Consider the following 72,089-nt stretch of genomic DNA (forward strand, 5'->3'; position numbering starts at 1 on the left):
TGTTTTTTTTTTTAAAAAGGCAGGGTGAGAGGGGGAATAAGAGTAGCTGTATCACTTATGTTTAGTCCAAGAAGGGTAAATATATGACACACTTGATTTCACTTCTCTCCTGCCCTTGACAGACACTGCTAATCAATGAGGTCACATTTCCCACTGAGCTTAAATATAGGCTCAGGATCTTTCTTGGTACACCCCTCTGGGCAGCTGCTACCAATCTATCCTGGGGTTGGCTTATGCGATTGATTTACTGAGTGCATTATTTATTCATTTATTCAACATTTATTGAACATCTAAACTGTGCCAGGCATGTTAAAGGCTTTTCGGAGCAAGACATGAAACTTACATTCTGATGAAAATGAAACCTTTTTATTGCCTTTTTTGGCCCTGCACATTTGCTTGGTGAGTAGTAGATGCCCAGTAAATTTTTTTTTTCCTTTTTTTTTTCTTTTTGTCACATTGCATGGAATTGGCTTGTGAAGAGCATTCTGTCATCCGTTGATTCAGCTGAGAATTGAAGTGTGGCTATGGTTCTCCCTCAAATAATGAGAACATTTGTTCCACCTCAGTTCATTTCCTGCTCAGGGTCTATTAAAAACAAACTCACCATCAAGATAAGTTCTCAACTCTATAGGTTTCAAGGGGCAGGGGTAGATAGCCAAGAGAAGAGTCAGACACAGAATCTCATCTCATCCCTTGAATCTGACCTCTGAATGTCTTTTAGATTTGCTGATTGGATTCTTGCTAGAACACAATGTCAGACTCCACACTCAAAGGAAATAAATTAAGCTGCACCACACGAGGACAAATGGTTGACATTGTGCTCTTGCTAACATCTTGTGTGCAGCTGTGAACAGCTGTGTTAGTGCCAGTTAAGCTGTGATAGCATCACTGGGGAGAGAGATAAAGGGCAAGTCATTCACAAAGCGCTATTCAAAGGATCTCACAGGTGTGTTCTAGGGCTTGGTTTTCTGCTCTTCTATCTAAAATTTATTCTGAATTAAGGTGATTGGGTAATATAATTCTGCCAAAAGCATAGGTTGCCTTCCTCCAGGAATGGTGTTTTAGGAATATATGCTGTGAAATTCATAAGCAAATATGAAATAAGCATTCCCCGCTTAAGAAAGAAGATTAGCATCTGACTCTCTTGAGTTAGTCTTTGACCCTGTATTCATTCCCTTATGAATGAGCCTGTTTTCCCCTCCTCTGGTATAGGGGAGAACAAAATGTGCCAAGAGAGTGACTCTTTCAGAGAACAGCTTTATCACCCTTATTTGCAATTTTACTCCTCTAAAAAAAGAGGCCATCAGCTGTTTGTCCACCGACTACAAACGGTCAGCTCCTTTAGTGAACAGGATGAGGTCAGCTACTAACTGCCAGTGAAGGGGACAAAACGAGAGAAGAAAGGGCAGCTTGGAAAAAGAGATTGAAATGGCAGTTAGATGTTTGTTTTAAACAGACTTCAATTTGCTGCTTGAAGGGAAAATTGTGTGTATGGGATGTCCTCTTGAAAACTGGAGTGAGAAGATAAAGCAGTAAAATTTAAATGGGATAGAAATTCTAGATCAATGTTCCCAAATGCTGGAACCACCTCGTTAAAGCCGCGGGTTCCCTGGGCTCACATGGTGCAGAATCACTGGAAGCAGTGCTGGAACTTTTCTATTCACTCCCTAGATGAGTCTGGAGTACACAGCTAGATTTGAGGATTACTGGTAGATCCCACGCTAAACAAACAAACAAACAAACAAAAATAAAGCAGATGAAATATTTAGGAGGAGAAAACTACAGACAGAACCAGAAAGATGAGATAGAAGGCTTGTCCCTCTGCCTGGCGCCAAGGCAATAAGTACTACTTTGTAATCAGTAAATAGTAACTAATTGAAGACTTACTATGTATCCAGTGCTGATCCAAATGCTTTCTATTCCTTAAATCTTTTAATCTTTAAATCTTACGGAACTTTATGAGTGAGGTAGGATCCATGAAGCCCCCTTCACACATGAAACACACATTTTTAAGGCAGTTGGAAGATGGCACAGCTGGTAGGTGGCAGCGCCAGGCTTCAAACTCAGTCTGGCTGCAGAGCCTGTGCTCCCAGCCTCTGTCTCCACCTGACACTGTTTTTCCTGTGCAAATGGAAGGCCCTGGGGAAACAATGTTTACCAAAGCAGTACCTTCCATCAAGGAGCTCCCGGAAATTTACAATGTAATATAGCAGGTGAAGTGTGCAAAGTGCAAAGAGAAACTCCCAGGTCACTGCAGGATCACAGAGGGGGCCTGACCCAGGACAGGGAGTGGGCTCTCTTGGAGGTGGTGATGTCAGATCTGAAATCTTAAAGGACAGATAAGAGCGAGTCAGGAAAAGATTGGAGGGTAGGAAGGCCTTCCAGGAGGAGCAAAGCCTCGGAGTGAAAATAAAAGAGTTCCAGGCATGCTCAGGCTTTTCTGAGGAGAGGGTTGAATGCATACAAGGTGGCAAGAATGATAACTATCTACTCAATTATTGAAAGTCATTATTAGTGATTATCATGTAATTAGGACTAATGTTAATAATTATCACAATCATTTGTAATACTAACATAAATGGTGATTGTGGTGTTCCACAACCTATTGCTGGGTGACAAGTTATCCCAAAATTTAGCAGCATAAAACAACACTTTGTTATGCTCTTGGAGTCTATGGATCAGGAATTCTGACTGCACAGGTCAGGTGGCTTGAGTGGAGGCTTGAGTCTGGAGGCGACTTGACCATCTGGGGCAATGAACAACTAGGACCGGAGGGTCCTCTTCCAAGAGGCATGGTCCCTCTTCCAAGAGGCATGGTCCCTCACCTCGGTGGGGATGACTGGAAAACTGGACCATGATGGGACTGTTGGCCAGAGAACCTCCCTGTGCCCTCCTCAGCATGGTAGCCTTGAGGAAGTGGAACTTCTTCCAAGGTGGATCCGTGCTCCAGCAAACAAGGTGGCAGCTGTCTTTTTTACCCAGCCTTGAAAGACACAACGTGTCATCTCCACCACATTCTATTGTTAAAGCAGTCGCAAGCACTTCCAGATTCAAAAGGAGGGGACATAGCTCCAGCTTGTCATAGGAAGGGCACCAAAGAGTTTGGAGCCAAGTTTTAAAAATCATCACTTATTATTAGCGTTTATCGAATGCATCCTGTGTGTGCTGGTCACTGTGCTACATGCTTAACCAAGGATACCCACCCAAAGCTCATAGCAACAGTAGAAAGTAAGTGCTGTTATCACCCCGGTTTACAGATGAGGTATCACAGGCTGGGTGGAAACTCCAGTAAGTTGCTTTAAATACTTTGAGAGTAATTTTTCTCATTAATAAAAGAAGCTTAAAAAAGTAAAACACATTTTCATGGTATTTTGTGAGGGTTAAATACTGCAGGTAAAGAATTTAGTAGGTAATAAAAGTGTAGTACGAGAAATCTAGGACTCTAATGCCCTGGCTCTGCCCTTAGCTGATGGCTAGATTCGCTGACGTGGCAACTGGAAGCCTGGAAACCAAGATTTCTGCTTGCGGTTCCCTTACCCTATCCATGAACTTGGCCTTCATGTTTAGATAACTTGAAGTCTGGAGAAAATGACAGATTTAATTGATTTGTTTAGACAAGAAAGCCTGAGGGCTCGGAAACTCTTAAAAACAAACAAGATTCTAACTGAATACAGAAACCATCTTTCGACTTCATTGCCCAAGATTTGTCAGGGTGGCATTAAGAGTGTGTGGAACAAGATGAGGCAGTCAACTAATGAGGAAGGTTTTTCAATTTCTCTATAAAAATAGAATGAAACATTTAGAGCAATTATAGTGAAAATACATAAAATACATCAATGGAAAACTGTCAGTAAATTAACTGAAGTTTCACCTCACCTATCTAAATAGGCATTTGGCCCTATCAGTGCGTCAGGTTCAAACCACATGTTAATAGGATAAAAGATAAGTGAATGACTAGTGTTGAAGTTTGTGCCTATCTTCGCCTTAAAAAAAAAAAACCAAACCTAAGTGTTTTAACGGGCTTACAGGGGAAACTATCACCAACTTAGTCTTAGCCTTGAGATTTCCCATGGGCTGTAGGATTGAGTTGAACATAACTTTCTGAATATAAAATTACCGTTAGACTGGACCACGTGAACTAATATTTGACCATTTTTTACCTGTTAGAAGAGAAATTCCATAAGATTTAAATCTAATGCATTGAAGAGAGGAATAAAATAGCTCATTTCTTCAATTTATGTTTCAACAGTTGATACCTGATGAGTCGTCTTTCTATTAGAAATAGAGTCCAAGTTCACCATTCACAACATAACCTGGTCATGCACCATGCATTTACAGTGTATGGGGCAGGCTAAGAATGAAGCATTAGTTCATTAATCTCATTTAAATGTTACAACAACTGTATGAAGGGGGAATTATTTCCCTCCATTTTGAAGATGAGAAAACTGAGGCCAAGAGGCTTTGAACAACTTGGTATCAAGAGGTGTAGCCAGTTTCAGACTCAGATCTGCAAAGTTTCAAAGCTTTTGATCACCTGCCCTAGTATAGCTGCAGATCTGTGGTGAAGGAGATACTCATTCTGACACGCAAATCCACACCTAGCCCTCCCCGACTCCAGCACCTCTGCTTGCTGCACCTGGGCAACACGGGACCTGGTAAGTGTTGTCTGGTAATGTTGATTCATTAAGCCAGATTACTGAGAACTCATTCTTCACACCCTTGCTTCACAAAAATATTTTCTTAATATGACCAATTGGCCGATAGTTCTAGAAGAATATTTTCTAGGTTTCTTGCTCACTAGAGAAAAATTCTGACTGGCCATTTTAAAAAGGAAATAGGTTCTACACACATATCAATCAAACCAGTTCAATACCACCAGGCCCAAGATAAGAAAAATATTTAATATTAAAAATGGTCTCAAAGAAAGAACTCACTAATTTAGAGTTACTGAAGGGAGAGACAATTCTGAATTAATAGAATATCTTAATTAAAATATGAGTTAAAAAAGAGAAAGCCATTATCTATTTGATACTTGATGGATGAATCAATCAATCAAACTGGAGTGTGGAAAGTATAAAATGATATGAACTGGGCAAAAATAGAACCATGTATAGGACTCATTGGGCCTAGTTTGATGAACAGATGAGAGCTATTTGAATATAGTTTTCCATTTACTTATAGCTCAAGAGCTACTACAGTTTTGGGAAAAAAAATGTTCTTATAAACTGGTGAACATTTTCTTTGCAATCTTTTTATGCTGTACTTTTCTTAGCTAATTCTTTAAAATGCAAAGGTAACGAACTCCCCAGACTCTACCAAATAATTATAAATTTTGAATTGTTGGGAGTAGAATTCATGAAGTCTTGTTATATAGTCAAAAATTTAAAAAAATAACTGAAAAAAAAAAGGACAATGAAGTATGGTTACTTCTATTTGAATCAGTCACAGTTGTTCCAAATTTATCACTCTTCTTATACTAATAACACTGGAAACTAATGCTGATTTAATGTGCTGGTATTTATTTTTGGCTTGGTAAAGCATTTAGTCTTACCACCAATGTCTGTCTAAAAGAAATAGACATCTAACTAATACAAAACAGGTAGACTGGCCAACAAATGATGATGAATGATCTTGGAGGAAGGAAAAAACCAAAACATGGAAATTAATTTGGATGTATTAGATATCTATTGCTCATAACAAATTATCCCAAATCTTAGGGGCTTAAAGCTACATGCATACACTATCTCACATTTTTTGTGGGTCAGGGATCTGAGAACAACTTAGTTTGGGTTATTCTGGCTCAGGGTCTCTCATGAGGCAGAAATCAAGGCATGGACCAGGGGATGGTCACACAAGGCATGACTGAGGCAGAAGGTTCTGCTTCAAAGCTCATTCATGTGGCTATGCGTTAAAGCCTTCAGTTACCATGTGGGAATTTTCAGAGAGGTCTTCATTTCATAACATGGCAGTTAGCTTCCCCAAGAGTGTATGATTTAAGAGACAGAGAGATGGAAGGGGAACCACAGGAAGAGAATGCCAAATGGATGCTACAGTTTGTGGAAGTGACATCCCATCAGTTCTACCAAATTCTATGTTAGAAATGAGTCAGTAAATCTGGCCCACACACAAGGAGAAGGAAGGGATTACACAAGATTGTAAATACCAAGAGGAAAAATATCACTGGGGCCATCTTAGACTCATCACAACGAGTATTTTTATATGCTGATAGCTACATTCTATGGATTATCTATAAGTAGTCATCTCTGCAAAGCATGTTCTAGGGACACGAGAAGGAGAAATAAAATAAAAAGTAAAAGGCCAGGTGTGTTAGCTCACACCTGTAATCCTAGCACTCTGGAAGGCCAAGGCAGGAGGATTGCTCAAGGTCAGGAGTTTGGGACCAGCCTCAGCAAGACCAAGATCCCCATCTCTATTACAAATAGAAAAAATTAGCCAGGCATGGTGGCCCGTGCCCGTAATCCCAGCTACTTGGGAGTCTGAGGCGGGATGACTGCTTGAGCCCAGGAGTTTGAGGTTGCTGTGAGCTAGACTGACACCACGACACTCTAGCCCGGGCAACAAAGTGAGACTCTGTCTCCAAATAAATAAATAAGAATAAAAGTTTCTAAACTATATATTGGTGCTTGGATTTTTGCCCCCATGAATTTTTGCCCTAAGCTATTTAAGGAAAAAGATTCTGTTCACAGATATGATAACAATTCACCCAGAGTTGACAATTCTGAGATGCAGAAATATTGGTCACTTCCATGGTCTGACTTGAGAAAGCCAGAGAATCTCCTCTCTCAGAGCATCTTCTAAGAGAAGCTATAGGATCATTGGGGTACAAGACATGCATTCTCAAGAGAGGCAACATCACCCCCAAGGGGGCAAAAACGGGTTCCAGGGGGGCCAAAACTTCTCTTTTTATATATAAAGCATGGATGTACATACAGGACATAAATAGATACATAGTACATCTGTGCTATCAAATTTCATTGGGGGGGTGATTAGGGAAAACAATGCCTTCAAAGTTTCCTTAGGCAGTAATCATGAAAAGAAGGCTGATAAAAACTGGTGTAGGTCAAGCCAGTAAAGAGAATTTTAAGATAAGGAAGGCTTCAGGGAAGGAAGGACTGAGACAGCTATGGGTGAAGAGATGAAATCTGGTGGCTGTAAATGGACTGTTCCAGGCATATGTTGGGCTGCGGTTTTAGGTTTTACTCTTCAATCTGACTTTGCCTAATTTCTACCTTCCAGGGATTCCTCACAGTTTATGGCCCACGGAGAGTTCCTTTCTGGTTTTGTAGCACAGGTATGTACAAATTCATTTTACATTTCTGGAAGGTTTGGGCTTGGTGCAGGAGGTTGTGGCTTGTGTTCAGTTTACCGCCTTGAAACGAAAAGTGTTAATTGTAGAGTTAGGAAAAAATGTCTCCATTTTCCCCCTTATTCCTCCTTCCTCCATGCCTTCTTTCGAATAGAGGTAGAGTTTGTGCATTGAAGTGAGGAAGAGGGAAGGACTAGAAAATAGAGGGTGTGAAGAATACAGGACTGTGTAGTGGCAAGAAAACCTGCACTGTCAGCCCCCATATGTTGGTCTGGTCCTAATGCTCATGGTGTATCTAGACTTGAGTTTTCCCATTTTTGAAATGAAGGGTTTGTATAAAATAATACTTAAGGTTGACTCCAGCTTCAACAATATATAATCCCATGAGATACCTTCTCTATCCTCATAATAATGTCTTCAAGTACAGCTGTTAGAATTATATATCTTTCAATTAAGGCTTTGATTCTCCTATTGCAATTCAGATACTCAGTAGACCAGTAAAAGTTAAGCTGTTAACCTATAATTGTCACCTTCATGCCGGCTGCATGCCATCACAGTACAAGGAGAAATGACTCCAACTCTGAGGCCTCTTAATGGTTCCATAGAGGAGCCAGGGATCAAGTCCTTGTGGGACCTCCAGGACTTGGAAGACTCTGAAGACGTATTTAGCCCAAATCACAATTTTACCTAAAGTCAGCCTAGTACATTGAACCAAAAGAAATTCTCATTTTTATAGGTCAAAAATGGTTGAATATTGGCAATGTCACACAGTTAAACTAGAGCTTAGTCAGTAGATCAATCTCTTTTAATGAGAAGCAATTTTCATTTTTTTATTAAATCACATTTTTTATCTACTTTATGATATTTATTAACTAGCTGTCATTGATTTTATTTTTACCAACTTCTAAACCCAAGGGGTAAATGAATTTGAAGGTGAAAACAAAAGAATAGATGTCTATTTATAATAAATTAGCCTAAAAAACAGAAAGTTGTTTTTCTGGTTGGAAAGAGAGATTATTCATTAATAGATATGGTCAACCCACTTGCAGTTCTATAGGACTCTGCCTCATCATTTCTTTTCCTGTAGAGTTTGTAACAATTCCCAGTGGAAATTGCCCACACCCCCACCGCCCACCAACAGAAACTCTACCTTTAATGATCAAAGAGAAAGGCATGGAGGCAGGAGTAGAAAATTGATGGTGCTTTGGCTCTTGTACTTTAGCCTACTTTTTCAAGGTCTACTCTGAGATTCTGAGAAAAAATAAAGCAGATCCAATTTATAAACTAGAAAATGAGGAGGCTGGACATGGAGGCTGAGGCTTAAGGGCAGGGAGAGAAGGAAGAAGGAGAATGAGAAGAATCAGAAGAGTTAGAGGGAAACAGAGAAGAACTAGAAGAATTGGGAACATTAGAAGAATTTTGAGAAGAAGAATGGGGGAGGAAGAGGAGAAGTGAAAAGAATTGTAGAAGGAGAAAGGAGGTAGAGAAATGGTGGAGGGAAAGGAGGAGGGTGGCACTCATGGTTTCCAATCCATAATCCCTAGATTGGTCACTTTAAGAAAAGAGAAAGGGAAGTGAGTGTTACTTGTTTCTGTAATCATGACTTTATCCTCCACCTCCTTCCAAAAGAATTTCCAGTGACTAGGAGAGCAAAAGAGCCACGAACATTCTAGAACTGCTCTGAGAGAGAGAGAGAGAGAGACAGAGAGAGAGAGAATGCATAGCTTCAACTTCTTTTTGTTTATTTTAATTTTTAATTTTTTTTCCTATTGTGAATTTACTTTTCTTTTAATTTGAGGGTACAAGAGTTTTTGTTACATGGATGAATTGTATAATGATAAAGTTAGGGCCTTTAGTGTGCCCATCACCGGAGTGATGGGTACACTGTACCTGATTGGTAAGTTTCTATCCCTCACCCCTCCTTAGTTTCCAGTGTCCTTTACATCACCACATATGACTGCATGTGCCCATCATTTAGCTCCTACTTATTAGTGAGAATATATGGCATTTGGTTTTCCATTCCTGAGATACTTCACTTAGGATAATGTTCTCTAGTTCCATCCAAGTTGCTGCAAAAGACATTATGTCATTCCTTTTTATGGCCAAGTAGTATTCTATGGTGTGTATATGTGTGTGCGTGTGTGTGGGTGTGTGTGTATACACCCACATTTTCTTTATCCACTTATCAATTGATAGCAATTAGGCTGATTCCATATCTTTGCAACTGTGAATTGTACTGTGATAAACATTCGGGTGCAGGTGTCTTTTTGATATAATGACTTCTTTTCCTTTGGATGGATTACCAGTAGTGGGATTGCTGGATTGAATGGTAGGTCTACTTTTACTTCTTTAAGGAATCTCCATATTGTTTTCCATAGAGGTTGTCCTAATTTACAGTCCCACCAACAGTGTATAAGCATTCCTCTTTCACCACATCCACACCAATGTCTATTGTATTTTGATTTTAAAATATGTATATATATATATATATATATATATATATATATTTATTTATTTATTTTGAGACAGAGTCTTGCTCCGTCACCTGAGTTAGAGTGGTGTGGTGTCAGCCTAGCTCACAGCAACCTCAAGCTCCTGGGCTCAAGAGATCCTCCTGCTTCAGCCTCCCAAGTTGGCTGGACTACAGGCACATAGCACCACACTTGGCTAATTTTTTTTTCCCTATTTTTGGTAGAGACAGGGTCTTGTTCTTGCTCAGGCTGGTCTTGACCTCCTAAGCTCAAGTGATCCTCTTGCCGTGGCACTCCAGAGTGATAGGATGACAGGTGTGAGCTGTTGTGCATGGCCTGTTTTTTTATTTTTTAATAATGGCCATTCTGGAAGGGGTGAGGTGGTTATCTTATTGTAGTGTTAATTTGCATTTTCCTGATGATTAGAGACCATTTTTTCATGTTTCTTGGCCATTTGTCTATCTTCTTTTGGAAAAACTGTTCTTTTTTCCACTTTTTGATGAGGTTATTTGGTTTGTTTCTTGCTGATTTGTTTGAGTTCTTTGTAGATTCTGGATATTAGTCCTTTGTCAGATGTATAGTTTGTGAATATTTTCTCCCATTATGTAGGTTGATTATTTTCCCTTGTTGTTGCTATATTTGTCGTTGTCTTAATCATAAATTCTTTGCCTATGCCAATGTCTAGAAGAGTTTTTCCTATGTTTTCTTCTAGAATTTTTGTGGTTTCAGGTCTTACATGTAAGTCTTTAATCCCTCTTGAGTTCATTTTGCATATACTGAGAAATAGGGATCCTGTTTCATTCTTCTGCATGTGGCTGCCGAGTTTTCCCAGTGCCATTTACGGAATAGGGGGTCCTTTCCCTAGTGTATGTTGTTGTCTGCTTTGTCAAAAATCAGTTGGTCATAGCTATTTGGTTTTATTTCTGGGTTCTCTATTCTGTCCCATTGGTCTATGTCTTTACTTTAATACCAGTACCATGCTATCTTGGTTACTATAGTTTTGTAGTATAATTTTAAGTCAGATAATGTGATGCTCCAGATTTCTTTTTCTTTTTGCTTAAGATTGCTTTGGCTATTCGGGCTATTTTTTGGTTCCATATGAAGTTAGGATTATTTTTTCTAGATCTGTGACAAATGATGTTGGTATTTTGATGAGAATTACATTGCATCTGTAAATTACTTTTGGCAGTATGGACATTTTAACAATGAGCATGGGATGTTTTTCCATTTTTTTGTCTCATCTATGATTTCTTTCATCAGTGTTTTGTAGTTCTCCTTGTCAAGATCTTTCACCTCCTTGGTTAAATATATGCCTAGGTATTTTATTTTATTTTCTTTGCAGCTTTAAGTTCTTGATTTGACCCTCAGCTTGACTGTTATTTGTGTATAGAAATATATATTGATTTTTAACCTGAGACTTTGCTCAATTTATTTATCAATTCTGGGAGTCTTTTGGTGGAGTCTTTAGGACTTTCTAGATACAAGATCATATTGTCAGCAAATGGGGATAGTTTGACCTCCTATTACTTGATTTGGATGCCCTTTATTTCTTTCACTTGCCTCATCTCTCTGGCTAGGATTTCCAGTACTATGTTGAATAGGAGTGGTGTCTTGTCTTATTGTCTTATTCTAGTTATTAGGCAGAATGGTTTCAGCTTTTCCCCATTCACTATGATGTTGGCTATGGGTTTGTCATATGTGGCTTTTATATTTTGAGGTATGTTCCTTCTATGCCTAGTTTGTTGAGGGTTTTTATGATGAAGGATGGTGGGTTTTATCAAAAGCTTTTCCCTCCATCTATTGAGATGATCATATGGTCTTATTTTTAATTTTTGTTTATGTGGTGAATCACATTTATTGACTGTTTATGCAGTGAATCACGTTTATTTGTTGAACCATCCTTGCATCTCTGGGATGAAACCCACTTGATCATGGTGAATTATCTTTTAGACATGCTGTTGAATTCAGTTTGCTAGTATTTTTTTGAGAATTTTTGTATCTATATTTGTAAGGGATACTGGTCTGTAGTTTTCTTTTTTGTTGTGTTCTTTCCTGGTTTTGGTATCAAGGTGATACAGGCTTTGTGGAATGAGTTAGGGAGAATTCCCTCCTTCTCAATGTTATGGAACAATTTCAGTAGGATAGGTGCCAGTTCTTCTTTGTAGATCTGGTAGAATTTGGCTGTGAATCTGTCTAGTCTGGGGTTTTTGTTTGCTGTGAGATTTTTTTATTACTGTTTAAATCCTTCTACTTATTATTGGTCTGTTCAGGATTTATATTTCTTCCTGATTCAGGCTTGGAAGTTGTGTGTTTCCTAAAATTTACCTATTTTCTCTAGGTTTTCTAGTTTGTGTGTGTAGAGGTTTTCACAGTAGTCATGGATATTTTGTATTTCTGTGGTTTCAGTTGTAATGTCTCCTTTTTCATTTTTGATTGAGCTTATTTCAGTCCTTTCTCTTCTATTTTTGGTTAATCTAGCTGGTGAGCTATCAATTTTGTCTTTTCAAAGAACCAATCTTTTGTTTGTCTGTATTTTTTTGATTTCCATGTGGTTTAGTTCTGCTGTGAGCTTTTGTTATTTCTTTTCTTCTGTTAGCTTTGGGTTTGGTTTGTTCTTCTTTTTCTAGTTCCTTAGATGTAACATGAGGTTGCTAATTTGTGATCATTCTGTCTTTTTGATGTAAGCATTTAAGACTATGAACTTTCCCCTTAGCACTTTTTCTGTATCCCGTAGATTTTGGAAGCTTGTGTTCTCTTTTTCATTCAGTTTGAAAAATATTTTAATTTTCTTCTTAATTTCATCATTGACCTAAGGATCATTCAGTAGCATTCAGTTTAATTTCAATGACTTTGTGTAGATTTGAGAGTTCCTCTTGGAATTGATTTCTAGTTTTATTCCACTGTAGTCTGAGAAGATACATGGTATGATTTTGATTTTTCCGAATTTGCTGGAACTTGTTTTGTAGCCTAACATATCATCTATCTTGGAAGATGTCCCATGTGCTAATAAGAAGAATGTATATTCTGTAGTTTTTGGGTAGAATGTTCTGTAAATGTCTGTTAGGTCCATTTGTTCTAGAATCCCAATTAAGTCCAATATTTCTTTGTTGATTTTCTGCCGCAATGATCTGTCCAGTCCTGTCAGTGGAGTGATGAAGTTCCTAGCTATTATGATCCTGTTGTTTAGTTCATTGCTTAGATCTAGTATCATTTGTTTTATGAATCTGGGAGCTCCTGTATTAGCTGTAAATATACTTAGGATTATTATATCTTCTTGCTGAATTTCTCCCTTTATCATTATATAATGACCAGCTCTGTCTTTTTTAACTATTGTTGATTTAAAGTCTATTTTATCTGATATGAAAATAGCTACTCTTCCTCACTTTTGGTTTCCATTTGGATGGAATATTTTTTCCATTACTTTACCTTGAATCTATGAGAGTCCTTGTGAGTTCGATGGGTTTCTTGATGATGGCATATATTTGGGTTGTATTTTTTCATCCATTCAGCCAATCTATATCTCTTGAGTGGAGCATTAAGACCATTTAGCTGCAATGTTAGTATTGAGTTGTGAGATACTATTCTGTTCATCATGTTGAATGATACCTTATTATTTTGTTTTTCCCCTTGTGCTACTGTTTTATAAGTGCTGTGAGGTTTAACTTTCAGGTGTTTTTACAGTGATGGGTATCAATTATTCTGTTCCATGTATAAAGTACTTTTGAGCATTTCCTGTAGGGCAGGTGTAGTGGTGACAAATTCTCTTAGTATTTGCTTGGCTGGAAAAAACTTCATTTCTCCTTCATTTATGAAACTTAGTTTTGCAGGATACAAAATTCTTGACTGGTAGTTATTCTGTTTAAGATAGCTAAAAATGGGATCCCAATCCCTTCTGGCTTGTAAGGTCTCTGCTGAGAAGTCTGTTGTTAGTCTGAAGGGTTTTCCTTTGTAAGTTAGTTGTTGCTTTTGTCTTGCAACTTGTAGGATTTTCTCCTTCATTTTGACTTTGGCCAGGCTGATAACTATGTGTCTCGGTGAGGTCTTATTTGCTATGAATTTTCCAGGCATTCAATAACCATCTTGTATCTGTATATCTAAATCTCTGGCAAAAATAGGGACGTTTTCCTCAATTATTCCCTCAAATAGATTCTCCATGCTTTTTGTTTTTTCTTCTTTTCCCTCAGGGATACCTGTGATTCTTGTATTAGTTCATTTTACATAGTCTGATATTTTTCTGAGTGATTACTCTTCTTTATTCTTTTTTCCACATTTTTTACTGACTGGGTTAATTCAAAAACCTTGTTTTCAACCTCTGAAATTCTTTCTTCTGCTTGGTCTTGTCTGTTGTTAAAGCTTTCTACTGTATTTTAAAATTCCTTAAATGACTCTCATTTTTTAAAGTTCTGTTATATCTTTTCTTATGTTGTCTATCTCTTTGGAGAATTTTTCATTCATACCCTGAATTTTTTTTGTTGTTATTATTTTTGGTTACTTTGTGTTGGTTTTCAAGTTTCTCATAAATGCCATTCATCTTATTTGCCATCCATATTCTGAATTCCATATCTGACATTTCAACAATTTCCTTTAGGTTGGGTTTTGTTGCTGGAGACCTATTGTGATCTTTTGGAGGTGTTGAAATAGCTTGTTTGATCATGTTGCCAGAGTTCTTATGCTGATTCCTTCTCATATGAAACCTCTTCTCTCAGCTCAAGATAGATAAGTTTGCAGGACACCTCTTCTCCTCTGCTGGGAACTCTCCTACTGGGTGCAAAGAAGAAACGGTCCCTGGGTGGTGCACTTGTGTCCTACTCTGGAGGATTGACCCAGCAGGTGGATACACTGAGAGCTCTTAACACAGCTGTTTTCCCACATCACCCAGTTCTTCTGTGGTTGTCATAGTCCCAGCTGGTCCTGGGGGATATTTGTGCAGAGTGGTGGGTTGGTCCCAGTTAGAAGCTGGGGAGGGGGGAGGATCTGTGCGTGTCCTTCTCCATGGAGTATGGTGGTGTATTACTTTGCTCTGCCTGGGTTCCCTGAAGTGGTACAAGTGGTGGCTGGGCAAGGCCATTTAAACAGTGGTCAGGGGTGCCAGGGCTGTGGGCATTTGCTCTGACCAGATCCAGGTACAGTGGTGGGACGTGGTGTGGGCTGTGGCAGGTGGGGCTGTGGTGGCTGGGTGTCACATGGTTGGGGTGGGGCATGGTGGCCGAGAAGTGTGTGGTGTGTGTAGGGGGTGAGGCCATGGCAACCATGAGGCATGCAGAGGGGTGGGGCTGTTGTGGCCAGGCAGTGATTGGTTGGGGGGAGGGGCGGGCTGCTGAGTCTTATGGCACATGGGGTCATCACAGCTCGTGGGGGCTGGCCATAGAGGTGCATGGAGCACTTCAGACTATTCATGGAAGCTGAGGCTTTCTTTCTGCCCTGGACTGATGGTGGCAGCTGCTGCGGTGCTGCTCGGGTGGCAGTGGCAGATGTTGGGGGCAGTGGGCACTTGCTCTGCTTAGATCCCCCAGTGGCAGGAGGTGTGAGGGGGTGAGCACGGCAGGCCCAGTGCCTGCCCACCTTTCTCCCTCCCCATTCTGGCAGGGGCAATGTGGCCATGGCTGCAGTGGAGCCAACTCCTGTGTACACCAGGCACTCTGGGGCTGAGAGCTCAGAATCATGTCAGTTGCAGCGGCCAGATCCAAAGCCAGCAGGACCCTGCTGTGCCTGCTCTCTGGTACAATGCTGCTGCACAGTCTCCAAGCAGCTCCCTGATTAGTCCAGAGGCCTGCCGTGGTGGTGGTGGGGCCTCGCAGCTCGGGTTGCAGCGTCCCTGGGAGGAGTGTAGAGCCTGGGGTTCTCTCTTCTGACCTTTCCTTACATATGGGTGCTTCCTCAAGTACCTTCTGATCCCACCAAGCAGCTCACCCAGCTTCCCACTCCTTCACTTTGAGCGTCTCCAGTTGCTTCTCTGTGGATTCAATATGCTCCCTCTAAGACAATCCATCTATAGGTGAACATCGACTTACAACTTTCCCTCCTCTCTTTGACAGTGGCTGTTCCTAGTCCGCCATCTTGGCCCACTCCAGCTTCAACTTGTACTTCTTGTTCTGCTCCCAATGCTGTACAGTGGCCCAGCTAACCTGAATTAGAGAATTGACAGTAAAAACGCAAAACAAAAATTGACAGGCACTCTCCGGATTTTCCTCTCACCCTTCTCAGCCTACCCAATCCCTTCAGGTATTTATGTGTTTCTGTGAGTTTTGACCTTTCTGGTAATCAACATGAACAGGCCATATCCTGGAAACAGAATGGAAATGTTGTTTGACATGTGGATTAGGCTGTGTTGACAAATAGTGTGGTCTGTCAGATACTCCACGAAACACTGCCACCTGCAGAAAATGAACCCCCACCCCCACCCCCGAGAGGCCGCATCTCATCTCCTGGCATACTGAGGACCGTCTCATTCTGAGCAAAAGCGCGGCAGAAAAGACGAACTCACAGGTCATTTTGCAAGCAGTTTTGTATTCATAATTTTCATGTCACTGTGGTCAGCAGTTCCCAGGACAGCACAGTGAGCTATCTTAACCTAGCCAATAAACAAATATAGTAAATAAATAAATAACGCCCCTTCTAGTCCCTCTACAAGGTCTTCCTCCCGGAACAACTTTCTTCTCTTCAGCAGCAAACTCTAAGGCTGAAGATAAGGATGTTATTTGTACACACTCTGGTTCATTGGCAGTATATATTTTTGATCTGCCAAAAATGTGAAAAGGAAGCATGCTGAATTTAGATTCCCTGGAATTGAATGCAACTGGATGTCAGACTTCTAGTAGGACTTGTAAAAGTTCCACTGTTGTTGGCATCTGCAGTAAGAGCAAAGAGACAGCTGTAAAAAGCATCTTCTCGCCAAAACGTGATTTGGGAAAGGTCATTTTATTACATGATTTATTTATATTGTTTCTCCATGGTACAAAGCGTTCTGATGTGGATGCAGAGCCTGGAGAAGGAGGAGAAATATTTATAGACATCCTTAAGGACCACATAGTGCCATAGCTCGAAGGCACTGCATGGGCCAAGGAGATGTTTGGTGTATATTCTGAAGGCTGTTTTAAGCCTTCAACATGATACAGCTTTTCTGCATCAATCAAATTAAAAAGGAAGTTCTGTCATGATAAGATCAATCTTCTCCCTGATCCTCTGAGGCTTCACCAGTAAGAAACATGATTAGAGGTAGGTCTTGCTTCCATAGATAACAAAAAAAAAAAAAAAAAAAAAAAAAAAAAAAAAAAAGAGAGAGAGAGATGTTCTTCCTCTTTCAGGAGAGAAAAAAAAGTCAGCTTAATCAAATTTCAAATGGTTTGTCTTCTCTACACAGTATGTTGTCATTTTAAAGGATTTAAATTTTCTCTTATGGATTTCTTTTCCCAAAGAGCATGTATTAGTTACAATCTAAATAGACCTGCAGTATTTAATATGGAAAGTTGAATATCTTTTTAAATGAAAACAGATGGGCAATTTTGTTTATCTTTACTTGGCTCTATCATTGCGTCCTAAACACACGGGTGGGATTTTTAATACCGAGTTTGTAATGATGCTAAGTAGGATTTACTGGATAAATACTTCTTTGACCATATATTTTATTTAACCTTCCCCTGATGCAGAGTCCAAGCTAAATGTTTCTGGGTTTTGGGTTTTTGTTGATCATTGTTCGTGTTCACTTACCGCCAGCAAGTCTCAGACCTTGAGATCAGGTGTTTGAAAATAAAGAACCCAGTAGAGTTTTTACTCTTACCTTCAGAGTGTTGTTAGTGTTGAGACTTTGTGAAACCTCTTGTTTCACTTGCTGAAAAGTACTTTATAGAAAAGAAGCAAAATAGCTAAACTGATTGAAAAAGTAAAGAATATGACTTGGTCTGTGATGGTTCCTCTCAACCTAAACAGTCTCAGTCATCTTTCCTTTTATTTATTTATTTTTTAAAAATGTTTATATAGGTAGCAACTGTCAGAATCCTCTGGCTAACTGTAAGTTATTTGATAGTGCAGATTCTATCACCGTATCTTCAGAAGCAGCTCACTGGGGAATGCACAGGGTACGGATCGTATTCTCTGATCATGTCTGTAGATACGTTTGACTGATTTCCCTCTTCCATGATGAAGTCTGATGTCTCCATGGAATTCCCTTTGAGAGAGATTTAAAAATTAAACATCATGAATATGCAGCAATGCTGCCGGGAAGTTCAGCTCCAAGTGACTTAATCACTTTCTCTGCAGTTTTCTTTAAAGAAGCCATTGTTTGAACTAGGAATGCATTTGTTTTTTCTAAATAGAAAAAATTAAAAGTTAAATATCAATACAGTGTGAAACATTCCCTTGCAATATTGAATTTTAATGTCCTTCAAAAACATTTCACCCTAGCAAGGCCACTTTTGGAAGACAAGGTTATCTCTTAGTGGTGTCTCTCTGCTTTCGGGCACCCTGCATTAGTTTCCAGAGAACAGAGGGCCAATACAGAAGTGATCTGCAGTAAGTCCATTTTGCTCTTCTTTGCTCTGTGTCAGAAAAAAGAGTCATAAGTCATAAAAAGTCTTGTTCAAAATTAGGAAGACTACCCCAATAGTGGGGACAGAAATAATAATGTAGGAGAGGCAAAGGGTGTTAAGAAAAATTACCCAAAACTTGGATATAAGACAAGAAGATTCCTATGAGTCCCTTCAAAGTCATACTAACTATTGTGCTTAGCCTACCTGAGCAGATACAAGACAAACAATATAGTAGATGATCTCAAAGGGAAAATTATTTAGATTGCTGAATGTTCACACACTTTGTAAAACAAGTAACAGAGTAGACAGAGACCAGTAAGGAGTAGGGGCCATGAATTGGCTATTGCAGTAGCCACACCACCTTTGATTGAGCTCCTTGTGGTAATTCAATAACTAGGCCATGCTGGATCATGGCCAGGGGGTCCTGAACCAATTTCTTTCCTATGGTGGATAGTGAGGCTTCTCTTCTATAATCTAACCATAGTATATCAATTAATTAGAATCCAATTAACTAAATATGTCACTAAGTAATGAATATGTAAAAACAATAACAGATTCCATGTATTTAACATTTTAGAGTTTAGAAATAGAGTCTCAGTACTCTAACCTTGGAAGAGATACCATTAGCCCCTCATTTTGTAAGTCAATATCTAGATGCCTGGAGAGGTCAAACAACTACTTGGTTTGTAAGATTCAGAGCTGGGCATGGAACTCAAGTCTTTTGTGAACTATGAGCAAGGCTGTGTGGTCAAACACTCCTAGAATTTAGTCACAGTTTTAATACTCACTAGTTGAGTAACCTCAGGTGAGTCACTTAACTTTTCTAAATTCAGTTTCTTCATCTTTAATAAGGGGACAACACTACTACTAATTCAATATTGTGAGCATTAAAAGAGTTCACTCATTTGAAGCAATTAACACATTGTCTGTCTCATAGTAAACACTCAATAAATCTTAACTGTATAGAAAAAGAAAACGAAATGATAGCACAAAGTTGATTTCAAAAGATTCCTCCAACATGCTCAAGGGAAGATACTGTAACTACTGAATGTGAAATTCAATCTCCAATCTCCAAAAAGGTAAATTATATTGAGAAAGTGAAATAATGATGAGTTACAGGCATAGTATGGAGTATGATGTTAAAAGAAACGTACAGTTCATCATGTTTTAATGAGAGTAATAAGGCAGCAAGGTGAACAAATACATCAGAAAACTTTTGAACAACAACAGTGGGGCAATACACCCATTTCTAATTAGTCTTCAGTTAGCCTGAAAAAAAAAAAATCAATGGACATTCTGGTTCATGTAAGTTATGTATGTTCTATAAGCCTTCTATTAAGTATAAGGGGCTTAAAAATAATTTAAAAAATGAGCTTTCAAGACTATGTGAGAGCAATCAGGATTCCCTTTTTAACTTTCCTTTTCTGGAATCTCCAGTGATTTAAAGCAAAGTTTACTTGACCTTCTCGTAAAGGCTTTAGTTTATTTGGGGGAATAAGAAAGACAGAAAGATTAAAGAAATCATAGAGTCACAGAGGCTGCCAGGGTTGACAAAGTGATCTCAAGCTCAGAATTCTTGCACCTTAAGCCCCCTCCAGACACAGGCTACTGGCAAATCCAGGGCAGAGCACCAAGCTATTTGCCTGCAAGTTCAGTATAAAACAAGCCAAACTTAGCTGCTTGAGTCATTGAAAAAGAAGCATTGTAAGGCATCCTTAGGAGTTAGCAGTGAGGGGCTTTTAATTTAGGGAAGACAAAAATGCTCTGATACAGGTGGAAACACAATAAGCAGCACATTTTCATAAGATACTATTAATTTATATGTCACCTTCTGAGTAAGACATAATGGAGACCGATAGAGGGTTCTCATTTTTTTCATTTTTAAAAAATCTTCATCATTTCATAAATAGTCCTTCCAAAACAAATCAACAAAAAATCCTCTTGCATTGCCTTATCACATAAAGACAATATATTTCCTTTCTTTCTTTCTTTCTTTCTTTTTTATTTTTTTAAGTTTGTATGAGCCTGTTTCCTTTATGAAGAGCTTTTTGGGAACTTGATTGATCAGCAGTTAAAACCTAGTGACCTATTTATCCCAGAATCTCCTTACCAGAAGCCCTTCCCAACCATTAATAATATGACAGTTCTGCATTTAAGAACAGTTCATTCTGGGTTGTCTGCGATGGAGAAAAGGGATGAGAACCATTTTCAAGGGCTTTTCTCGTGACATTTGCTCCCCAGCTCCCGGGGAGAACACGTCAGCTCCGTCAGAGCACAGCTGCACATGCGTCCACCCTGACTGCAGTGCCCGGGGACTGCGTCCTCAGTCCTCAGAGGAGCCATCAGTTTGATCTGAGAGCTGCAGGGGAGCACTGTCAGGCAAAAGTCTGTAAACAGATTGGTTCCTTCCCGCTCCTCACAGCAAAGGAAAATAAAGGTTGATGGAAGAAAATGTAGGAGAGAGAAAGATGTCAGGAGAAATGTCCCCAAACTTGGAAAGAAAGCAGTAAGGATTACTGTGAGCTTTTTCAAAGTCATACTGTTTTTACTAGCCTACATGAGTCATTTGATGCTTTAGGGCTGCACTATCCAATACGGTAGCCATTAGTCACAGGCGGCTCTTTAAAATTAAACCTGAATTAATTAAAAATTAAATAAAATAAAAAATTCAGTTCCTCATTCACTCTGGCCACAAGGGCTCAATGGCTACATAAAGCTAGTGACTACCATATTAGACAGCACAGAGAGAGAACATTGCAATCATTGCAAAAAGTTTTTGGACAGCTGCTCTATGGGAAGATAACATTCCCTTAAGATTGGCTATTAATTAGAGCTCAGACTCTGTAAAGTTAGATGTTAGCTGTCAGAAGACTGATAATTGCAAATGAATTTTATTCTCTAGAGATGCAAATAATTTTTGTCCAGAAGAAAAGATAACCCTACAGGTTTTTTATATATATATATATATACACACACACACACACACACACACACATACACACACACACACACACATATGTGTGTATATATATATATTTTTTTTTTTTTTTGGCTTAAAGGAAATTAACCAGTTTTATATCCAAATTTGCAATCTTGTTCTAGCAATTTTAACTGAACAAATAGATATCCTTTTATTATATCCTCCTTGAACCAGCTTTGTCATCCTGCTGTGTCCTGTGTCTCTTGTTACTGAGTTGAAGAAATTCTTGACATGTGCTCACCATATATTTGAGAGTATTATGTTTCCAACTTTTTAAAAATTATACTCTGACAAAGAGATTGAACAGATGCACCCGGTAGGAATGTTATTTAAATAGGATCTAAATTAAATATTGGGCAGATTGTTCTCTTGGCAAAATTTATTTAAGTGCTTCTCGGCTTTTCCAATAACTCAGCAGTATGGCATAGAGATTAAGAGTCCAGACTCTGAAGACCAGGGTCAAGGTCCACAGAGGCTACTGCCAGGATGATACACAAGAAGAAGGAAGTAGAAACAAAATAAAAGAGAAAGAATGAGAGAGGAAGAAAACTTTTCTCTTTTTATTTTGTACCATACTGTATGGTTTGATTTTTTAAAAAGTAATGAGCACATAGAACTACACAACTAAAAACAAAACTAAAACAAAAGTTGCATATACAAGAAGGCAACTTAGTATTGTGGTTAAGTTTTTGGCATCACACATACCAAGGTTAAAGTCAGCACTCTACCAGTTACTAGCTGTGTGACCTTAGGCAAGTTATCTAATTTCTTTGAACCTCAGTTTCCTCATCTATAACATGGAAATCATAACAACTAGGTCATACGGCTGTTGCAATGATTAAATTAGATAATATCTGGCACATAGTAGTAAGGACTGGATAAACGTTAGCTGTTACTGTTTTCACTCCAGGGAACCTAGGGGCATTCCATAAAGTTATTCATTAAAAGAGCAACATCTAATACCTATATATATCCATCTGATCTTCAGAAATCCTGAGGATTCTGCATTCTCCTGTATGATTTATTTCATTTTAATTTAAACATAATTTCTCTCCAAATTCTTCCAGTAAAGATGTGCCATATTTTTGACTTTTTTGCCTGTTCTTGGTAATAAGCTCAGTGTGTCATCAGAAGTACACATACCTCAAGTGGGAAAGCATGGCATCTCTGATAGATGTTAGGTTTCGGGTTCGATTTTCCTGAAGACTAGTAGGAAAAGTCCTTTAAACCTAATTTTAGTTGACTTTAAAGAAGCAAGAGTGTCAAACAAGATACACACACTCAACGAAACACTACATACACTACCATCACCACCAACACCAATATTGTCCAAACAATGACAGAACACTACTCCAAAATTTAGCAGAACTTGCGACGTGGACAATTATTTTGATAAAGGGAAAGAGAAAAGAACATAGACTTTAAGAGAAAATAAAAGAGGCTAGGATGGGGGGGGGTTTCTCTTCCTTCTAGCAGAATGCATTCACCTGAAGCAATTTACCTGTTACGAGAGGACCCCAGAGAAGGGAAGCTCATAAGCTAACACATCAGCTTCAAAGAACCAATCTTAAGAGTGTCAAAACCCAAAGTAGCGCTGAGAGTCTCCCTAGGAACATGGGAATCCCTATCCCCAGCCCCTAAGGGACACATAGCCAAGGCTCTGCTGCTTTGCCCATGTGGCAGGTGGTGGTTTAGCGATGTGGTTATGTGTGCCTGTAGATTCCTCAAGGAGGAGTTAGGAAAGGAGGAGAGAAAGACAGAGATTAAGCCTTTTAACCCCATATATTCATCACTGACCTCCATAACTCAGAAAGAAGTCTAGGCACAACTGGTTTGACTTGAGGCCCAGCTGGACCCTGGCTTTCAAATGATGTTATAAGTGGTCTATCTTGTTTGTTTCCATATTTTGAAGAGGCTCTCCCATCCTATGTGGTTAGCTATCCTCACAGAAAGAGTTCATCCTCTATTTATGTCTAGGCAGCCATATCAGTCTAGCAAAGGACACTGATTGGCTCACCTTGAAACACACCCCTAACAATGAGCCAATCACCACAACCAGGGGTATTAAATACTTTCATTGGCCAGTCTGGACCATATGATCACTCCTGGGGCCAATAGCTGAAATCAAGCACATCTGAACCAAGGGGATTGACCATGATTTTTAGAGAATGAAGGAGGGATTTTGTCTCTAAAAGATGCTGGACAATCAAAAACATGATTTCCAAGAGAATGGAAAAGGTATGCCTACACAAAAACTTGTACAAGAATGTACATACTAGCATTATTTAAGATAACCAAAAGGTGGAAACAACCCAAATGTCCATCACTTGATGAATGGCAAACCAAATTGTGGCATATCCATGCAATGGAATATTTTTCAGCCATAAATAGGAATGAAGTACTGAATCTACAACATGGATGAACCTTGAAAACACTAAGCTACATGAAAGAAGCCAGTCACAAAAGGCTACATATGGTACATCCATGTATATGAAATGACGGAATAGGCAAATCCATAGACAGGAAGTATATTAGTGGTTGCCAGGGGCTGGAAGGAGAGAGAATGAGGACGGAGAGGGACTGTTAATGGATATGGAGTTTCTTGTGGGGGTAATAAAAATGTTCTGGAATTTGATGGTGGTGATAGTTGCAGAACTCTGTGCATATCCCAAAAAACACTAAACTTGTATTTAAAAGGGTGAATTTTATATGATGTGAATTATATCTCAATAAAATAAAAATGCATGGTTGCTTCAACACTAACATCTTCACACGTCAAGTGGTGGGGCTGAATAGAGTTGGCATTGCCACAGGCTGGAATGAGAATTAACAGTAAATTCCTAGGAAGAATTAAGCAAAAAAGAGTTTTTGCTAAAACAGCCCCCTTGTTCACATTACCCAGTGCCCTTTAAGCAGTGGTCCCCAACCTTTTTGGCACCAGGGACCAGTTTCATGGAAGACAATTTATTCATGGATTGGAGGGGGGCTGTTGGCAAGGTGGAGCTCAGGTGGTGATGCAAGCCATGGGGAGCAGCTGTAAGTATAGATGCTTGCCCACCTGCTCACCTCCTGCTGTGCGGCCCTCCAGTTCCTAAGTTTTATGGAAGACAATTTTTTCATAGACTGGCAGTAGGGGAGGTGTGGAGGCAGAGCCTATGCCAACAGTCCCTAACAGGCCATGAACGGGTACCGTGCCTCAGCCTGGGGATTGCAGGCCACAGCCTTAAGAATCTTTTAATATTATTTTTATTAATATTTACCCCCCCCTACAGCCCATTATTTTAAGAAACTTGTTCAGCCTCCACTTCCTGAGATTCTTCGCGTACATAGCCTAGCACAGCACATGGGAACATGGAAAGCACTCCGTAGCTGTTATTAACAACTCGCATTGCTGTTACTGCTGATCCAACTCTGGAGTCATCATAAGGAGGCCGATGCCTAGCGTTGCTTAGGCTCCTTGAGGAAAAGCCAGTTGAGTAGATTGTCAGGATGATCACTACCTCCAAAGTTGGTTGAAGTGGTCATTTGTTAACAAAGGGAGGTATGGGAGTGCTCTAGGGAACAACCAAGGGGTGGTGGATGAGGCAGCCAGAGAGTAGCAAACCCATGAGATCACGGCCAAGCCTTGGGCTGCAGAGATAGGGGAGGAAATGTTGTTACAGGAGACCTGAATTCAAGGGAGGAGGGCAGAAATACTCAGACTTCTCTCTCTCCCACCCTCTGACTTTCTTGTCAGTGTCATTCTCTAGCTGAACTCAACTTGAAGCTGGCTGGCTAAGAATCCCCAGGGATGCAGTCTTTAGGCGTCAGCCTCCTAGGGCACAGAGATAGGTGAGCAATGACAACTGTAAGGGAAGAGAAACAGAGAATAACCACATTTTAAAAACCTGGAGTCAAATATACGGTTAACTGCCTATTCGCTCCTGATGGTTGAAATTCTCTCTGTGTAAAAGGCCCGTCACAGCTGCTGTCCCCAGTTCTGGCACCCTCCTTCCCTTCATTAGCAAAGGCTGCCATTAAAATAACAACCTAAGCAAGTTAGAGGATATGCAAAGACAACTTGAGCTACTTAATTTCAAAGCTTCAGTTCTTTGAGCAACATTAAAGTCTGTTTCTCATAGAAGGCAAATTAGTTCATTGCAAATGTGCTTTGTGAATATCAACAGACCACCCAAATGTTTACTTATTTTATTTTAGATCATCCTCCTAGTGGGTTAAAAAAAAAAAAACAACCTAGTTGCTTTGAGAGAAAGGTTGGGGAGAGGGGCATTCATGCATATAAATTGTCTGCATTAAGGGCTGTTTTCATATTAAAACCACATTAATTATTCATTTAGTGAAAGAGAAAAATTTACCTATCATAGACAATCCCTAGGGTGACATTATTTTCCACAAACCTGCTTCTAAGCCAAATAGCATCCCAAATGCCCCTCTTATTCAACCTCTCTTCCTGGAAATGAGAAAGGCTATGGAAGGAAAAACAACTGAATACTTTATAGTCACACCATGTCCAGAGCTGAAGAATTGTGTGTGGAAAAGAAATCCTTTGTCTCTGGCTCTTTAATAAAGTTCAAACTTTGGAAAAAGTCAGCAGGGTCTGTTCCAGGCCTGGGATTTCAGGGCCTGGCAGAGGAGGACCCCCTGAGGAGGTGTCTAACACCTGGCTGTGTTTCCAAGTCTCCCCCTTCCCAACTCCCCAGTGACTTTCTGGAAACAGAACAATCGTTGTCCAAACTCAACTCACAGTAGTCCACCAAGAGAAAAGTCTATTGTTCTGCCAGCTGGAATGCTTTAGATTTTCGACAGCAGACTGAGGGCATGTCCTAGGGACCTGAGGAAGAAGAGTATCCAAAGAATACATTTTTATTTGTTAGAAAATAACCACCTTGTTCATTTGATCCTAACAAAGTCAGTGATCTGAATCTTTCCACTCTATTGATAGAATTGCCCTTGCCGCCCACCTCAAAATATTAATACTATGGGATCATAGCAGTGGCCTTAAAGAATTTTTGTTGTTGTTCTGGCTTTAAGGAACTGGAAACTTTGGTGTATAGTCTATCTTGAGACGTCTTGTGTGTCAACTTGACATTGCTGAGGGCATAGGATTGTTAAAATTTTGAGAGTAGCAGCTATCTACCTGAAGTCACCAAAGAAGCCCTACAGAGATCTTTTCTGTCACTTGCTGGCATGGTCTGAAATTCAGCCATTAGTGGCATATTTATTTGGCTCTTTCAACTGTTTTGTTTTCCAAGAGACCCCTATGTTAAGTGTAAATACAGCTAAAAAAGGATACTCTTGGAACTTTTGGGATTCTTGGCAGTTTGGGGAAAGGTGGTAGAGGGCAGTAGAGTGTTCCCATGGCTTGAAAAGACGGTATTGAAAGGATGCTAAAAATTCTTTTACCTGCTTCATAATGTTTCTGAAGGTTTATCACTGCAGCCCAAGTTTCTTTCAAAGGAGAGATGTTTAAGGTTAGAAAATCCCACTTATTAGCTGTGTGGCCTTTGGCAAATCTTCCACTCTTTCTAAGCCTCAGTTTCACCATCAGTAAAGTGGGGCAATAATACTTTATTAATTTTGTGAGGATGACATAATTTATATAAAAGTACTAACATGGAGCTTAGAACATAGTAGTTGTTCAGTAAGTGTGATATGGTGTCATTTATGGTGATGATGATTCCATCTCCTCCCTACAAATAGATAAACAAGGAAGAACATTTAAATGTGTACAGAGAGAGGGGAAAATAAGGAAGATGCAGATGGCTGGAACATTTCAATGGCAGCTGGCTCTCTGTTTCACTACTTCTGTCCCTTGCTGGGAATAGGGAGGCTTAATAAAGGATGTGTCGCTGCTTTCTGTACAGCTGATTCGATTCAGAGGAGAGAGGGAAACACAGGGGAAACCATAAATAGATGCAGCTGTCTGATTCCTCGGGTCCGTCCCTAGGAGAATATTTACTTAGTTCCAAGGAAACAGTTTTATTTGGCAGATTATGATTTTTAAAATTTCTTGCCCCTGAATGCTAACATTTCCTCTCTCCAACTATCTGCTTTGTAACGTTAATAATGTGGTCCTCCTGTAGATCGCATTTTCTGTGGCTGCTAGTCTGCCTGAAATTTAACCAGCTAGACGTGGACCCATCTCAGACTACATTGCATCATGTACTGATGTGATGGGACGGATGTCAGGGAAGATAGTGGAAAATAAAACAGAACAATAAGTAGTAGATTTGGGGTGATATTGAGGTCTGTGGATTTTAGCTTGATGATCATCCCAATTTGCTCACCCACAGGGTTTTCAAAAGAAGGAACATGGATAAGGAATGGATAAGGGTTTAGTTCTCATAAAAAAAGACTCAAAATTCATTCTACTATTTTTAAGTCATGAAAATCACTTCAGAGCCACATGTCCTTTTGGTATCCACCTAATTACTTGATTTTCTAGTGGCATATTTAGCATCTTAAAAAAGAAAACCTGTTTCATTGGATAAGTAATACATGTTTACCATGGTATGTATGCAGTCACCAAGGGAAAAAGTAAGGAGAGAGGAGAAACAGGTGTAGACCTGAGCTCTGATGTTCACCAAACAGGCATCTCTGCAGTTACCAGTGGGGCACTAGGGTTTCCCAGATTTCCTGCCATTTTCATTTAGTCAAGTTCTCGCTGTGGGCACAATGCCCTACAGTGCAGTACTTTGTCAGTTGAGCCCTGATGCAACACTCTGGGGCCACCATGTTGCAGAGATTGTCTGAAATGGGCTCTAGAGACTTCAGCTTCAAGATGTGAGACTGGACCCATGGGCTGCCCCATATTAATCCACCTGTGAATGTTGTCCCAAGATCCACCTCACAGGCTCCTCTCCTCTCAAATACAGATGGCTCCTCTTATTCATTAGATTTTACCAGACATGTTAGAAATCCCTTGAGGCTTATCTATGAATCTGATGCACATGGAGATCCAGAGCTACCAATTGCCACACCCATATCTCCTGGGAATGGAAATTCCCATAAACACTCACTATACAAAGACCGGCAACTTTCCAGCCAACAGCCCCCTCGTGGTCAGCTGCTATTAACGTTAATGCCACTCTCCATCCTTCCTCCCAATCTTGGTAATAAAAATACAAAACCAAGTTAGGTATCTTCTTAGAAGTTTGAAGTTGCTTACAGACAGGGAGACTATTTTACTTCTCTTGTCCCGGCATCATTTTTTTTTTTTTTCATTTGCATCATTTTTTAAAAATTCCATTTTTGGATACATAATAGATGTACATATTTTGGGGGTATATGTGATATTATGAAACATTCATATAATGAAGATCACATCTGGGTAATTGGGATAGCTATCACCTTAAATATTTATCTTTTCTTTACTAGCATCATTATTAATATAATAGTATCCTTTCATCCCTCAAATTTTTGCAATTTTAATGATAAAATATGTGATCACCATGTTTGTAGTTTAGACAAAGGCTATGTTGCTAGAACAAAGAGCCTTTAAAATACAGTGGCTTAAAGAATATGGAGATTTCCTTCTTTCTTATGTAACAGTTCTAAGATGAACTGTCATCCAGGTTTGCAGGGTTTCTCTTCCACAGGATCATCTAGGAGCCAAATTCCTCTCATATTTTTGTCCCACCATCTCTTAGGAGGTCGAATGTGTCTACATGTTTATGTCTGGGCTGCAGTCTGGGTTCCAGCTCACAAGGAAGGGAAGAGGGAGTATGAAGGTGAGCATGGCCAAAGGTTGAAGACCCAGAACCAAAAAAGCAGCACACACAATTTCTGCTCCCATTTCTATTGGCAAGAACCTAATTACATAGCCATGCCAAAACTCTTCACATAGTTCCTTTCAAAGCAAAGCAAGGGACACAGCTCTGTGCTATTTGTTATGGAGTGCCATGCCAAGAAGGAGAAGTGAGTAAAAGACGGAATATGGCAAGGAAGGAGCAAGCGCAAATATGAGGATGCATTATTGAGTTGGCCAACTTTTGGTATCCAGTGTCATCAGTTGTTCTTCTGGGATCATCTTCTAGGAGGCCTTGTGCATATTTAGAGAAGAATTTATTCATTTCCTATTGGTAAAATGTTCAGAGGCATTAATCCCCTGAAGTTTCAAGTTGCACATCTTTTCTTCCTTCCTCTTTTCCTTCTGTCCATTCATCCAACACAGTTCCATAGGATACAGTTCTACAAGTACAGATCAATGCATACAACTGTGTAACCACCACCATAATCAAGATAAGGAAGAGTTCCATCATCTCAAAAGATTCCTTTTTGGCAATTTTTAGTCAGCTACATAAACAACCATTGGTCATTCTTCAGTCCCTATGTTTTACCTTTTCCGAATGTCATATAAATGGAATCATACTGTATGTAGCCTTTTGATTCTTTTTTCACTCAACATAATGTATTTGATGTTCATCCATGTTAAATGTATTATTTTTTTTAATTATTGAGTGGTATTCTGTAGGATAGATGTAGCACAGTCTGATGATCCCTTTGTCAGATGAAGGACATTTGGCTTGTTTCCAGTTTGGAACTTTTATGAATAAACATGCTATAAATATTTGCATACATGTTTTTATGTGAATAAACTTTCATTTTTCTTGTAAACCTCACAACAGTCTTTCAAGGTAGGTGTTAATATTTCTATGAAACAAATGAAAAATCTGGATCTCAAGGTAGTTAAGTAACTGAGCCAATGTTACACAGCTAGTTGGGTGGTGAAAACTGGATTTGAACCCACATGTCTCAAGCCCATGGTCTTTGAGAAAAAGACTTATAAACAAATGGCTACATTGCTGTAGATAACTTATATATATTTTAAAAAGTACCAAAAAATACAATGGAATCTGAGAAAAGTATGCCTAACCTCTTCCCCCTTAGATCATGAAAGTGTTCAAGGTGCGTCTAAAGTTCTGAATCTTAAGGCATGAGCAGGTGTCCTCTAAGCAGACAAGATGGTGGACAAGCTATAATGTAAGTGTCACAGTGACTTAATCACTTAGTTTTGTTGTCTGCTGCTTACCAAGCACCTGGAACAGTATCTTACATATAGTAGGCACTTGGCAAAGAATTTATGAGGAAGACCCTGAAAACAATCACGGCAACAACAAAAATAAATAAATGGCACCTGATCAAAGTAAAAAGCTTCTGCACAGCTAAGGAAACAATCAGTACAGCAAATAGATAACCTACAGAGTGGGAGAAAATATTTTCATGCCATATATGTGATAAAGGGCTGATAGCTAGAATCTATAAAGAACTCAAGAATATCAGCAAGAAAAAGTCAAACAGCCCCACTAAAAAGTGAGCAAAAGACATGAACAGAAACTTTTCAAAACAAGATAGACTAATGGCTAACAAACATACAAAAAAATGCTCAACATCTCTAACCATCAGGGCAATGCAACTCAAAACCACGATGAGATATCACTTAACTCCAATCAAAAAGTCCCAAAACAACAAATACTGGCATGGATGCAGAGAGATAGGATACTCATATACTGTTGGTGGGACTGCAGACTAGTACAACCTCTGTGAGAAGTAGTATGGAGATACCTCAAAGAACTAAAAGTAGAACTACCATTTGATCCAGCAATCCCACTATTGGGTATTTACCCAAAGGGAAAAAAGACATTCTGTAAAAAAGCTACCTGCACTCAAATGTTTATAGCAGCACAATTCACAATTGCAAAGATGTGGAAACAACCCAAGTGCCCATCAATACATGAGTGGATTAATAAAATGTGGTATATGGATACCATGGAGTTCTACTCAGCCATAAAAAAACATGGTGAACTAATACTCTTTTATTAACCTGGATAGAACTGGAGACCATTCTTCTAAGTGGAGTATCATAAGAATGGAATGGAAAAACAAACACCACATGTGCTTACCATTAAATTGGAACTAATTGATCAACACTTAATGTGCACATATGGAAATAACATTATCGAAAATCAAGCAGGTGGGGGGGTAAAGTCACACCTAACAGGTACAATGCACACTATCTGGGCAATGGGCACACTTATAACTTTGACTCAAACGATACAAAAGCAATTTATGTAACCAAAACGTTTGTACCCCTGTAATATTCTGAAATACATAAATATATAAATTTTTCTTGAATGAATGAATGCATTTCCACCAAAGAGTACAGCATCTATAAGGACAGGTCACCTGGTTTACATTAAGTCCCCTTCCCTGATACATGGCCTCGCCCCTTCAAGTAAGAGAGAAGTTATCCGGGTGCTATTTGTGGAAGCCTTTGCAAAAATTTTGACATGATTTTTAAATTTCCAGCTGTCCAGTGGCCACAACCTCCACCTTGAGCCCTGGGAGTCAAAAGTCTTTATCTCGGACAAGCCCCATGTGACAAGCCAGGCCTTGGCCTCTGTGTGCAGACAAACAAAAGGGAGATGTGAAACTGTGGAGGCAGGCTTATCTCCTAGTGTTCTGCCAACTCTGGGCATGTCATGAATTCTGTTCCTTGTCCCTAAGGCACCAGCTCAAGTTCTGGCCAAAGAAAGCTAAAGCCATGGAGTGACAAGTCCCTGTGGAGAGCAATAGAAAGGGCAAGCTATTATTTGGAAGCTCCCTTGAAGTGATGAGGGGTTCAGGCAGCTGTACAGGGTGTCAGGAAGGCAGGAGGAGAGCCTCCTGCCTTTTTTCTTTCCTTACTACTAATATAGTACTTGCCATTATAGAAAATTTGAAAACACCATAAATGTGCAGTCCGCAATCCCCGGCCGCAGACCAGTGCCGGTCCGTGGCCTGTTAGGGACCCGGCTGTAGAGCTCTACAACCCCCCACCCCCCACCCCCGGTCCCTGGAAAAACTGCCTTCTATGAAACTGGTTCCTGGTGCCAAAAATGTTAGAGACTGCTGCTATAAATCAAAGGAAGGGTCTAAAATTATCCCCTCCCCAACATTGAAAGAGTGGCAGTTAATACATCAGAATCGAGACTTGTATGCTTTCTCTAGGCACACACACACATACAGCAGAATGATCCTTGTAGCATGCTTTTCCACACCATCAATTATCAGGAACATTTTGCATATCATTAACTGTGAGTCTATCAACTCACTTTAAATAGCTGCATTTTGTTTGAAAGTTGATTTAACCAATTCTCAGGATATATTTACCTTTAAACAGATTGTTGTTTTCAGAAAAAAACATATTGGCACGTGATGGTTAAGAGAATTGGCTTTAGTGTGGGTTTTGGGTTTGAGTCTCACCTTCTGGCATGTTCTAACTTCGGGCAAGAGGCTTAAGTATGTTGCTTCATCAGTAAAATGAGGATGATAATAGTATCTACTTCACAGGTCTCTTGCAAGGATGCAGTGAGATGATTCGTGTGAAATACCTGGCATGGCACCTGGCACACAGGAGGGCCTCTGTACACATTAGGCATAATTATTAGTAAAAAAAAAAAAATGCAAACAATACAGAAAAGCAAAAAAAATTAAAATTACTTGCAATCCTTCCACCTAGAGATAATTGATGTTAATTGTGTCATCTTACACTTATGCTCCTGTGACCAATATAACACAGGCACATTTTCTGCCAAGTAGTATTGTTCTATAGTCTATATCATCTTCTTAAATGATTGCAGGTCATTCCATTGATGAAAATATGCCAGGATAGATTATTGATAGAGAAGAAGATAAAGTTAAGCCCAGCAGAATACAAATCCTGGGTCCTATGCCTGGCCAAATCCTCAGTGTGCATATTTCGTAACACCACACCAGCTAAGAATAATCTTGCCATAAACTCAAACTCTGCAGAGTCAGGAAGGATCTGAGAACTGTGTCCCAGTTTCCAAACCAGGGCTGACCTTGATTGTTCCAGGGCATCACCCTTCACCTGCATACTCTGCTAGTGGCACTCAGTAGAATTCAAATGGGAAACAGTCAAATTCCACCCTCCCCACAGTACCCCCTTGCTCCTGCTGACTCAGCAAGCAGGGGACACCGTGAGAGTTCATCTGGGTTTGGCAGTGCAGGGCTCCAGCTCTGCTGCTGAGGTCCCAGCCTCCCAGGCCAGATGAGGGGCAGGCTTGTTTACACTGTATCCCAGACCAAACAGCTGGGGAAATTTTAACCCCTTTAATTTTGCCCCGGCTGCCTTAAAGAGGAATTTGGTTATACCACAAGAAGAAGAAGAAGTTTCTTTTTCTCATTCTTTGTTTCTCTCTCCTTTCTTCCCTTCTACTTTTTTCCTTTTTCTCTCCTTCCTTTTTTAAATTCTCTCTTCTTCCTTTCTTTCTTTCTCCCTCTCTCTCTTTTCCTCTTTTCTTCCTTCCTTGCAACTTCCATAACAAAGTCTTTTGGGGAAAGTTTTTGAAGAGAGATAAATCCTTTATTTTTAGAGCCAGAAGGATTTTTTTTCTTTGGCCCAAAATTTATTTGCAGCTGAAAGAACTGTGAAACAAATGGGTCAAAGGCCTCTTTCTTATTCAGGCAAAATGTCTGTGGAAAGTTCTGAAAGGGCCGAACCTCATGGTGACCTTAGGAATTGCATTTTTGGAAAAAGAGGATTGAAATTTGTTTTCTACCCATGACTGTTCCTCCTTCCAGTACTCTGACCCATCCCCTCCAGTTAGAGAGTCCACTCCTCCAGTCAAAGGAAAACAAGTGGAACTCAAGACAGGAGTGGCTACACTCCCAGCTGTGTGTCATCTGCCAATCTGACAAATATCAGTTCTACATTCTCTTCTGAGGCATTCAGCACCATGATGTACAGGCTAAAGACCTGTGGGCTGCAGTTAGAGCTCTCATTTCAATCCCTATTTAGTTATTAGGAAAGCAGTAGAGGGTAGTGTGGTTAAAAGCAGAAATCCCAACTCTGCTATTTACACATAGTGGGTCTTCAAGAATATGACTCAATCTCGGCAAACTTCTATTTCTCCATCTCTAAAAGTAGCAATAACAATGGCACCCATCTGACAAGGTGATGCAAAAGGTGTAGCACAGTACCTGGCCCAGGGTAGTAATGGGTAGTAATTATTAATAATTCAGTTAGCTGTGAATCCAATTCATTAAATTATCATCTAGCCCATGCTTTCCACAAGGAAAAGCACCCATCTGTTTATCAAATGCTCCTGCTGGAATGGAAGTGCATGGTGTCTGGAATATTTTATTGGATCTATCAAAAATAAACTATTGAAAGAGGAAATAAGGTTAGGCCAGGATGACTTGAACCTCTGCAGGCTCCCAGCCGTCTCTGGCTGAGCTCTTTCCTAAATGTTCATAAAATACGTGTAATAATCGAGTTCTGAATGCTAGATCCATTGCCTTCTAGTTTTTAGAATCCACATTTTTCTCATTTTTGAAAACTAGAATAACATATTCCTGTCTCCAATTCCCTGGCCTTGCTCCCAGTCTCTGATTTCTCTAAGATTGCTGACAGTGGTTTTGAAATCACATCTGCAAGTTCTTTCTGTATTCTAGAATTTAATCCAACTTGAACTCATTAAACGTCTACTTCCCCTTTTATTATCTCTTGTTCTATCTTAGGCTTCAATTGTCTCTTTAAAAACATGTTTCTTTTAAAAACATATAACATAAGTAATACATATTCATTTTTTAAAATTTCAGAAGTATGGTTAAGCAAAATGAAGAGGTCAATAACCATCAGTAATCCCAGCATGCTGAGATAATGGGTGCTTCCTGATTTGAGATAATGCCTTCTAGTATTTTTCTCTGTAGATATAGATACACACGCTGTTGGATAAATAAAGCATCAACATATTTCCATATAATTAGTTCTTTTTCTACAACCTTTTTTTTTAATGTTAGCATACAGCTTCAGTGCAGTAATGTGAGATCATTTTTACCGAGCTGACCCCCTTTGGTGAAGCATCTTGCTTTTTAGCTTTTTGCTGTATTATTAATGTTACAGTCACTACTTTGGTAAAAGAAGTAGGTGCTCAGTTGCTGATATCCTTAAGTAAGGAGGCTCCAGAGGCATGAGAATGAAGACTTCAGAAGTAGAGGCACTGCGTTCTGGTGCCTCTTGTCCTCATGCTAGATGGCTGACCTCAGGCAAATCACGCCACTCTTCAGGGACTCAGTTTTCCTTCTAAGAATTCTCTCCTGTTAGAAGGAATGGGGAGTTGACATACAATGGCTCCCAGAAGGAGCTCTTGAGGAGGCTAAAAGCAACACTGAATATAAATGCTTACAGCACAGTGCTTGGATCTTAGGAAGGACTCAATAAATGGTAGCTCTTGTTGCTAATATTATTTTTGTTATAAGATCCTATATGGCTCAAGATCTATGTACTTTGCAAGTAAAGGTATTGTTAGAGGTCAATGATTCCCTAAATTGAGGGACTTACATTTTAAGCTCAATGCAGAGTGAGTGGAATCCAACAGGACACTGTAAATAATATAAGTGAGGACTCATGTAGAGCCAACAGTTAGTTCTGCTGTAACGGGAATTATGCATTTCTAAAAATCATCATGCTATGCAAAATAGTACAATAAACACCGCAGGATTTAAGGGAAATGGAATTATGGCATTGGTTCTCAACCACTCATAAAAGCTTCTGTGATTTTTGCGTCTCTCCCTGGGGAACCTTTGGCAACGTCTATAATCATTTATGTTGCTACAACTAGGAGGCGGCGGAGGTGGTGCTACTGGCATCTAGTGGGTAGAGGCCAGGCCAGGGTTGTTGCTAAACAGCCTATAATGCACGGGACAGCCCCACCTGACTCCCCTACCAAAGAATTATCCAGCCCAAAATGTCAGTAATGCCGAGGTTAAGAAATCCTGGGTTTGAGGTATAACACCCCAAAACGTGTCAGTGACATATTTTAAAAAAGATTGGAGTCTAATAAAAACAGTAGCATGGTTTAACCCATGTTAGTGGTAAGAAATGCATAAATACAACAATAAATATTGCACTTTGCCTTGAAAAAGACCTGGCATTTTCTGTGGAAGTGGGGGTAGGAAGGGTTGCAGCTCATGAACTCTTGGGGAGTGGTGGGAGGGGGTTATCTGGAATCCAGGGGAAAGATGCAGCACCGGATGTGCACAGTGTGGCTGAAAACAACATGGGCACTGAAGTGGGTGATGGAAGTTGGAGGTGTGTGCGTGTTGTGTATTCCTACGGGGATTGGTTCAGTTGGGTGCAGTTTTCCATACTCATCTAGTGTTTCTCAGGGGTGAAATTGTGCATAAGCAAATGTGAAATTCAGTAATGTTCAGATTGTTCCCTGATATCTCAATGGCATTGGAACAAATTCACATTTTCAAAATAAGCCTTAGAGTAGAACTGACTTTACATATTTAATTGCACTGAATTAACTTGACTAAAACTATAATTCACAGCAACAGTGATTCTTAAAAGTGTGGCAGACTTAATTATCAAAGAAGCTTTTAACCCACAGAAATTACCAAATAAATGTTTCAGGGAAACAACGAGGGCCCTGTTTAAATAAACTCTTTCACATACTATAGTATAGCACAAGACTTTTCCATGACCTCGCAAATGGCCCATACTATTTATAACGAAGTCTATTTAAAATCCTGTATAATGCTGAAATATTTAAGGGTAAAATTATGTGATCTATGGCATTCGCTTCAAAATATTCTGGGTTGGGACAGTGAATGGGAAGGGCTAATGGGAAACAAATGAGATGAATGAAATTAGGAACTGAGACCCACAAGGCTTGGTTATAATCTTCTCCCAACTTTTGTATAATAAAGAGAAAAAGAAGAATAGTTCATTTAAAAATCATGTCTGAGCAGTGAATTTGCAAGCAGGGCATATAAATATTGATTTTCAAATGACAGTGCTGTTTTGGCATTGGGTTTGTGTGTTGCCATTATAATGAAATATTGTGCTAAAAACACGGGCTGTGTCGAAGGTATTTAAAACCTGCCTGCTTTCCACAAGTTCCAAAGGACTGACTCTGATGAGTAAAGCATGACGGTTGGCAAAACCCATTGTCAAAGGGAGCAAATTCACGTTCAAGTTATGGTCTGTGACCAGGCGGAATCCCCGGAAAGGTGTTTCACAGCACCGAGGCCTGGAGAATCCCTAACGGGGAGGTGAGACTTTGAGCCAGGGACGTGCGTTGAATCAGCCCGTGGGAAACTTGACCGAGCAGAGCGTCCCGTCCCGTGGGCCGAGAGCAGGGGTGAGCCCGAGTCTGACCCTGCTGGGGTGGGCCGGCTTCACCGAGTGACCTTGGGCAAGCTAATCTAATCGCTCCGAGAAATGTTGTTTCCCTTCAAGTTTGTGAAAACTGGATTTGCCTCATAATGAAAAATTGTGGGACATAAAGAAACAACACGATGGATGCCAGTGATAATAAAGGCACAGTTCAGAACAGACTTGCAGAAGCTCCGAAGCAACTTTGAGTCACTCTTTGGAGAACCTGATGAAAACTAGAAATACACCCCCCAGAAAAATGCATATGTGAATTCACAAAAAAAGTTTGCATGTCTGGGAGTTCACAGACCCCTTCGCATGCAGACAGGCACTGGATTGAGAACCTGGGTTAGAAGCTGTGCCGACCATCAGTCTAGAAGCCAAGGGCTGGGGACAGGGTACACGTGCTCCCGGCACTGCAGCTGCCTCTCCTGATGTGTTTCTCTAGCCTGAGCTGTTTCTCCTACACTCCAAACTCTACTCCGTTATTCAGAGCCCCTCACTTTTAAGATGCCTTTCTCAGTCCGTGCTATCTCAGCCAGTTTCTCTTCTGAACTCACAGTAACTCTTAGTGTTACTATTTTGGTCTTTAAGCATACATTTGCTTTGAATGCTTATCTCTGGATGCCTATATCTGCTCGCGTGTGTGTGTGTTGCCTATCTAACTAGATTGCAAGCAACTTGAGAGCAAGACCATTTATGATACTTCCTGGTATATCCCCCCAGCATCACGTAGAAAACTAAAAGACAAACAGATATGTGGTTTTAAAGTAGGTGCTTGTAAGATATTTATGGAATGAATGAATGAATGAATCTTTCACTCCTTTCCTTACTCTTTCCCCTAGTACTCTCAGCTTAGCACTCTCTGTTACTTTTGTCTGTGGCAACTTTCCCCCACCAGGACTCCGTAGGAAACTCCCATGGGAGTCTTGGGAATGAAAGCTCAGAGCCCTCAGGGAAGTCTTCTGTCTTCCACGTTCTTCCTCTCTCTGCCTCCCTCCTGCTCCCTGGTCCCATTTCATCTGCCCCTGGAGGCCCTCTGCCATGTACCTGCATGCAGCACCCCATACGGCAATGCTTCCCTGTGGGTGGTGCTCACACTGCTGAGAGTATGTGAGATGCACCGAGTGTGGGGTACACAGATGAACAGGTTTACTTGCTTATTCTTTTATTTTAATGGACATTTGTGACAATGTAACCACATAGCCAATGCATGATTACCCAGAGAATGTTGATTAGGATGAGGCTAAGTAAAAAAAAAAAAAAAAGAAAAGAAATAGTAGGTTAAAGGAAAATAGGAAGTAAATAGTAGTTCACTTCCTACTGTTCTATGGCAAAATTTGTGCAGGTGGGGTGTGTTCATTCTATGTTTTATGAGCACCAAAATGGCATTTGGAAAAGACAGATGAGTTGTAACATAGGCATCTTCATGTCCATCTCCCTTCCTAGGAGACAGCTCCAGGAGGGCAGGGACAGTGTTTCAAACAGCCCTGGAACTCCCAGAACTGGTGCTCAGGGATGGTTGGCTGAATTGAATCATATAAGGCAGAATTAAAACATTCTGTCCCTGCACTCACTGGCTTTGGCCTCCCCAAAGCACTATTGTGCCTGCTTCCTGGAACAGAGAGAAAGCAGGAGGATGGGAGGGAAGATCACAGCTGCCCTTTCCCCAGCACATCTCCGAGTGGTCCAAATAGACCATTGCAGAAGCCTAGCCCACCTAGTCTAACCCCACCAGATGCATTTGTTTGGTGTATCTTCTTCCTGGGTTTTCTAGCCTACTTAGGGATGTGCAAAGAGTTGTCTTTGCCTTTAACACAATTAACTGAGGACTCTCAGAGCCTCTTCACCACGAGGCCTAGCTTTGCCCACCCAAGCATCTGCTAACTCCACACAACGATGATTACATAGCTAATGGGGGGTGAATTACGGAAAGAGAGGAAAAGCAAAGCATCAAAATTGCACAGAGGGAACACTTAGGCAACCAACACCTGCCAGAAAAGACTAGCGGGTGGGGCTGGACTGGGCAGGTTCCGCAGGCGGGCTCTTCCCTAGAGAGGCTTTGTGTGAGAGGTGAGGAGTGTGGGGCAGTGAGTAAGCTACGCCTGGGAGGCGAACAAAGAAAGGAAAAGGGAAAGGCAAGAGTGCTTCCACTTCTCAAGGTAACATAGTTGAATGGATCCAACATTGAAATTGGCTCTAATCACTGGTAATTCATACGGAGAAAATCACAAAGGGCCTCTTCCCCCCAGTTTCCGCTTTAGGGATTTCCCAGGCTAAAAGGGCAGCCCAGTTTGAGTCACTGATTTTAAGAATCCAAGAAATGATAACGTGAAACAGATCAACTGTGCTCCTGAGGGCTGTTAACTCTGTCTTTGCAAGAATTCTTTTTAAGCATCATTTATCTACAGTCAAATCTGGGTTCTTATAAGTCCATTTACTGTGGGACTCCTGCTTTCTGTTTTGGCACTATACTGTCCTCCTTTGCTTGAAGGGTCAGAGTCCACCTAGAAAAAGTGACAAATTGAAATTATAATTGCTTCTGTGTGTCACTTGTTACCAGGCATAAGGATCAGCTCTCCTTCATGGGGTGTGGTTAGCTATTTTTAATAGAGAGAGTTCACTAGAGCATAGATATAATTTCACTTTTATTTGGCTAAAAAATAACAGTCACCATTTTTGAGTGTCTCATATATTCTCCACTCTTAACATACTTCACTTCCTTTATTTCTCATAAAAATCTAATGAGATAAGTGATACTTCCTTATCGAACTATTGAGAAAACTAAGACCTAGCTAATAAGTGGCAGAGCCAAGATACGAACCTCATGTTTTATCTGTTCCAAGTTATATGTCTTTCCATTCTTCTTATTGCCTTTCTAGAAGCTCTATAGAAAAATGACTTATGAAAAGCAAAAGGGAGCATTTCGTATAATAGTCAAGTAAAATATGATGTACAGCACAAATGCATAACACATATGCATAACATGCGACGTAGCTCTTGCTGTGAAATACTTAATAAACTCAGGTCTTGATCCATATGTGCCTGTCCCTCTCTCAAGTCTTCTTGGGTGTGTGCCTTTATGTCCTCTACTTCTGCAGTCCCTAACCCCCGGGCCGGGGATGGGTACCAGCCCACTGCCTGTTAGGAACTGGGCTTCACAGCAGGGGGTGAGCAGCGGTCAAGCAAACAAAGCTTCATCTGGATTTACAGCCGCTCCCCATAGCTTGCATCACTGCATAAGCTCCACCTCCTGTCGGATCAGTGAGGGCATTAGATTCTCATAGGAGTGCAAACCCTACCATACACTGCGCATGCGAGGGATCTAGGTTGTGCTTTCCTTATGAGAATCTCATGCCTGATGATCTGAGGTGGAGCTGAGGAGGCGATGCTAGTGCTGGGAAGCGGCTGCAAATATAGATTATCATGAGCAGAGAGGTTTGACTGCACAATAAATGTAATGTGCTTGAATCATCCTGAAACCATCCCTCTCTCCCATCCCCAGTCCGTGGAAAAATTGTTTTCCATGAAATTGGTCCCTGGTGCCAAAAAGATTGGGGACGACTGCTCTACTTATACCCCAGTTGGATGCCCTCGACCCACACTCACATCAAAATATTTTGTTAATGTTTGGGATGACAGGGAACAGGCATTTTGGGGTCATGGTTTTTTAGGTGTTTTGTTTTGTTTTGTTTTGTTGTTGTTGTCGTTTTACTATTTAATTCCCAGTATCAGTGAGCACCAAGAGCACATTGCTCAGCCATCCCTCCTTTCCACGAGGATCTGAGACTCTGAAAAGAAAGTTCCACCATGACTGTGGGTTCTCTTGAGTCATTTCCAATTCCAGCAGTAGCTCCTCTCACTATGAAATTCTTGAAGAACTGGAGTCAGTATAGATGGAGAGAGAACAAAAGAACTGACATCTCAAAATGGGGCGGGGGACTGGTGGGGTAGGCGGAAGGCACGTCTGGCTGGCCGGGAGCTTTGGGACTCTCTGCTGTGCCCAGACCTCATGGCCTTGAGGGGCCATTTGAAACATTCCTGCCATTGTGTTGCTTTATTTTCTGAGCATTGGCTTCAGTGCTTAATGGCAGTCCATGGGGATCATCTCCCCAGAAACACCTCCTTATTCACGGGCTGTCTGAAACTGATCGCTCAATTTAGCCATGATAAAGTGCAAGCGAGCGCTTCACGTTGCATAATTACCAGAGAGGAGAATAACTTGGAGTTCTGGGAGCCAAGTCAGGTCCTGCTGATGTCCCCTAACAAGTCCCGATCACGTTCGTCCTGACTGCCTTCTCAGAGAGCCAGTTCTCCTGTGCCGCCACCCATGTACTTCTGGCCCCCTAGGTCCCCAGGCCAAATACCAGGGCTAATGACTGCCCTTCGGTGATGTTGTCCAGACCCTCTTCAGTCCACTCTCATCCTCTGCAGCATTCTCCAGGGCTGCTGGGGGAACTGGGGCTGGGCTGCCTTACGAAAACAAGGAATTCGCCTCCTCCTTAAAGATCTCATCACCTCAGCGTACTCTGTCTGGGAGGTTTCACATTCTTTGGATCCCCCAACTCTGCAAGCATAACACTGACCCTGTGGCTTATGTTTGGGTGGAACTGAATTGAGACAGGAAAGGCACGTATTGTTGTCATTCCCATTTACAGATGGGGAGACCAAGACCTTTCCGTTAAAGTCATTGGCCTGGTGTCCCAAATCTAATTGAACATAACTGGTCGGGCTGGCGTCAGATGAAATTCAAAGCTTCAGTAAGGACTTCAGTGGTCATGGGAGATACATTGTGGGGGGATGGGTAAGGTGGGATGCTGGGTACCTAATGTATCAGGGACAGCAGATGACAGGAGATGGGGACGTGAAGGAGCTGTGGGGAGGACCTCTTACAGTCATGGGCTATCAAGAGCCAGGGAAGTGAAATCTGTCTTTGCAAAGGTGACTGAATGTGAGTTTTTAAGAGTGTGGGCTCACACTGTCACTCCCTGTGGGGAGCCTGCAGGAAGGATACTTAAATTTCTCTTTGCCCTAGTCTCTTCATTTCTTAAAAGTACGAATAAAACTACTACTTCACAGTATTGTATATGAAAGAAATCAGTTAATCTAGATCAAGGTTTCTCAACACTGGCACTACTGGCGTTTGTCACTGGATGGTTCTTTGTCAGGGGAGGGTGGCTGCCTTGTGCATTGTGTTAATAGAACGTTGATTAGCATCCCTGGATCTAATCTAGCTAACCCACTAGATCCTAGCACTAAACTCCCCACTGTACGTCATGACAATCAGAAATGTCTCCAGACATTGCCAGATGTCCCTTGGGAAGAAAAATTGCCCCTGGTTGAGAATGACAGAACTACATAAAGGCCTTAGCACAGTGATACATACACAGCAGGTGCTTAATAAAGCTTGTTATTGTTCATTCCCCTTTCTGCTCTTCCTTTCCAAGGTGTCTTTTCTTTGTCCCCTTCCAAACAACTCCATGTCCTCTGTTCCCTCACTTGCATTCAGAACCACCTCCAAGGAAGGAAGCTGACAAGTGCATTTACATGGGAGTGTTTTCATTTTAATCAGGGCACAACACCCGAAGCCAAAGACACATTTCTAATGGGTTAAGTTTAGGCACCAGTGACCTGGGTGAGGCAGGTATTTTAGGGAAGTTTCCTTCCTAGCTTCTCAGAAGACAGTCTATTCAAATAGTTATGCATTCTGCCCACTCTAGAGACATAAATTAGTCCTTCCCAAAGTGTGTTCTCTGGAACATCAGTTCTAAGAATTGTGAATATTACATAAGGCGACAATTCTGTGGCTAAATTCATTTGACCAGTTCTGGTTGACCAAAATTAAACGAGTCTGTTTACTTCTCAAGCTTTCTCAGAACCTTTAAGATGCCAATATGCTCCATGATTATTCATGAAAAGGATATGGTTTGTAGCTTTTTATAAAGTTATTTTTATAAAGACACCAGCTTTTATAGGACAAGGGTCAGCAAACTACCGCCTGTGGGCCAAATCTGGTCTACTGACTGTTTTTGTAAATAAGATTTTATTGGAACACAACCACACCCACTCATTTACATATTGTCCATAGCTGCTTTCATACTAGAATGGTAAGCTGAGGAGTTGTGACAGAGACCCTAGAGGCTACAAAGCCTAAATTCCTCACTATTTGGCTTTTCAAAGAAAAAGTTTGTCAATCATATTACAGGTTGAATGTTCTATGGCATGCATGCTAGGAAACACTGGTGTAGAGAACGTCAGTGTTAGAAAGGATTTGAGTGGTCATCTAGCCAGTGGTCCCCAACCTTTCTGGCACCAGGGACTATTTTCATGAAAGACACTTTTTCCATAGACCAGGGAGTGGGGGAGGATGGTTTCAGGATGATTCAAGCGCATTACATGTATTGTGCACTTTATTTCTATTATTATTACATTGTAATACATAATGAAATAATTGTACAACTCACCTTAGGTTGGAGACCTCTGATCTAGCCCACTTGTGACTGTGTGATGTCACAATGACCAGATCCTTCAGAATCACGTGTGTTGAAAATGCAGATTCCTTGTCATGACCTTCTGAACCAGAATGTCTAATGGGAAGGCCCAGGGACTGGTGTTTAACCAAATCACCCACCAATTCATATGCACAGCTAAAGCAAGTACCCCTGATCTAATCCAACTGTCAATCCGGCACCTAAATCTCTCCTCATGTATCCTTGGCATGGTCATTTGAGCCTCCTTCTTCATACCTCCAGTGATGGCAAACTCACTACTTTGCAAACAGCTCTTCTACTCTTACTCTGTGATAATTATCAGAAAGTTCTATATGTTGAACGCAATTATGTCCTATAGGAATGTCTGCACATTGGCTTTTATTTCCTTCCACTCCCACCTAGTGCTAGCTGTGAAGTGCATTTAAGCAGGAAGGCGAGGGCAGATTTACCCCCAGACACCTACATATTTTCTTCCCTTGATCTACCATTCCTCAAGAAGCCGTCTCTGGCTTCTTCAGGCAGAGTGAAGCTTGTCCTGCTCTGTATTTTCAAAATACATTGGAGGTTCCTCTGTTTGTGCATTCTCCACATTTCTGCAAGTTAGTGCTGTGGTAGAAACTACAGACATTTGACAAAGTCTGCTAAACCTGAGATTCTATCCCACCCAGCTGCTTCATGGTCCTGGGCCCTTGGGTAAGATGCTTTACCTTAGACCTCCATTTTCTTATCTTTAAAAAAGAGTATGGTAATAGCAGCTCCCTGGGAATGATAGTTCTGAGGCTCAAATGAGATATGGCAGGTATGAGGCTCAGCATAGAGCCTGGTTCACAGCAAGTGCTCAATCAGTGTCAGCAGGAAGGGGATGAGGTTGACATGCTGCCCCCCTCCCCCTCCATGGTAAATTTCTCCAGGGAAGGGGCCATTTATAAGTTATCTTCCTTTGAATCCCCAGTGCCTGCCACACAATAAATGCCTAAAAATAAAAGATTTATTCAAGGAATGATTAAAGACTGAAAGAGGGCAGATAAAACAGTGGCCAGGAGCGAGGGGACAGGAAGATCATCCGCCTGGTTTCAAATCCCTTTGCCACCTGGTGCTTCATGTGTGGTCTTGAGGACAGAGCTTGACTTCTTTAAGTTTTAGGCTACTCCTGGGTAAAATGAAGTCCCTCCTAGGATGGTTGTGAATGTTAAATGAGAAAACACAGGCAAAGCACCTAGCACATTTTAAAAGCTCAGTAAAGGCCATAGTTATAATAATAATTACTGATACTATTATTATTAATATTTAATAGTATTTTCTCAACATGGTCCATTGGTTGCTGGGATAAGAGGCTTGCCTGGAAACGATGTCTTTCTTTGCTGGTGGAGAAGTCTTACATCTGTTTTTTTTCCTGCTTCCTCTCCTTAGATCCCTTGGGAAATATATATCCAGGAAAATACCTTGAAATTTGGGACTAGTCTAACAGAATCCCCATGCAGATCTATCTCAGAGTTATACACGTAGTAAATCCTGTGGCTACACCAACCTATGCACAGTTAACATTTCCCTCAATGCCATAAACCAGACACCCATCTACCCCTGGCTGTTTGTGGTGTGTTCGGTGCAGACTTAATTAAACTCCTAAACAAGGAAATGACAGTGCTCGAAGGAGATAGAGAAATGTCTTGTGTCCAAACCAAATAAAGGAGAAATCATAAAGACCAGGGCTCTGAGACATCAGCATTTATTATACTCAGAAGGCTTTTCCTACTACTGAGCCTGACTCTCTAATCCCATGAAGATTTTCTCTTGATTACCTTTCTTATGGCCAAACCTGAGCACCTGGAGCCTTTATCACACCTGCTTCTAAAGAGGTCAAATAACTTGTATATTGAATGTCCTGTCTCTACATTGTGGGCCAGGCACTATTGGGCCTTAGGGGCAAAAGGTAGACATGCACAATTCTTGCCCTTATGGAGCTCATAGTCTGGGGTAGAGATAGACATCCACCAAAGCATCACATCAATAAATGTGAAATGACAGTGAATTAGTGCTATGAAGCAAAGATTCAGGGGTACCTTGAGATCATGTAATAAGTAATTTGTCTACAGGAAGACAGGGAATGCTTCTACCAGGAGCTGATAAAATCAGTGGAGAACTGATCAATGGCAGGAGTTATGGAGCTGAAGAGAATAATGGATTGGTTTGGAGAGTGATGTCAATGGAAGGAACAGCAGGAACAGCATATGCGAGGGCCCTGTGGCAAGAGGAAACAAGGACCATCAGAGGAACTGAAAGAAGGCCTGCTTGATCTTAGGAGTGAAGAGCATGATGCAAATGAGGCTGGCAAGGAGAGGGAAGGCAGACCATGGCAACACACAGCCACCTAACAAATAAGGTCTTTATGGTAAGAGCAAAGAGAAGCCATTGAGATATTATTAATATAAGCTGTGGATTGATGGAATTTGCATTTCAGAAAGATCAGAAGAGACTAGATTGAAGAGAGCAGTGGGAGGCTATTACAGGTAGTCTGGCAAGAGATTGGTGGTGGCATGGATGAGTGTAATGGGCAGTGAAGGTACAAAGAAGTGGATGACGCATCTGAGATGTGCAATGGAGTTGAGAAACCAACACATTAGATCAGAAACTAGAAAATGCAATAGCTCCATTCTTCTAAGAAATACTGCAGAATTTACAGGCCTCCACAGAGAGAAAACAGGTTATTCAGTCTTACTGGGCAACACTAATGACACTTGCAAATCTGTACTGCAGCATCATAAACTTAGCTTAATAATTATTTTCAGTAGCATTGGGGTTTTGTGCCAGCATCGGAGTCAGAAGGGAGGTGGTTCAAATGTCAGCTCAGTCACTTCCTGGCAAGTGACTGGCCATGACCTCCCTCTTGACCCTCAGTTTTCTCATCAGAGCAGTGGAAGTGATGAACTCTGCTTTGAAAGGTTATTATGACATAGAAGGAGATGGAGTGAGGACTAAATGTGGATCATGTGTATAAGTTGCCTCGTACTGGTTCCTATACAGATTAGCTCTCATGTTCATTAATGAAACACTCCCCAGCAGGAACAAGCACAACAGAAAGATGAAGGGTTGTTTGCTGAAGATAGGAAAGTTGTACCCAATCTCCACTTTGAACAGAATAAAAGATTATCTTTTAACAGGGACTGGTAAATTTGGAATCATAGGAGTAGAACAACCTCTCGGGAGCCAAAATAGGGCAATGTGCTTCCAGCTTTTTTGGATCACAACCCTCAGAAAGAAATCCATGTTGTGCTGTGAGCTAGTAAAATACTCTGATAGTCTCCATCCTATTTGATTAAGTTTCATTTAAAAAAAAAAAAATTTCTAGTGATGACTCACCAAAACGATTTCCTGACCCTAGGGTCATGACCCACAGTTTGAAGAACAGCAGGTTAGGGAGTTCACATGCAAGTCCTTCCAGGCAGCCTTCCTGGAACACCCTCACCCTCTGGAGGTTGTTCCCACACACTCACTTCCTTTGTTCTTGCCATTTCAGGCCGTGCCTCACCATGGATTCCTAACTTTCCTCTTGCTTCCCTAGATACATCTACTGTTGCTGTGTCCTTCCCATCCTACCGTTCTAGACTCCTTTATTACTTTACAGCCTAGAGAATTGATTTAAGAAGCTGGGATAGTTTTCCGTTTGTGCTGGGGGAGGCGAGCTAGTATCTGTGCAAACTAACCTGGGTTGGCTGTACTATGCAAAGTTTGGATGGGACTTTTCCAGACTCCCAGAGCCCTGGGGGCTGTGCAGGATCTCAGAGTGTGGGAGTGGAGCACACGGCTTTCAGCGTGGAGCTTCCGAGGGTTCCTGAACAGAGGCGTGGCATGGTCAGATCTTTGCCCTGTGCCAAAGAGGCATCCTTAGCAATAGGACAAGACTCCATCTGCCTAACAGGAAGAATAGCACAGATGTTCTTGCTCGGTTTTATGTGTTTGCAGTCAACGTTCACCCTCAAATGTGAAGCGCACAGAGAACCAGGTAGCAAGTCTATGTGGGTGCTTAATTCCAGCTTGTCTCTGCTTGGCTGTCGAAGCTTAGAGTGTATATTCCAGACAGAAGCAGCTGAAAAACGAATCCATTAGTGAGGCCCTGCTCTCCTCGCTAATGTGTTACGTGGGAAACTACAACAGCGGGCTTGTTCGGAGGCAGACAGCTCCAAGTTCTGATTTTGCCTCTACCACTTACTAGCTGTTTGACTATGAATATGTTTCTTTATTTCTCTGAGCTTCTCTTTTCTCACCGTGAGATGGAACTAATAACACTTATAGAATAGGGTTGTCAGGGGCATTCAATGAGATAAAGCGCCCAGTACCATCGCAGGCACATCATAAGGCCTTAATATAAGCCAGAGTTATTCTTTTTAACACAATACAGCAAACTGAGAGGGAAAAAAAGGGCAGTCACCCAAAGAGTTTTCCTCCAGCAAGCCAAAAGGACATAGTTTCCTAGTGAGAAAATGCAGGAAAGGTAGGCCCTGACAGCTCCTGGGATAGTAAGAGATTTAATCTCAGGAGCCTGTATGTTGTGCTAACGAGCAAGCTTTGCTTAGCTGGGGATCACCTATTAGCACTGCAGATCCTGCGCTGTCAAGGGGCTCCCGGGCCTGCAGTGTTGTAGAGCGATGCCTCTGATGTCAGCCATCTGCCCCACGGGGGGCCTCCCGGGCTCAATGCCTGCAGCCTGCCTCAGACGCTTTTAGGTAGCAAGATGGGGTGGATCCTCTCTGGAGGCCTTAGGGGTCTGCCCTGTCCTCCCCTCCCCTGGGCTTCCCATACAAGCCACCATCCCTACCTGCCCCACTGCTAAAGCACCCCTCTGCTGCTTGTCAGCCCCTTTGCTTCCAACTCTAACCCACTCCCAAGGCCTCCATGAAACTCCATGAAACTGCCCCTGAGAACCCCAGCCTGTAGCAATCTTTCCTTTCTCTGAGGCTTTAACAATGAAAATTTAGCATCCATAGCAGTACTGTCCAACAAAAATATGAATCGGACATGTCAGTCTACATTTTCTAGTAGTCACAGTAAAAAAAGGAAAAGAAATAAGTGAAATTGACTTGAAGAATCCATTTGGATACCCAGTGTAGACTTTACACTATTCGCATATCTCAGTTTGGACTAGCCACATTTCATGTGCTCAAGTGTCACATAGAGCTAGGGGATATTGCAGAGTTACTGCCAAAGACAAAAATGTAAAATATCTCATTAATATTTTGGATATTGATTACATGTTGAAATTATAATATTTTGGGTATATTGGGCTAGATAAAATATATTGTTTCTATTGGATGCTCTCTGGCTCTTAGGGGCCACTGTCCTGGTTCTTTTACTAGAAAGCAAAGGCTTTAGTCTCACCTCCTCTACCCTCAACTGAGTCTGCCTCCAGCACAACAGGGAAGTAGAGAGAGGGGAAAAAAGAAATCTAAGGGATCGGCCCTGGCCCTACTTCTCAGACCATAGTTCCTCTGTTCAGAGAGTCTCCCCTCCCTCAGAGTTTTAGGTGCCTGCCCAAACTCTGCTGCTGTTCCGTCTGGCCAGGGTTGCAGCTTTGGACTGAGGCTTGCTTGTGGGCTGCAGTGGGAGAGGAAGACAAAACAAAAGAAAAAACACAGGGAATTGCCCCCAACCTCTCTGTCCCTTAGCCCCCATCCCCTTCCTATTCCTCTGATGAGAAACGGGGGTCTCTCTTGGGGCTCTCTCTTGGGGCTCTTTCTTTCTGGGGCCCAGGTCCTATTTCGGGATTCATGTTGCCATTGAGCCCAGGCTAGGAGACATGGGGGGAGGGAAAAGACCAGGAAACTCATAGTCTCAATTGTACTTAGAGTTCTGGTTTCCTTCTGCAATCCACCTGCTACTACTTACTTTTCAGAGTCCTCAGATACAAGGTCTATGCATTTTTCCAGGGCTTTTGGGTATATCCAGTGGGAGAAATGGGGTAGAATGTGCTTGCTCCCTCTTAACCAGAATCCTTAGGAAACAGTTTTTAGTGACTTGTATCACATTCAACCTCTACAACACTTGATCATTCACAAATAGTAGGTACAGAAACTTTAGATTGGATTAATTAGAATACCATATTCCCAGACCAAGCCAAATATCCATTATATTCGCATTCACTTACTTGGAACAGAACTGCTTTTTGCATTGAAAACATGCACAAAGGGATTTCAATGCTTGCCCTTGCATCAGGAATGAACTGAGAGTAATGGTTGATTTTTTCCTTCCTGAAAAGTGTAAACATCTATTATCCCCCATTATAGCCTCAGTCACATAAGTATTTAATTAGGTAATGTATATTGCCTCCATGTTTTCAGACCACGAGCATTCAACTTGATATAGCAGCCGTGAATTTTATTTACGTGGAATCACTGATATTCACTATAATTGCCCCAAGTTTCTTTTATAGTAGACAATAGATTTTTAAATTAAGTAATTAAGGGTGTATTGCCAAGAGATGTGTCCATTTATATGGGTCAACTAATTTCCCAAAGTATTTTTCACTTAGCTAAAAAGGAAATGATCCACACCTCTAAAAATATCATTAGAGGGCCAGCCAGTTACTTTGGACACAATATGTGCTCAAATACGCAGAGCTGATAATGCCCTGATAAGAAATGTGCTAAATTCCAGAAACAGTTGTGAAATAATTTGGTGGTTAGGAACATCAGAAAACAACAGAGTTATTGGAAATGATAATCTGGATATTTGCATAGTAATATGTACTGCACAGAATGTTTTTATTCAATTGATTATTCATTCTTATAATCATCATTTATTGTCTATGATGTGTCATCATTTTGCTAGATACTCTCATATTCATAATTTACAAGTCACCCTAGGTGTGCTTTAACCAAACCTTATACATAAAAGTCTGAAGTAAAGGAACAGATACAGTGAAATCTATATAAAGACACATTGTTTATATTAAAGATACCAACTTAAAATGTTTTCCATTTACAAACATTAAAACCACACATATATTTTGGGTGATTGTGGACCCTAAGGATAAGAGGCAAAAGGCATGGTCTTTAAAGTGAGAAACACCTTGCTTCAAATCCTTGAAATTTAAACCTCAGCTTTGTCATCTGTAACTTTCAGAAGACAACAGTACCTGTGACAAAGGATTGTGGCCAAGTATGCATGATTCATGTAGTTCAAGTTTTCAGCAGAATCAAGCACATGGTAACCTCCCTATATCCATATACTATAACCACTACGTAATGTAGGGTTTATTTGCATGGCATATAAAATGAATTATGTCTCAGTGATTGATATTTGTGCCAAATATGTGAGTTTGTTCTATTACTTATGATGTTTAAGAAGAATAATTACATGGAGGAAAAACTGATTGGGAAATATGCCAGTGTTAAATATTTGAATGTTTGTGTTTTTACAACTTCTATTGCCTAAATGAAATAATTTTAATACTCATCCTATTTTCATGGGCTGTTTTTATCTATATCACTTACTGAGCACCCATAATGTGTGGTTGAAGATCTAGAGAACCCAGGTAAGATACAGTGCCTGCTTTCATAGAGTTTATCTGCTAAAAAGACAAGATGAACTTGAAAAGGGAGTCTTTGGGAATGAGGATTATTGCTATTGCTAAACTGTGCCAGAAAGAAGGCAGTTCATTCATTCCTCTCTTCTTGTCTCATCCATTGTGGTTTTAATGAGATAAAAATTTAATCATTTTCTTGCATTTTCAAATGCAATTGAGTCTTTCATTCGAGTGAGCAGAAAGCAAAGCTGAGAGGTTATTTCATTGAAGAAGTTTAGGACTTCCGTGGTCATTGCAGCAATAATTTTATCATTTGTTAAGAACTTTCTGAGTGCTAAACTTTTTGCTTGGTGTTTTCACATTTAATCCACATGATAAGGATGTATTTTACCTCAGTGGCCAATGTGGCTTGAAAATACATAGTAAGTTACACACAGCAAAGGGGGTGAAGTCCAGATTTAAACCCAGGACTGTCTGCTTTTTTCATATTATCCTTATTCAAGTAAATTCAAATAGAGACCAGACCTGAAGAATCCCTAAGCATACAAAGCCAACCAGGCCTCAGTCTTGCTTGATTTGTAAGCATAAGTGAAAGTTAATTTGAACTATTTCTTATAAATGCCTATATTGAAGAAAAACAGAACTTAAGCTGGATCCATTAGGAGCCGCAAGCAAACTTATAAAACTAGGGACTTTGCAATGGAATAGACCAAGTAAGGCAACTGTGTAACTGTAACTAATCAAATATTTACTTTGCTTTACTTCCATGTTCAACCTATAAAAGCCTCCTCTTTCCATTCTGTTGGTCGAGCTTCTGAACACAGCTGGTTTGGAGCCGCCCAATTCATGAATTGCTGTTTGCTCAAATGAACTCTTTAAAAATTGTATCGTGCATCAGTTTGCTTTTTTAACACTCTTTAGCTCAATTTAAGAATACACACGCTATAGAATGCAAATGCCTGCTCCTTTTGGATGTTTTCCCTGTTATCCTTCCTTCGACAGGTAAGGTTCTGATGATTCAAGCAGGGCCCTCGAACCACAAATCCCCTCACTTGTCTCTGGCAGACATTACTAATTGATCACAGCTCTCTTTTCCAAGGAAATGGGACTTACTTGGCCTTAGAATCCTTCTCAGTTACATTACAAAGCAGTCAGTCTCAACTGACCATAGTTAACACTCAAAATCGATTTGACATCTCTGCTATAGCACCTTGATTATGACTCTATTAATAGCACATATGACCCTATATTTTAATTGTTTGTCTGTCTTAGTTGTCGCCATTACACAGGGAGACTTCAGTGGCAGGACCATTCATTCATCTTCTGAAATCCAGCACCCTGTACGCAGTCTACTACTGAGGTCCCCAACCCCCAGGCCGCAAAGCTCTGCCATCCCCTGCCCTCTCATCTGTGGAAAAACTGTCTTCCATAAAACTTAGGAACTGGGGTGGGGAGGAACAGGAGCTGAGCTGTAGGCTAGTGAAGGAAATTTTGTCACTCCCCATCGCTTGCAACACCGCCTGAGCTCCTCCTCTCCTCCATCCCCCAGATTGTGAAAAATGTGTCCTCCATGAAACTGGTCCCTGGTGCCAGAAAGTCTGGGGACCACTGGTCTGCTACATAACATGATGGGCACCCAGTAACAGTTTTGTTGCATTGGATGTAAGTAGATACCTTTAGTTTAAACCTATTTGACAACCAAATGCCACAAGTCTATATTACCGTATTATTGCCTAATAATATCATAGCTTTCAAGAACTTTGCCAGGAGATCCCTGAGCTTTATTCCAAAACTTCCCCATATAATCATCAAGCATCTCTCATGGCTTCTCTTTGGGTTCACAGTACAATGAATGAGAAATGAATTAACATCCTGGAGAAGTCTCTCTCCTTTTCGAGTTGATGACTGACAGGGGAGTACTCACGGTCTAGTGGGGAGGTAGCCACCTAGTGATAAAGTGGCTGCCATCAAGAGAAGCAGGTGATGCCATGGGTGAATGAGGCTTTGCCTAAGAGCATCTTGAATAGTGAAAAAGAAACATCCAGGAGAAGAGGGAAGGAAGGACATACCCCAGAAGGAATGCAGGCAACATCGAGCTCTTGAGTCTAAATTCAGGCGTTCCAGGGATGAGACTGTTGACTTCAAAGTCCTCAGTAGGTACCTTTTATCCCTCCCTCAGAATGCTTTGGGACCTTCCAAATAGAACTCTAATACATCTGATCTGGAGCTCTGGAGCCTCTCCTTGTGCATATGCTTTTTATACCAACACATGGAAATATTCTTCTATTTATTTATTATTTTAATGCAGTGATTGATCATGGTTGTTGAAGGGGATCATGCATTTTTAAGGATTTCAGCACACCTTTTACATACCCTGAGGGTCCACCTTCTGAAATCAATGCATGCGTCACGAGCATATTCCTTCAGAACTCTTCAAAAAGAGGCATGTAATTTCCCTGATTTCCTATGAAAGACATTATTCAAATGTCCTCAAGTGACGGATGGTCTAATAATCTGCAAAAACGTGCTCCTTACACTCTGAGGTCAGTCCTGCTTTCCTTAACTTTGCACTCACACAAGTACCATCTGGAGCCCACATCCTCTGTCTTAAGCTTCAAATAAATCCTAATTTACCTCAGAAATGTTTGCCAAGAGTCTGCTTGCTAGAAAAATGACCAGTTTCTCCCCTTTGAGGCGTGCCTTTGCAATATGTGACACATAGTAGGCACTTAATAAATGACTGTCCATTGAGATCCTCTTTAGGATGCTACAAAAGATACTTGTTGGGGAACAAAGGTTGGAAAATTGCAGCTGCATTTTTTTTTGGAGGTTGGGGGAAGATAGATCTGGCAAGACTACACAGATTTTCTTAGCTGGAGCATCATAATCCAAATTAAAGCTGCATGTGCTACATCACCATTCTGACTCAATACCACTGCAGTTTCTTTTTTCTTTTCTTTTCTTTCTTTCTTTTTTTTTTTTTTTGAGACAGAGTCTTGCTTTGTTGCCCAGGCTACAGTGCTGTGGCATCAGCCTAGCTCACAGCAACCTCAAACTCCTGGGCTCAAGAGATCCTCCTGAGTAGCTGGGGCTACAGGCATGTGCCACCATGCCCATCTAATTTCTTTCTATTTTTAGTAGAGATGGGGTCTTGCTCTAGCTAAGGCTGGTCTAGAACTCCTGACCTCAAGGGATCCTCCTGCCTCGGCCTCCCTGAGTGTTAGGATTACAGGTGTGAGCCACCACACCTGGCCCACAGTAGTTTCTTTAGCAAACACTTTTCAGCTCTCAGAATGTATTATATAAGTCTGGGGCACATTTTGATCTGACGCCAGTGTTTGTAGAAGAAGAATGAATGGATGCTTGAAGATGTATTTCAAATCCCAAAGGATTCATGTGCTATTATATTCCTCAAAAAGCCTGAGAAATGCCGTGGTTGGGTCTACCTGCAACCTGCTGGTGGCCTGTTTGTGGCTGACAGTTTGCAAAGGGGAAACAGGGTCTTGGTGCTCACATTTTCCTGTTTGGAACAAAAACCAAGGAGCATATATGATTTCTTTAATAATTCCAAGGTGTTATCCAAGCCCAGTCCTGGGTCCAATGCACTCTGGAAAATGCCTTAAGCATTTAAGCCAAGCCACTAAGTAAGGCGATGAAGCTAATCCAGCTGCTCCCTTTTTGCGCCAGCCAATTGATTCACAGATGCTCTGTGCACTGGTCTGCTTGCCAGGACTGGAAATGGACCACTCCTGTATTTTTGCATCGACTTCCCCTGGAAGCATCCCTTTCCTCTGCACAGTGGACCGGATGCAGAGTCAACTAGTCTTAACTCTTTTTCAGGCTTGATTCATAGTCTTTCAAGTCAATTCCTGGTAGAGGTGGGCCCTACCTCTACCAGGATACATATATCTTTTTCCAGAAATAGGGAAAAAGATACATATATCTTTTTCCAGAAATAGGGAAATGAGTAATATCTAAGTAAATTGAGCCAAAAGGAAACCTGGAACTTCAGTAGGTTTTTTCTTCACCTTGTGGGTGAACAATTATAAAAGCTTTACTAAAGAATTTGGGTTTTTTTGAAAATCACTCATAATTCTATTTTCTAACAATAATGTTTTTACAATTTTTCTTTTTAAAAAAATCTAGTTTTACTCTGATATTTTTTAAAAATAAAATTGTGATAATGGTGCATAAAATTTTGCAGAATGCATTTTGTTAGTAAAAATCTTGTGACCATTTTCCTATACACTTCATTCCTATTTTCAAAAACTTGCTATTCAAGGGTCACCTAATAATCAATGGAATCTTCTTTGAGAACAATACATAAAATAAACCCAGGATATTATGGCAGTTAATAGTGGAGACTTGAGTCAGAAAGATCTGAGTTTGAATCCTTGTTCTTTCACTAAACAACTGGATTAGCATGAACAAAACATAAATTAATAATATAATGACATTTATTGAGCACCTGCTATGTAGCAAGGCAGTTTGCTAAGGGCCTTACATGTATTAATTTCACTTAATCCTTACGACCCCACGAAGCTCGTATTGGTTTTTTTTTTTTTTTCTAGAACTTATTTAACCAGCCATTTTTTTTTAATTTCATCTTATTGTTATGGGAGATACAGAATTGCAGGTTGCATACGTTGCCCATGTACCGCCTTTCCCCCCAAGTCAGAGCTCCAGGCGTGTCTGTTCCCCAGATAGTGCGCGTTGCACCCATCATGTAGGTATATATCCCTCCCTTCCCCACCCCCCCTGCCCGAGTCAGCACCTTCAAGCGTTACCATTCCCCAAACGGTGCACAATGCACTCATTGTGTAGGCATACCCCCATCCCCTCCCCCATCCCCCACCTCAGTCTGATATCCGATTGGTGTCATTCCCAGATGTGTATTTAGGTGATGATCAGGGAAACCAATTTTCTGGTGAGTACATGTGATGCTTGTTTTTCCATTCTTGGGATACTTCACTTAATATAATGGGTTCCAACTCTCTCCAGGAGAACCATAGAGATGTCGTATCTTCATTATTCCTTATAGCTGAGTAATATTCCATGGTATACATATACCACAGCTTACTAATCCAATCATGTATTGATGGGCATTTGGGTTGTTTCCACATCTTTGCTATTGTGAATTGTGCTGCTATAAACATTCGGGTACATGTGTCTTTGTTACAGAATGACCTTTTTTCCTTTGGGTATATGCCCAGTAATGGGATTGCTGGGTCAAATGGCAGGTCTACTTGAATCTGTTTAAGATACCTCCATAATGCTTCCCACAGGGGTTGCACTAGTTTGCAGTCCCACCAGCAGTGTATGAGTGTTCCTGTCTCTCCACATCCACGCCAACATGCATTGTTTTGGGATTTTTTGATAAAGGCCATTCTCACTGGGGTTAAGTGATATCTCATTGTGGTTTTGATTTGCATTTCTCTGATGATTAGGGATGTTGAGCATTTTTTCATATGTTTGTTAGCCATTCTTATATCTTCTTTTGGAAGCTCGTACTGTTGTTATTCCTAATTTGCAGATAAGGATATGAACAGAGACTAAGGAATGCTTAATACTTAAGCTCACAAAGCAAGTACATGGACTGGATCTGGTCCCTGCCCATGCCACTGGACTGTGTTCCCACATTTATTCTCTAGCTGTTGGAGGTCTGGTCCCACCAGTCAGTTCCCCTAAAGCCTGGCACCCCCAGTCTTCGTGTTGCCTAGCAACACTCACCCCTCCTCCTTACCCTTCACATTGCCCATATGCCACTTGCTCCAGGAAGTCTTCCTAGCACCCCCTGCATGCACTCGCCTGACAACCTACACTTTCATTCAGAACACTTCTCAGATAAGAATTGATTCTTTTTGTCACTATGAGTTAACACCCACCTCCTCTTGCTGGAGGGAGGCTCCATGATGTTCTCACATCTGTCCCCCTACCCTGATACTGTGAATGATAGACCCATTAGTGACACATCTTTCTCAATTCTTTAACCATCAACAAAGTCAGTTTGTATTAGCTCATTTCTCATCCTGTAGCTTTTAGCAATGATGAAGGGGAATAACAAGAGATGAGAGAAAATACTCGATGAAATTGTAAGTAACCTTGGGAAGGAAGGGGCTTTGAAAACCCCCATTCAATGTTCCTTTTAGAACAGAAGCTTGAATCTGCACATGCCACTGTTGCCAAGAGAATCTGTGGACGTCTGTGGAGGTGGTGCTATTGCATTCAAACCACTTCTTTGACAACGTGAAGCTCCAAGTCCACAGAACTTCAAGCCCAAATACACCATGTTTGGTGGAGGAGAGGGTTAAGTGATTCCTAAAGTGTGTTTTTCTAAGATTCACTGATTCCACCCTTCCTTGTGAAAGAGGGCACCATCGCGTGGAATGATCTCCATGGCCAAATAACTAAAGGAAATGCTGCTATAAACCCTGTCTTGGGCTTCCGCGTGCATATTAGCACGTTAGAGAAGCCTAGAGGTCCCACAGGAAAAAAAAAAATCTTTTGACTTGTTCAGTTCTACCTAAGTTTATTGGGCCATATTTGGCTGTAGAATGCCGTCTTAGACTAGATGGTGCCAGAAGCAGATCCTGAGATAAGGATTAAAGTGCAAGCAATTTTATCTGGGAGGTGAATTATAGGAAGCACCACAAGGGGAGACAGGAAGCAAGACTGGAAAGGGATGGAAACCAGCCCAGGGCTCACTACCAGACTTACCTCTGTGGACAACTGGTACTCAGTCTTGCTGGGGACAGCTGGGAAGAACATGCCCAGGGGTGTCCTATCTGAGGAGTGAAGAAACTGGTTATTTAGCCACCAGCTCTCATCCATCATAAACTGAGGGCTACTTCCGGGGACACTAACTCCCTGGCACATCCAGCTTGCCCTGCACGAGAACATGTCGGGCTAAGACGAGCAAGTCCTTGCAACAGGGCACTTGGGCCATTGTGCACAGGAACTGTGAGTTCTGAGGAGAGGTCAACGTGACAAAACAATGTCTCTTGCACAGATGTCCCCTCTGCCTTTCTGTTTTTCTTGCAGCACACCCAGTAATAATACCTGGTGGAAGTAGTACTTGAGGAACAAAATTGCAAAAACAGAACGCCCAAGACATCTGAGCAGTTCCATGAATTCCAAGAAGCTATCATTTAGCTGGACACACAGAGCCAACATTATGCTATATAGCTAGTGGGACTCCAAAAGGAATTCCTGTAAATGCCACCAAATACCAAACAAATAAATCTCAAGGCTCAGCAGAAATAGCCTTGGAAAATCATCATTTGTGGGATGCTACATCAAAAAGCTTTCTAAGGCTCCAAACTTAGAGTCAGGTTCTAACTTTGTCTGTCTGTGAAAGAGAAAAGTCATCTTTCCCACAGCCAGAGGCACAGAGAATGGCACACTAACTGAGCCCTGTGGGCTGTGAGGACATAGACATGGAGCTGCAAAGATCCTTCTCTTAAGGAGCTTACATACTAGTGAAGTCAGACAATATCAACAAACCACTAGAGAAAATAACCATAGCTGGTAGTGAGGGTTATAAAGACATCAAAGAGGATAATAAGGGAGAGTGCCACCGGGGAACAATACTTTAGGTTGAGTGATCTGGGCTGGCATCTTGGAGGAGGTGAAACATATGATGACACCACCTTGATGCAACAGAATGGAAAGAAGAGCATCCCAGGAGGAGGAAAGAGCCAAGTGCAAGGGCCCTGTGATGAGAGCAGGACTAGAGGATTTGAGAGATCAAAAGAGGGCCTGGAGTATCATGAGCGAGGGGCAGAGTGAGATGAGAGAAGGCTGGCAAGGAAGGCTGCAGCTGGAACTTGGGTGGATGTTTGACATCTTTTCTCCTCCATCTCCTTGTTCTTAAGGAAACAGCTTGAAAATGCATCAAAGAACATTTGCCGAGCACCTACTGATGCTCCGATGTGCCTTGATTTCTGAGCAATTCTCTGAAGGAGACCCATTGACTGACGTCTATCTGCTCGTGACCATGCCTGTCTCTCATCCTGTTCTTCAGCATCTCCCACCATGATCTTCAGCGGCCTCACAAATTAAAACCAGTCCCTAAAAGCTGAATGTCAACCTGCTCTTCAAAGGCCCTGTGTCCCAGTTCCAAAAGGCAATAGTTTAAAGAAACAGGGCACAGCCTTGCTAGGGCCTACGTCTTGTTGAAAGGAAGTCGGCTGAGTGTGCACATCTGACCTTGCCTGTGGGTGGCCTCAGCCCAACTCCTCCAGGCATCCCCTGGGGTGGTCCTCTCCTGGACTTCCAGTGACGCTGTGGGCAAGATTCCCAGTGGTGCAACCACAGGGCATCACCCAGGCTTGGCCCATGAGGACAATACTGAAGGATCTGTTTTGAGAATGAAATTAGCCTTATATGGAAAAGAAGGCTGATTCTTCACTATCTGGCAAGGTCAGAGTCAGGAGAAGAGAAAGAAAGAGAGACCAGCTCTTGGCCTTTGAAGAGCCAGACATCATCACAGATGGCTCTGTCATGCACAGGAACATCCAACCAGGAGCCTAGACAAACCTCGATTCTGTGTCATAAGTGGTTATTGGGCAACCTGCTACGTGCTGAGAACTGTGCTTATATAGGAATGAATGAAGGGCAGATCCTGTCTTGAGATGATGTCTTGCAGGGGGAAGGCACATTTGACCACCTGGTAATTCCAGGCAGAATGTAGTCATTGTCGGAAGAGACATTCAAACAGGGAACTTCAGGAGAGCGAGGACAAGAGAAATGAATACGTTCATTGGCTTTCTCGGACTTGATGGCAGTTAATTAGGCTGACCAGATGCACGTAGGACAACACATCTCCTTTGTCACACTCGGTGAGCTGCGCTTTTTCAGGCTGTGAGGAGGAGGTGACACTATGTCAGACGATGGAGTATTGTGAAGAAACATGGGAAGTGAGCAGGACAGGAAAACAGCTCATAAGGAGCTGGAAAAATGGGTGCCTGTCCCTCAGGGCACAGTAGCAGCTCTGTGGGCTGGAGGTTTTGACATCCTCACCAAAAATGCTTCTTTCTCCCAACCTCACTACCTTAGCTGTTTCTTTTGCTGTTCCCTCTGCTGTTCCCTCTTCCTTTGGTATCTTGTTAGCCACATGCCCCTGGACAGAAGCTCTATTTGGGAGTGAATAGATCAGCTCTCACCCTTACCTTGGGCAGGCTGCTTCACCTCTGTGTGCCTCAGTTTCCTCATCTATAAAAGGTGGATATCAATAGTACCTACCAGTGACAGATTTCACGAGGATTAAATGAGTTAACACATGGAGAGAGGGCAGTGCTGCTTTTATTGTTAGGCTAGGGTGATTATTTCTGCTCCCACTGACTGTGGCCAGGGTAGCAGGCTGTCTTGGGAAACGCAGGCTGTTTACGCTGCAGGTAAACTGGCATCCATGTATTTGGAAGGCAGCTGTGGGCATTAGAACTGTAGGATCTCCTGGGTGCTGAGGATCTCCCATCCTTTCCTCTCTACCACAGTATCTTTCAAAATAAATTTTAAAACTTTTAAAACTTACCATAAGACAATACAAGTTCATTAACATTATTTAGAAAATAATAGTCTAGCAAAAAGCAGATGAAAATGACAGAGTAGAGGATGTATGATGTTATCTGCCTGCATCCCACCCTTTCAGGAAGCAACTCTCCCAGCTGTGTAGTGATCCTATGCCCGACCCTCGTGGTTTTCACGGAGCCCACCCTGCTGCAAGCATGGACGGGTGGGCCAGGCAGAGCTGCTCAACCAGACTCTCCCCTGGGACTTCTGCTGGAGCTACTTGAAGACCGTCTTTTCTTTGGCACCTGGGAAGCATATGATTAATAAGTTTGAAGCTTATGATGATGAAAACTAGAGAAGAAAGCAAATTCCAGCTCTCTGCATGGAAACAGAGAAGGGCGGGGAGTGAGAGTTCCCCAGTGACAGTTGGAAGACCTGGATCTAGCCATGCCTGAAACTAGTCACCTCTGTATGTGAGGCCCCAGATTCTACAAGCCAATATATTTAATACTTGTGTTTTTCCTACTTAAACTAGTTTCAGTTGATATTCTGTTATTTACAAGTGAAATAATTTGGACTAACCATCCCAAACCACCACCATTTCCATTTGTACATATACTCTTCCAGTGTTTTTTCTCTTATTCTCTCTTTATCATTTTGAGAATGAACATGGGCCTTCATCTACCAATTTTAACTCTTTTTTTCCTTCCTGATCCGGTTACAAAATTTACTACCTATGACGAGCATCTAAGTCTTCTCAAGAAAGGGCAGAGAACTTCTGCTGCCCTCTCTGCCCGCCTCCGCCACCCTTCTGCCCCAGGGGAAGGTATCTCAGAGAGCGAGAGACTCTCCCATGATATCCGCTGATCCTCAGTTCCTTCCACACTCAGTTCTATACTGCTGGGCTGGAGACCCTCAGCTTTGACAGAGACTTTGGTCCTAGGTCAGCTTGGACTCCTGCCTGGTCCTTCAAAGCACTTTCCTTTTTCAGTCTTCAGACCCGACATTTTCCATAAACATCTTACTACTTTTTTTAAGTGGGAAGAAGTTCAAGGATGGGCATATTGTGTATTAATGGTGATCTAGAGACATGTAGCACAGGCAATAGTTTCAGGAGCTCAAAAAGAGAAGCACAGAATACGTTGGACTGCCAAATGATCATTTGGAGCCTAATTGAAATTGAAAATGCTGTAATAACATGGTGGGAATTATACCTGTGATTCCTAAAGAAAACCTGAGGTGAAGTGGACTTTGCTTTATAATTAGCATGATGAGATAATATAGACCATAGAACATTTGCTAGTGATTATGGCACACGTTTGCTCTACTTATAGCTCAAAAATAACAGCAAAGTTTGTTTTGCTAATCTCTCCCCTGGATTTGTGAATTGTTTGTTTTTATTGTTTTAAAGATAAACTGGGAAGAAAAATCCAACATAGGGTGAATTTTTGTAAGACAGAACACTCGAGTTGTCTTTGGATGTGCACACCACACTTAATTTAATAAAAACCAAAGCAGATTATATTGGAAGCTCTAACAGAGGAATGTGTTTATAATGAAGGAAGTGCCACAGGTCAGAAAATAAACATGGGCTTTTAAACTGAGGATGCTGGTCATACCCACCACTTCTTATTTTGCTGGGGGACTTGGAGCAATCACTTTAGTCTTCTTGGATTCTAACTTCCCCCATCTGCCCACCTCGAGGCTGTGAAGAACAAAGGTGATAGTATGCTTTAGAATATTTAGATTTTAATAAATATAAATAAATAACTATAATATTCTAATATGCAGACAATGTTCTCTAGAATTTACAGAATGCTCACGTATCTAATAGGTGGTGTTACTACTACAATTCCTTGCCCCTTCTCCAACTCCATAGATTACAGATCTCTGCTGCTCAGAGGAGGGGAGAGAGATTCAGTTTTACAGCCCAACAGTTGGAGATATGAACCCCAGTTCTGGCTGTGTGACCATAGGCAAGTTAGTGGCCTATCTGGTTCTGCTAATGTCCTCTGTTGCCTCTGGGAATGAGGCCACACTTTCCTAGCTGCGTGGAATCTTTCTGTTAAGACAGCAGGTATGAATTTCTTTATTATAATGAGCACTAATACCCAAATCTTAGAGCCAATTAGACAGATGGGTACAACGACAACAGTATTATCATAAGAGCTGTGATTTTGGGGGGCCTTTCTCTGTCTCGGGTGCTGTTCTAAAACCTTCACACTTCTTAACTCAGTGATGCTCACAACAGTGCTATGAGGAAGGGCTGCCATTCTCACCACTTTATGGAGGAGGAGATAGAGCAATGGAGGGGTGAAGGATCTTGCCCTCCGTCACCCAGATACTAAGTGGCCCAACTGGGACTTGGTGCAGGCCATCTGGCTCCAGAGTCTGCTTGTGTAACCTTTATACTCGACTTCCTTTCTAATTGCTAGCATTTATCGCGTGCTTGCTATGTGAGCATGGCTCTTCTAAGTGGTTTACGTTTACCAACTCTTATACTCTCAGTGACCCTAAGTTAGAGTTACTGCTTAGTTTAAAAAAAAAAAAAAAAGGATGCCTAGTTAAATTTGATTTTTAGATAAATGACAAATAGATTTTTTATTATAAACATGCCCCATAGATTGTTAGTTAGAAATTAAAGTTAAAATTAACTGAGCATCCTGCATTTTATCTGGCAACTCTACGCTTTGATGACTAGTTCTGGCAAGAACTAGTCTAATTCCTAGTCCTGAAAGGACCTTGGAAACTGGCAGCTCCTACTACCAGTGCTATCTTCAGGTCATTTGGACATTTGTTTTCGATCGTTCCTCTAGCCCAGGTAAATTCAGAAGCTATATGCATGAACATAATAATAATTATGATACTAAAACCTTAGAATAATAGTACCTCTGTAACTTTTTCACAAAGATTAAATTATCTAAATGTAACCTCATGACAATCCTGAAAAGTAAATATGTTCATTTCATTAATGAGAAAACTGAGCCACAGAGTCATTAAATAATTTGCCCAAGGTCATACAACTAAAACAACTGCAGTTGATCTGTAGTGAGTATAAGATCCGTGTTACTGCATACCAGCTTTTCTAATGAAGAAAACATTTGTCAGAGTAGAAGTTTGGAGTCAAACTCCAACTTCTACTAATGGCAGGACACATCCGAAAACTTAAGGCACAGCCACCTATAACAGTAAAACCAATCAGTATCAAAAGACAAGGCAGAAGGAGAAAGCATCTTCAAAATCACCATTGCATTTAGTGATAGGATCATCACACATACTTGCTATTGATGGTACTACAACCCTCAGTAATATATCTATATAGTACCCATATACTGAGACGTTTTAATGTTCCAAATACTTTAATAAGAACTTTTACCATTCCACAACCTATTCTTATGACACTCATGCTATCATGTTCTTCTCCCATACCTATTGCAGACATTACTAGTCAATCATAGCATTTTTTTCCCTTCAGGTATGAAAATGGCTACAGAATCCTTCTCCACGCACATGACTTTGGGCTGCCATTACCGGTCGATTGCAGCTGACATTCAACATCATACCTATTAGCTACTCCTGCATCACCTCCTCCTGCTCAACACCTTTATCTTAGTGGCTAGAGTGAAAAAATAGTCAACTCTACATGCTGTGTGATTGATGCTTTATAAGGACTGCTTTGTAACTCCCAGAAATGGAATTCATCTGGGATGTGATGGTTCAGAGGCTACAGCTCAACTACTACTTATAAAGAGAGGATGCCGTGTGAAGAGCCTGGAGCTCTCTGCCACCAAGCCAGTTGTGAAGCCACCATTTCCAAAGTCTTGAGGTTGCTGTGATGGTCTGTTGCTTCCCACAGGAGGAAAACTGCACACTACTCCATGCCAGCAGCGAGGCCGCAAATCCCGCCTCCTCTCTGAGGGGTTAGGTTTCATTCTCAGACAGCGTGCACTCACAGGCAGAATGACTGGGTTGAGGCTGGCAGTGCCCTCGGATCATGATATGGTACAGATGTAAGAGAGCCATAATCCTGGCTTCCCAGTCCATAAACCAAGCCCAATGGGTTCACCTCTTTGTGCCCTCTGTTGTCCTACCCCTGCCTCCCAACCCCCGCCAGCCTACATATAATGATGCTTTTCTTCTTTCCCTTTCTCAGGAAGAGGATTTAAGAGCTGCATGGACACACCCAAGGCATTGCTAGTAAAAGTTCAGGAGGAGATGGAGACTCAGGTTAGAAATGAACAGAATCAAAATTAGAGTAGGAAGAAAAAAAAGGAAACATTATTCATTAAATGTACCACTTTCTATGATAATAGGACTTGTAGGACTCAAGAATAGGACCCCCAAATTGTATAAAGTCCCAACCTCACCCCATCATTGTCAAAACCAGCCTAGAACCAGTTTACCAAAGTCAAAACACACATTTAATGAAGGGAAATGCTGGTGAGAGTTCACAAATAAAGCGAAAATGCCACAAGCTTGGGAAAGCAGTCAAAGGGGATGGTAAATTAGAGGGGTGCACAGGAGAGGAAAGGGAAGCAAGTCAGGAGTCTAGAGGAGATGGCTGTGGCCAGCAAAGGGACCCAGCAAGAGTGGAGGTAACCAGTGCTATGCGCTGTTCTGAAGAGCAAGAGCTGGACTTCTAAACACTGACATGGTGGCCGCTAAGAGTTTAGAATGACCTTCAAGTCCAACTGCTGGAGATTGAATTCCTGTTCACCTCCTACGAGCTACGTGGCATTGGGCAAGTCACTTAAATTCTCTAAGACTCAATTGCCCCATCTATAAAATGGGGACATTAATAATTACTGCCTCATAGTGCTGTTTTGAGAATTTGGCACCTAAATAACTCAATAAATGCAAGTTGTTGCTGTTATATAAATATGCTCACAATATATTGCTAAGATTTTTTTTTACAGTTACAGAATGCCATTGAATGATCCCATTTATATAAAACATTTTCATTATGCATATATACATACTCTAAAAGGAAAAAACATAAAATCCTTGCAACCCAAACTTTTAACCATAGGGGACAGAAATTTTTTTCTGCCTTATATATTTCTGTATCGTTCGGTATTTATCTTTATAACAAGTGTGTATTATTTTTAAAAGAAAACAAATATAAAACTGTAAAAAGAACAAATCAAGTGACTTCTGACCCTGAAGCATGGGCCCAAATGTGGGATCCAACAGAGGCCAGGCTGGCCACACATCCTCCACAAAGGATGCTTTCTGCCAAGGCAAGCCTAAATGACAAAAAGGAAAATAAGACCACTTGCTAAAAAGAATGAAAATGAAAATGAAAAGGAGGACAGAAGTGTTCAGTGATACAAATGGGACAAAATGTGCAGGTGTGAGGTGGCCACACAGCACATAATATTTTCCACTCCAAGAGCAGATGTGACCCACTTTCCACCATTTTTAATGGAATAACGTACTTTGGGTTGTCTTCCACAAAGGTAAAGTTGCTCCTCTGTCCATAGCTGCGTCTGGCCTGCACTTAAGGTGGTTGAAGTTTGGAATAATAGAAATTTTTCTTAAAGGAAAATGTTAGAGTAAATTTGCCAAGTGATGGAAAATGTATAGGGTCACCTTTGACTAAAGTATTCTGAGCATTAGAAAATAATTGTGACAAACATAAAGATAAGCTTGTTGAATGGATTGAGGTTTTTGAACCTATAATTTAATCCAAGAAGCTGACTTTAATTGAATAGACAGGAAATAAGGAATTTATCATATTACTCTAGTTGCAATGAATATTCAAAGTATGATTTTTCAGCCAACATTTGATAAACAAAAATAGCTTTCTTGTCTTTCTATTTTCCAAAGAGGATATTGACAAGGTATGAAGCATCTGAAACTGCCTCCATGGCATTTCCATTTCTGCCTGAGTCAATGAAACCACGAGCTTAGTGTTCTTAAGTAACTCTGGGGCTGGAGGGTTGACTTTGCAGACGGCTTGCTCACAGGGCTGCAACCTGGGGCCGGTGGAAACCTCAGTTCCTTTCCATGGGGGACTTTCCATGGCTGCTCGTGTGTCCCCGCAGAGTGGCTGGGTTTGGGCAACACAAGTTACCTAAGAGACTAAGGCGGGAGCTGCAGTGCCTTTTCTGACCGAGCACTGAAGTCACACAGAAGCTTCAGAGGCCAGCACAGGCCAGCCCTGATTCACGGTGGGAGGGAAATGTAAAAGGGAGTGACTGAGAGGAGTGAGGATTACTGGGGGCCTTCCTGAAGGCTGGCTACCCTAGGCACCGACACATGCTGACAGTTTTAAGAGTCTACATTGGAAGCAGTGTTGGACAGAGATGATACTCCTGGCACAGGTTATCAGAGCCTGGATTATGAGTTGAAAGTTTAAAATAACAAGACCAGATACAGCCTTGTCTTGAGGCAGAGGATGGACCATTTGACCTCTAAGGGGTGTCTGGGATCTAGTTGGGATATACTTCCAAGTTATTTCTAAGCCTGGCTCCCTTTGCCCCAGGACTAATTGAAGCATCAGTAAACTGATTAATTCCTTCAATAAAATATTTATAGAGTACCTACTATGTGTGAGGTGTGGTGTTTTGCACTGTAGCTACTCCCACCTAACAGCAACTGTCCCAACAAAGACCATAAATACTTACCTGATTAATAAATTATAATTTTTGACAAGAAAAATAAAGTATATGCCATGAGGACTAAAATTAGCCAGGGAGTGTCAAGAAAGTGATATTAAACTAAGAAATGGTGAGTAGGAGGTAGCCAGAGAAATGGGAGGGGAAGGGAGCTGTTGGTAGAGAGAATGGCATGTTCAAAGGCCACGAGGTGGGAACACAACAGGGCGCTTGGAATCCTGCACTGCCAGCCCTATACTTTGGGAGTTACTGATAAGTGAGATTTATTCCGCTCAGCGTTTATAATTGGAAGAAAAATCTTAGTCATTTAATATCAAATTATTTCTTCTTTCAGTTCTGGATAAAGACCAGCAAATTGTTTGTTTCCCAGATACCCAAAACATCAGGGCAAAGCTATAAAGCACATCCTCGAAGAAAACTTCTCTTACATCTTCTAGAATAGGAAAAATACCTGAATTAAACCAGAAAAATTTAATGGAGAATTTTATTGCTAAAATTTAATGGAGAATTTCAGGCATTCCAACAGTCAATGCCCGAAATCAAACTGAACAGTTCAGGAAATATTGTGAAACGGATATTCCTATCTCATGCCCATTGGCAGCATAGACATCATTTTACACAAGCAAATAATTACAGGGGATAGTCAGCTATTTGTGTGGATGATCAACTCTATTCCTTTCCTATGCTTTGAAATAACCTCAGATATAAAAATCGTAAAGGAATGCAAGCAAGCCATGTAATGGTCCCTTTAAGGTAAAACTGGCAGCGTTTAACTAGAAATTACTGACTGTTCCAGAAATGACATTCTGTGTTCTGCAGTAAGATGGAGAACTTTTGTGTGTGTGTTTTCTTCCCTCACATTCAGTTACAATAATGAGTCACCATTACCTGCAAAGCTAGACGTGTAGGTTTGCCTCTTGTGCCAGAAAGGCAAGGTACCAATTGGCCAGGATTTAAAATGAGCAGGGTAAAAATGTTTAATTTACAGATTTAATTAAACGTGAAACTTTCCAGGGAGGAAAACACGCCCCCCCCCCACCACCACCTCCCACTTTTTAAGATGTCTCTGCTGATCTTCATTCCAAAGAGGTTACATACGTTAGAGAACTAATTTTAATGATTTGTATGAAGTGTCAATTTGCTACAAATGAGAAAAACTGTGTAATGAAGACTGATACAAACAAAACTCTCAAGTTTTGTCCAACCACACCACACCACACCTCTAAAGGAAACTTATTTATCTAAAGGCTGTCTCTTGTGCCCACCTGTCTTTGGCCTCTGTTCACCGTGAAGGTGACGTAGTGGAAACACAAGCTCAGAGGCTCCTATGAATATGATGATTAGGTACAATGTACACCAGCCCGGAGTTGCCTCCTAAGGCAAACCTTCTCCCCAGCCCTTTTCCCCCAAATGAGATCTTCCCAGCCAAGAAACCTGACTCTTATTTTCATAATGCTTCAGGCATGCATAGCACAGAGCAGCTCTTTCTGCCCCTACAGTTTAGCGGGGAACTTCACCATCTGAGCTGAAGAGTTAGAGTTTCACATCTTTGTCTTTGTGCAACTGAGTAGCCAGAAAGAAAATAAGAGGGTAAATTCATTGTATCTTTCCACCTATAAAGGAATGAGTGAATAATGAATGTGAGCACCTGCTTTTAAAAATATCACTTTATGAAGCTAATATAGATATACAAAGTATATATTTCAAGATAACCATTGGGTTCCCCAGGGCATGGGTGGATTGGTTTATAAATTATTGTCAGATCTCTTTAGTGTCTGCATATTCAACTCTAATTATGTTTCAAGTCCTGAAGCCCAATTTTCTCAGTTTTAATGAAATGTGTCCAAATGTGAGTCCCATGACTAAGTGACAAAGGAAAGATATGCTCTTGGATATTGGAGGTGGTGATAAGATGACAGACAGTAAAGTTGACAGCTTTATAGCATGAGGCTGAAAAGGGGGGATCTGAACCCCGAATGAAGAAGCAGCACATTTTCTTGTGTAAGAACCAATGAGTCTCTTTTCCGAGAAAAGGGAAGATATTTTGACTATGAGTAGGAGAGTTTCTAGTTTCTCTAAAGGGATTTTAGGAGCACGTCGTTCAACAGAAAATATTACCTAGATGAGATTGTTCAGCTAGCAGGACAGAACTGTTTTTAATTGTATGTTCTGTACTGTTAGTATTCACTAAATTGTTAGTAGCAGTATTCCAACAGTGATAAGAAGTCAAGTGTGTTCACCATTCCAGTATCTGCATTCAGTGGTTGCTGTCTTGAACATAGATTGTCATAATGGACAAAGGCAGGCATTTAAAAGGGACCTTCGTGCTTGAGTCTGCTTGTTTATTTCCGTATGCCACCCACAGAAAGACTTCTACGCTCTGTTTATTTTTCTACTGAATTTATACAATGTCTTGGAGCTTCAGTACTAGTATCTTCATCTTTCCTTTTAACCAAGACTTTTTTAATTTCTCAAATTCGTTCTCATAGAGAAGACAGTGGCGTCCAGGAAGGTATTGGGAATTGATCATTCTGTCTGTTCAGCATGTCTCCTTTCATCAGAAAAGAATCACCCTTGATTTGGGAAATATTCTTTCCCTGGCTTTAATCCTTTGTTTTTTGCCAATCAGTTTAACACATGTACCTCTAAAGGCAAGTCAACATGCCCACCTGGGACTGGCCCAAGAAATACACACATGATTAATGTAGGCTAATGGGAGTCTGTTTTGAAGTTGATACCCTTTGGCTCTGGTGATAAAACTGGGGAGAAGTGAGCCTGGAAGTTGCCATTAATCCAGCCTCTGGCCATGGGAAGAAGGTGGCACAAGGAAATGGAGCAAACACTCAGAAAGAGGTAGAAATGAGAGAGGGAAAAAGTGGATTTTAAGTCTTATCTCTGGCCTTGGTCATTTAGCTTGTCTTTGAATTATATGAGCTACTCCAAGATTCTTCCCACTAACCATCCCCTTTTATTTCTTTGCTTAAGGTATTAATAGTTGAGGTTGGGTTTCTGTTACTTCCTGATTAATTCAGGTTCTAACTACATTAAGAATAACCTTGCACAGTGGTCTGCACAGAGTAGACACCTAATGTGTGTGTGTAAATTAAAGGGCAACTGTCTTTATTTTTTTTTTTAAATAAATGATGTTTAGAAAGTAGAAGACAGAATTCCAAATTGGATGACTGTCCGAATTTTATTGTTATCATTAGTGCTAATAGAGATACTATTTCAGGTCTACTGACATTTCAGGTCTTACTATGCAAAGTTATTAAAGGTATAGACCAATGCTGTCCAATAGAAATACAACCTGAGCCACATATGTAATTTTAAGTTTTCTGGTAACCACATTTTCAAAAGTAAAAAGAAACAGTTGAGTTTAATTTTAATATTCTATTTTATTTAACACAGTATGTCAAAATATTTTATCATATAGTCAACATAAAAATCATTAATGGCATATTAAAAAAATATTTTTGTATTAAGGTTTCAAAATATGGTTTGTAATACAACTTAGTTTGACTAGCCACAATTCAAGTACTCAATAGCCACATGTGGCTAGTGGCTACCATATTGGACAGTGCAGCCATATTTCCTGATCTTAATCCGGGTTCTACCGCTAACTAGTTCTATGACCTTGGGAGACATATCTTATTTATTTGTGCCTCAGTCCCCTCATCTGTAAAATGGGGATAATAATAATCATCTCTTCATCATAGGATGGATAAGGATACAGAGATGAGTGGGTGAGATGAAGTTGCCACCCACCCTGAACTATATTCTAGGGAAGAGCAAGAGATGGCTTACTGGTATATATATAGATAAACAGAATAATGTCAGACAGTGCTGAGAAGACCATATAACAGGCTGCTGGGGTAGCAAGTAACCATGCAGGGGATGGGAGAAGGGGGCTTCCTAGATAAGTTTACTAGGGAGGGCCTCTCTGAGGAGGCAATCAGTCAGTTACCTGCAAGCTCAACAGCCACATCACAACCCAGGGTAGGAGGCCAGGATCTATGGTTCAGGAACCCAATGGTTGTCTTACGGAAAGAAAACACAGAAATAAGTGTCATGGTGAAGACTCCTGGATTGTAAACCGTATGCCAGCAGCCAGCATCAAGTGATTTTCTGAGTTTCAGAGTGGTGAAGTGCTGGCAACAGCTGTTTAGTGTCCTGCATATTTTTCTCGGGTAGCCCCTGCACCTGTTCCAGCCCCCTTGAGAGAATTAAACAGAGAAAACACACTTTATTAACAGAAGGAGGTGCAGGCTTTGATGGCATTTAAAAAATCAAATCAGAGCAGGGTAATTTCAGGCAACTCTGATTTTAGCATAGGCTGGTGCAAGTGCCGTAGGTAACTCCAATAGATCTTCCCCATGAGCATGGGGTTTGGGGACGGCCCTGAGCTTGTGAGGTCCTGCAGAGACATACTCTCTGGGCAGTGCACGTCTTGCTGTTGCTACTGCCAAGTGCCAAATTTG

This window comes from Eulemur rufifrons, chromosome 7 (genome assembly GCF_041146395.1).
Source record: "Eulemur rufifrons isolate Redbay chromosome 7, OSU_ERuf_1, whole genome shotgun sequence".
In the NCBI taxonomy this organism is placed as follows: domain Eukaryota; kingdom Metazoa; phylum Chordata; class Mammalia; order Primates; family Lemuridae; genus Eulemur; species Eulemur rufifrons.